Below are 71,534 nucleotides of genomic sequence, written 5' to 3'. Positions count from 1 at the left end.
GCCTTATGATTATGCAACTAAAATATAAACACACATAGATGAATCTTTAACCTGTTTAGGAGAATAATAATAGAGCTAGATGTGGAGGAATCACTAAGTAAATTAATCGATGCAATACCATATAGAATAGCTTATATATGCCTAAATTGATTACCACTTATTAGTAACCCAATAGAACCAGTGCTTAAACTTGTCGCATCACATATACAATATCACTCATAGAAACTAGCTAATGTATAATTAAACTACAATATATTCAGGAATCACTTGGAGCATTGGGTAGTACACTTTCTAAATAAGCTCATGAACAGTAGGCGACCAGAACCTTATACGTTGTTGCACACATATACTATACATCCCATTATAGTGGTACGGTATAGTATTAATTTGCGTGTTGCATATATTAAATTAAGAGGGAGTGTATGACAAACATGTATAGTAGATAAGTACTAATTATAAATCTTGACCTCATATAATTATAATTATAGTACAACTGTAAATTAGGATTATTCATTGTAAAATTATGTGATGGGATAATCTGTAACCATAATATGATTAACCTAAACAACTCTAACATACAAAGCATGGATAATTATTAACCTTTTATGATTTATTGTGACAAGTAAAATATGTTCATAATTAAAGTAAAGCTTCCATCAATAAAATAAATAATACAAATGATTCACTGTAATTATTTGATTGATCCTAAATCCATCTAACAACAGAACCTCTAGTAAATAACCGTCCTATGTAGATAGATGCATGCTTAGCCATAATCCTTCCATAGCCATTTGATAGACTAAACCACCGATTAGCCAAATATATATGTATCCTATAAATGCTATGTTGGTTAACTCCTAAATAGGCCACGTTGACAATAGAAAGATTAAGAAACCTTAACCTCTAGCGTGATTAGAATCCATTAGTAGACATGAATAGTATATTTTGTTGTGCATATTTGGTTGTTATTTGAATATTGGTTTTTCTTGCGTGTTATAGAATTTATGTATCGGTTAGTCGTGAGGCAACGTCAGCAACTTCCAGGAGGTGAAGGTTGATCAAGAATTATATCAAGAATAAGGACTATCCTGAGCAAGGCAAGTCATCACTATTCCTTGAACATGTTGATCCCAATTGCGAAATCGTTTTGTTTACAAATAAAATTGCATGCAATGATGAACATCCTACTTGTGATTATGCCATGCCTTGATTATTGTTTACCCTTAAATCTTTGTAACCATATTTACGTATGAGTCCCTAGTCAACTATGACAATTGCTTAGAAATGCTATTCTAGAATCATGCATACTCATATTTATCAAATGCTATATGCTTGGGCAATTATCTTTGGGAAGGTAATTGAGATACAGCATGTGGAGACATGAGCGCCACATTGCCATGATGTTGATGACATGATTTGTGAAAGTAGAAATAAAATTAAACAACTGTTTTCGACTGGGGCGGACGGAGGATTTGGGTGGTATCTGGGAAAGGCTAGTACCATCCCCGGTCAATTAAGGACCGAGCCATGAAGTTAAGCATGAATCGACCCCCGTACAACCGTACTTCTCGAATGGGTATAGACCTAGCAGATTAGATAGCCGAGCGGAGGCAGTATCCCTGCATAGATGGTTCACCCCTGAGTGAGGCAGGTGCGCTACGGTGGGACAGCCGTTGAGGTAGGGCCGAGAGGCGTGCCCTACATCGGTGTCGCCATTGGTAGGACTGCCATGAGTGTGTGAGAGAGAGAACTTAACTTGAACCATAATTTAATATGTGTGTGAGACTTCTCTTTCCCGGGAGCGCCAGAACTCCTCTCACTGCTAGAAACATGGACGCCTAGAGTGCATGAGGATTTAAGTTCATGGAGCGGGTACTGCCAATGCGAGGTTATCGAAAAGCTTTGCCGTGACGCGTCTCATGTGTTGGGACGAGGCTCATGTGTTGGGCAGTCGCGAAGTGCGGGTAAAGTGTACATCCACTGCAGTGTGAGTAAACCAAATCTATTCGAATAGCCGTGCTCGCGGTTATTGAGCACCGGGACATGTATTACACTTGGCTAGACTCTAAATTCTTAACTTGTGGGGAATGGGATATTGCATGATGAATTTTATGCTGATGGAGCCACATCCCGAGAGGAGGGAAGGTGGACATCCTCAGAAAACCATGACGATTCAATGGCGGGAAGCTATCCTTGGGATCACAATGGATGGTGGACAGAACCGTCGTTATTTAAAGTAAACACTGGTACTAAAATTTGATCAGTCTATGCTAGGTTTTAGGCTTGTGAAAAGAATTGTAAAATTAGCTTTATGCAAAAGAACCTGAAGCCATTCCTTGAAATACCCTCTATCATATGCATTGTTATTGTGGTGGCTTGCTGAGTACGGTTGGTACTCACCCTTGCTATTCATATATCTTTTAGGAGAGTGTTGAAGAGAAGCCCTTGTCGGTACGCTTGCGTATCTAACAAGATGATCGGAGTGCGGTCTTGTTCTAGATCTCGTTCCCCAGTCGACTGCCTGTGGCATGTTAACCGGGCCCTTATATTATTTTGTCTTCCGCTGTCGTTCTCTGATAGTTGTTGGCCTACCTGGCCCTAATGTAAGTATTTAACTCTTTTAGCCTAAATTCATTCGTGATATGTTGTGATCCAACTATGTATGTGTGTACCAACTACTGATCCAGGGATTGGTACGGATAAACACAGAAGATTTCCGATTTCCAAAATCGGGGGTCTACAGCTAGACTCAAAATTCTTAACTTGTGTGGGATGGGTTATTGCATGATGATTTTATGCTGTTGGAGCCACTTCCTGAGAGGCGGGAAGGTGGACGTCCTCAGAAAACCATGACGACTCAATGGCGAGAAGCTATCCTTGGGATTACAATGGATGGTGGACAGAACCGTTGTTGTTTAACGTGAACACTGGTATTAAAACTTGATCAGTCTATGCTAGGTCTTAGGCTTGTGAAAAGAATTACAAAACTTGCTTTGCGCAAAAGAACCATAGCCATTCCTTGAATACCCTCTATCATGTGCATTGTTGCTGTGGTGGCTTGCTGAGTACGGTTGGTACTCACCCTTGCTATTTATATATCTTTTAGGAGAGTGTTGAAGAGAAGCCCTTGTCGGTACGCTTGCGTATCCAACAAGATGATCGGAGTGCGGTCTTGTTCTAGGTCTCGTTCCCCAGTCGACTGCCTGTGGCATGTTAACCGGGCCCTTATAATATTTTGTCTTCCGCTGTTGTTCTCTAATAGTTGTTGGCCTACCTGGTCCTAATGTAAGTATTTAACTCTTTTAGCCTGAATTCATTCGTGATATGTTGTGATCCAACTATGTATGTTTGTACCAACTACTGATCCAGGGATTGGTACGGATAAACACAGAAGATTTCCGATTTCTAAAATCGGGGGTCTACAGGTATCAGAGCCTTATTTGCTTCTTTCGATCTTTACCGATCTTGAGTTTTTGCCATGGCTATGTCTAATAAGTTTACAGCTAAGCCTCATGTTTTCGATGGAACGGATTTTTCTCATTGGTACAGTAGGATGCAATCTTACATTATGGCTGAGAATTATGATATTTGGAGAAAAGTTTCCCATCCTTATGTGATTCCTGAAGCTATTAATACTACTGCTTTGAAAACTGAATTTGAACTAAATTGCAAAGCTTGCAATATTCTTTTGAGTGGTTTTTCTCGTTCAGATTATGATCGTGTTGCTCATCTTCAAACTGCTCATGAGATTTGGGTTGCTTTGAATAATTTTCATCAAGGTACAAATAACATTATAGAACTTCGTCGTGATCTTTTCAAAAAGGAGTACATTAAATTTGAGATGAAACCTGAAGAAGCTTTGGATGACTATCTTTCTAGGTTTAATAAAATTTTGAGTGATCTTAGATCTGTTGATTCTTCTTATGATGCTAATTATCCACAATCTGAGATTTCTCGTCACTTTTTGAATGGTCTTCACATGTCTATTTGGGAGATGAAAGTTACGTCTATTTAGGAGTCTGTTAACATGTCTACTTTGACTTTGGATTCGCTTTACACAAAACTGAAAACTCATGAGATGAATATTCTTTCTCTTAAAGGTGATTCTAAGTCTAGTGCTTTAGTTTCGTCTTCAACTTCTTTGGATGTTGGTGCTTCTTCATCGAAGTCTTCTGTTCTTGCTTTAATTAATGCCATGTTCGATGATCAACCTGAACAGTTCGAGGAGGAGGACTTGGTTTTGTTATCTAACAAATTTTCTCGAGCTATGAAAAATGTTAGGAACAGGAAAAGAGGAGAACCGAATCGTTGTTTTGAGTGTGGAGCACTTGATCATCTTCGTTCGCATTGTCCTAAGCTTAGGAGAGGAAAGAAGAAAGATGATGGTAGAGTCAAAGATGATGACATGAACAAGAAGAAGAACATGAAGGAGAAAAAGAAGAAGAAGCATTGTATGCAGTGATTAATACAAGAACTCATAAAAGTTTTTGATGAATCGAAAGATGAAGATGAGACCAAAGGTAAGCAAGTTGTTGATCTAGCTTTTATTGCTCGTAATGCTAGTTCTGATGTTGATGAATCTGATGATGATAATGAGGAAAAGCTTAGTTATGATCAATTAGAATATGCTGCTTACAAATTTGCTAAGAAACTTCAAACATGTTCTATTGCGCTTGATGAGTAGGATCACACTATTGAGATTTTAAATGCTGAAATTTCTAGATTAAAATCTTTGATTCCTAATGATGATGAATGTAAATCTTGTGAAGTTTTGTTTTCTGAAATTAATGCTTTGCGAGATGTTAATTCTGTTAGTTGCAAAAAATTGGAATTTGAGATTGAAAAATCTAAAAAGTTGGAATCTTGTTTTGCTCTTGGGTTTGCTTTACATGCTCGTGTTGTTGATGAGTTGATTTTGACAAAAAATGTTTTGAAAAAATACAAAGTTGCTTTTTGTGCAAGTTCTTTGGTCAATGCTTTATGTGCAAATAAGGCAAAACAAAACAATGGTGTTTTGATTTCTCAAGATTGTTCAAAGTGTGTTTTGAATGAGATGAAGTTGAAAGATGCTTTAGGGCGTGTTAAACACATGGAAGAAATTGTTAAACAAGATGAGGTGTTTTCTTGCTCAACTTGTAGAAAACAAAAAGGTCTTTTCGATGCTTGCAAAAATTGTGCTATTCTTATTTGAAAAGTTCTTTGCAAAGATTTTCTGATGGTAAAAAGAATCTCAACATGATTCTTGATCAATCTAAGGTTAGCACATATAATCGTGGTTTAGGTTTTGATCCTTATGCTCATAATTCTAGACATCCTCCTACTGTTTTGGGTATTGCTAGGAGAGGTGAAATTTTGATTGAATCTGAGCCTAAGAACACTTTGTTTAAATCTGCTGGCATCATGTCTTCTTTAAGTGCATCTTCTTTGAAATCAAATGTTGTGAATGCAAAACCTTCTATTGTTGCAAAACCATCAATTTCAAAACCATCTACTTCACAAACTTGTCGTGAAAAGTACACTTGTTCTTTTTGTGGAAAAGATGGACATTTGGTTGGTTTTTGTTTTAAACTTGCCCATAAACAGAAAAAGGAAAGAGAAATTGCTTTTGCAAAACGACGTTGGCAAAAATCGGGTTTTAATTCGAGGACTACGGTTAGACCAACACTGACCAGTCGGTCAAACCGGCCAGCAGTCAGACTGCAGGTAAACCGGCAGTCAGACCGGTTGCCAGGTCCGGTCAGACCGCAGGCACAGCGGCGGTCAGACTGGCCTCAAGGCAATTTTACGCGAAATTCAAATTGGACTTTTGTGAAGCAAAAAGGTAAGTTTTCTGGTAAGTCTGATTCTGATTTTGTAAGTGCGTATGTACCTACTGGTTCTACTGGTCGTGCGACTCAGTGTTGGATTCCAAAATTTCTTATTTCTAACCCCAACACGGAGGCCTCGACATCTTCTCGTTCGTAGGTATTTTGGCGGCATACTCCCCTTGAATTTTGAGATGATGATTGTGTTGCAAGGTAACATCACTTTATTTTTGGATTGACATAATTTTGGTCTACTCTCTTGTTTATTAGCTTTTTCATATGCTAGTATTTGAGGTTGTAGTTTTGGTTAATACTATTGATGTATGTCAATTCTTGAAAATTTTGGTGATATCGTTGGTAATTGGATGTCTTTTTCAAAATCTTTGATTTCTTCTTGATTTTTGTTCGGGAAGAATTGGAGGTTATTTTGAGGGGGAGTTAGTGCTTTTTATGACTTTCTTTTGGCATGATTTGAGGAGGAGTTTGTACCTCATGGTTTTATCAAGCAACAATATGACAATGAAAAAAAATTGATAAAAGAGAGCTTTGTTTATACATATGGTATTTTCTTGTGCATGTTAGCAATATTTTAAAGGTTTATTTGTCTCTAGCATAACTTGTATGTATTCTAGTCTTTTCATGAGATTTAGATTTTGCTTTTAAGGGAGATGATGCATGACACTTACATTCTACACTTGAATTAAGCAAATATGCAATGTTGATACTAGCATATGGTTTGATTTATAAATACTCTATATATATGCTTTATTGACTTGTTATTCCTCAAATAGCTTTAATTGCTCATTGTGAAAAGAGAATAAAAATATGAAAAAAATGAATACTGAATCCTTGGAAACAGTCTTGATGACAGGGACGTATCCGGAATAAAAGAGAAAAATATGAGCAAAAAGGCTCAAGAAAAGAAAAAGTTCAAAAATTCTCTTTGTTGTTTTGTGCTAAAGGTTATTTGAGAAAGAGTGATAAATACAATAGGTATATGTGTTTAGTGTTTATTCTTCAACCTATGCGCTTGTTAAGATGTTGCATTTTAAATCGTATAAAATCATGAATTTTGATTGTTGATTCAAGCTTAATTGTAAAATTTTTGGTTCATGGTTATACTTTAATGCATGCTTGTTATTTTATAGATGGATTCTTCTTTTTATTGCAACACATGACATGATATGCTATATGTATATTAAGCTCTTATACATTAATAAACATAATTCCTATGCTTGATGAAATCATTGTCAAAAGGGGGAGAAGTAAGGTGAAATTTTTTAGATTTTAAGGAGAAGCAAAGGGAGAAGAGAAGAGTTTTGAGAAGAGCATGTTTTTGGTTCAATTGAGAATTTCTTTCTTTTAAAAAGGGAGAGAAGTTTTCTTTTGAATTTTTGAGCACGATGTATACGTTTGTACGAAGTGTGCTTTTTACCGCTTTTGTTTTTAATTTTTCAAACTCCAAAACATTTTTAATGGGTTTGCCAATGTGTTCATCAAGGGAGAGATTGTAAGATCAACGTGTGTTTTGATTCTTATTCTGTGATGAACAATTGGCATCTGTGATTATCGGTTTTGATATTTGGAGATTATCGTCGAAATGGTTTTTGGAGATATCAATTTTCAGGTGATGAACAGGGTTTGTTGTTTTGTCGGGACTGGTCAGACCGGGCGGTGGTTGCCGGTCAGACCGGTGCTATGTGAGCGGTCAGACCGGCTTGCCCACGGTTTGACCGGCTGACGCTGTGTCGGTTTCGGTTTTGGGTTGTTTCTTTGGATATCCGTGATTGTTTCATGGTTATAGCTTCTAGATGGATACTATACGTATGTAATACTGTTGTTTGCTAACAATGAGTCAAGTTGGAGATAGCTTGGTCTCGAAATATGGTTTCTTTGTTTGTTTCATGTGTAGGTGACTCGATGCCTCGGGAGAGTATTTGCGGTGATGGACCGGGAGTCGGCTTGGTGGTAAGACGATGTCCGTGGTGGTCAGATATCATGCGGGATACTAAGGCTAGAGTTGATGCACGTGGTTGGTAAAGATTCCATATGGCATACGATGGAGGTATTGTGTGTGTATGGGATGTGGAGTCGAATTTGGAAGGAGTCCAAATTTGGTATGATTGGTTATGTTAAGTTTGTTTTTTGTACTAGAGGGTTTCCTAAGGTGTTTAGGACTCTTAGTATGAGTTTGGTTCGTGGCTTTAGGCTGTCTACCTCATGTATAAATAGAGGGGGAGCGTGAGGCTTCCCGGTATCGCTTTTGTATAGCTTTTGAGAGCTAGTTTAGTTAGGGTTTCGAGTTTAGTCGAGATTTTTGTAAGGAGTGTTGTTGGTGCACTTTGTAAACACAGAGAGAAGCAATAAAGTTGTCATCTACTTTGAGAGTTTTTCGATTTGTGTTTCACCGGGTTTCGGCGGTCTAACCGGCATCTCACCGGCGGTCAGACCGGCAACAATTAGCGGTCAGACCAGCGGAGCAGGAAGGCAGCGGCAGGTGATCTCGGCGGTTCGACCGGAGTTCGATCTCGGTCAGACCGGCGTGTTACAGGCGGTTAGACCGGTGCAACTACTTCGGTCAGAACGCGATCCATCGATTTCGAGGGTAACTTTTATTTCCGTTAAAAATTTTTGGTTTTTGGGTATAGCAACCATTCACCTCCCCTCTGGTTGGCTTAGTTCTTGTGATTCGATCCTACACTGCCGGTGTCCTCCACCACCCACGGCGCCACGGTGCTAACAAGCGCCGCCGCCGTCGCCATCGCCGAGTCCTTTCCAGCCACCAGCTTGGCCGCACTGGCAGCTGGTAGTAGCGTTGTTGCAGCTGCAAGGAGAAGAAGAGTACTACATGCTATTGCGGCGTTTGCGTTTCTCTTCATTTTCCTTCACGTACTACGTACGCAGCAGTGGCGGCCCACGCAACGGCTGAAGCCAATAAGATCTGTCTACAACTCAACGGCCCACGCAAACGAATATATATAACCGCGAGGTACTCAAACACACGGTCGTTGGTTATTACGGTAGATAGATGCATATGTACGTATGTTAATTACCAATCTCCAAGATCAACACCCTGGGTTATGGTAGACGCATTTGTCTCCCCACCCGATGTAGGACACGCCTGGCGGAGGCTCCGTGCAGCTATGGTCCCGGAGGCACACTGGTTTGTCCTTGTCTAGTGCACCGGTATCATGTTTGGTCGTCGACCAGACGCGCCGGCTCTGGACCATGTCGAGCTGATCCGCCGGCAGCAGCGGCTCCAGCTCCACCACCGTCTCCTCCACCGTCGCCCTGCTCCACACCGCCGCCGCTACCGACGACGTCGACGCCACCGTGCCCCCGGCCGGCGCCGCCATGGCGGCAGCGGCGTCTAGAGGAGGATCAGGAGCAGCAGCAAGAGCGGCCATGCCGACGTCGGTGCAGCAGCAGCTGCCTTTCTCATGCCCGCACGCGGCCGCGCGATCATGGAGTGGTGGGCGTGAGCGCGCGTGATCGACCAGCCGGCCGAAGGTGCGCACGGCTTTTATATAGGGATCTCCGGGAGGCAGCTAGCTACTAGCCGGCTTGGGTGACCGGGCCGGGATTACGTGCTCGCAAGGGCGCCTAATGCTTATGTCGTCTCCACTAGCTAGCATTGTGTATTTCGTGCTTGCAAATATATATCAACATAGCTATGTTTCTTTAATCTTGTACATTTACGTTTTCATGTACCCAACTACTTCCTTTCTCTTAAAATATAATTTATTTTGACCGGATAAAACACATCGTAATATTACGAATCTGGTTTTGAGAAAAGCACCGTAAGCGCTTACGCGGGCACTGGGAGCCAGCGTTCAAATTTTTATTTTGGCTATATTTCTATCGGGGGCGACTGATAGAAATTTTGTTCTGAAATAATTTCAATTTCTAACAAAATTTGGTCTAATTTTACACATTTTCTCAAATTTAGAAAAAAAATCAAAAGTTTCACCTGAAATAATTTTATATCAGGGCGTCCGATACAACCATCCGATAGAACCAAAATTTTGGAAATTTTAGTTCGAAATTTTGAACCCTGCCGGCAGCAAGAGAGATTGTTTAATTAGTTGATGATGTACATCCACACACATTAATTGACAAGCTTTCGCCATAGAGAGAAATCGATTGATTGACTAGGAGTACTCGTTTTTTAAATATATGATACTGTTTGGTCAAATTTTTACTTTAATTATCACTAATCACAACTAAAAGGAATTTTACAAGCTATAGGTTTATCTTTTCAGAGATGGCTGAAATTTTTAACCGCCTATGGAGATGGCTAGGCTGCCATAGGCTTAAAAACCGCATGCGAAAACCTAACAACCGCCAGGGAAAATAAATATCAAATCATAATTTTGAGAGAGCTTCTTCCGAAAATCGTTTGTAAAAATAGGTTCATTTTTATAGTTATCTTAAGGTCAAAGCTTTAAAAATTGATTATAAGAGCCCGCACTTGAAAATATAAGCAATACTATTTTGATAAAACCATAACTATTTTATATGAAATCGAATGATAAGACGTTTTATATGAAAATTATAGCTCTCGACGAGATATACAACCCTATAGCTGATGTCCTTTTCATTTGATATTATTTAGTGTCAAATATGTGTTACAATTTTTAGAGATGTGATGTGAAATAATAGCATTGTCTGTCCCATAGTCACTAAGGCTGTGTTCAGGAGTGAGGGTTGGGAACCTCACTCCCTAGCTATCACGTAAAGCGGAACAGCATTTAGTGCATGATTCAGTATTAGCTTAAATAAATTTAAAAATTGATTAATATGATTTTTTTAATGTAACTTTCATATAGAAAAATTTTGCAAAAATTTTTTTAGCAGTTTCAAAAGCGTGCACGTGAAAAACGAGGAATATGAATTGGAAAAGTAGAGATAAGAACTCTGCCTAAGTGATTTGTATGTAAGATGGTAAGGAGGCTACGCATCGAATTAGAGGACTTGTGTTTGAAACTTTGAATCATATATACTGCAGGCACATATATTATTTCGTGCGAAACATTGGAGAAAATCATATATACAACATGCAAGCTTAAAATAATAATTGACTTAAGATAAAACTAGAAATTAAGAACTCCAAACGGAGGGATCGAGCAATTAATTAAGGATGTATCTGTTGTTTAGGTCCCTTCATAGGGAGTGACATCTTTGTTCACTGTAATTTTTGGCGATTTTTCATGTCATTTTTGGCAAAGAACCTCTAGTGGTCCTGCAATGGCTAGTCCTAGCTAGCTGGTAGCTCGGGCCAACAACCGAGTGCACCAAACACAATGTTTTATTCTTGGTAAGCTAATATCATTGGGTGCGATACTATATGGATGTAGTAACCATGAACTTCGCCTGATCACCACAAAACAAAGTGGATGGCATGTATATATAGCTTTATATACAATTTGGTGCACGCATGATTGTTTCATCCGGCTGCCACTACTGACTTAATTGCAGCTTGTTTGTTAAGGAAACGGATCAACTATTCGACCATATATATACGAGTCATGATGATTTAGGCATGACATCAGTTTAAGAATGCTGAGCCCGTAATTTTGATCAACTTTCCACGACTCATGGTCAAGGTTCAATATTTCGGATAGATCGAAAATCAGTCTCAGAATTTTCAGTCCATCGGTAGTACATTCCTAACTTCACCCTAAAAGTTTTTTTTTCTGAATTTAAGTAAACTAGAGCCAAAATATTTCAATATTTCGGAAATTTTGGTCCCTCGCCGAATTCCTTTTGCTTTCCGGCTTTCCGCAATTTTGAACCCTACACCTGGTTTATGTTTGGTCAAACTGAGTTGTACTTGGGAGTGTTGAGGTGACTACCTGGCAATGGAGAATTGTAGGTGCTTTTGATTCCACATATATAAAAGAGTTTGAAACGTTGTTAATAGTAATTGAAACTAGGGTTTAGCGGGTACACGCAGATTCCCGAGTGTATGAAACATTTTAGTGAGACTAGAGTTTTAGCAAATACTACATCCGTCCCAAAATATAACAACTTTTGGCTATGAATCTGGACACACAGTTGTCCAAATTTATAGCTAAAAATGCTTATATTTTGGGACGGAGGGAGTATATAGTACTTCCTCCGTTTCATATGTAAGTCTTTCTAGCAATGAATCTAGACATATATGTGTGTCTAGATTCATTATCATCTATATGAATATGAGCAATGCTAGATGAAACGGAGGGAGTATATTATACACATGTAGAGGGCCCCAGTGCAATGAAAATGTTTGTCAGTGATGTTCCTTGTGGTTCAAGTGGTGGAGGAGGTCAGGTGGCGGCAGAGAAGATAAGGGAGTAGGCTGAGGCTCGGGTGGCCTAGTCTGGTGTCTGGTGGTTCGTCCAGCAGATAAGGGTAGTAATAGTACTCCCTTCGTTTCTAAATATTTATCACCATTAACATTTTAATATATGTTTGATCGTTCGTCCTATTAAAAAAATTTATAAAATATATAAAACTATATATATACATGAAAGTATATTTAACACTGAATCAAATGATAGGAAAAGAATTAATAATTACTTAATTTTTTTTGAATAAGACGAATGGTCAAACATGTTTAAAAAAGTCAACGGTGTAAATATTTAGAAACGGAGGGAGTATTTACTAATAGATATACATATGAATAATATCACCATATGTAATGGTTCCAAAAGAAAAGGATCTGTTGTATGTAAAATCAAAGGTGTTTTTGATTATTATTCTGTGATGAACAATTGGCATCGGAGATTATTGGTTTTGATATTTGGAATTTATTCACAAAATGGTTTTGGAGATGATTGGATTTTTAGGTGATCGCAGGATTTGTCATTTTATGTGACCGGACAGACCGAGCTCTGGTAACCGGTTAGACCGGCGTGTGTCGCGCGGTCAGACCGGCGCAGCCCGCGGTCTGACCGGCTGACACTGTGTCGGTTTCGGTTTCGGATTGTTTGTTTGGATATCCGAGTTTATTTCATGATTATGACTTCTAGATGGATACTATACGTATGTAATACTATTGTTTGCTGCTAATGAGTCAAGTTGGAGATAGCTTGGTCTCAGAATATGGTTTCTTTGTTTATTCCATGTGTAGGTGACACGATGTCTCGGGAGAGTATTTGCAGTGATGGACCGGGAGTTGGCTTGGGGATAAGACGACATCCGTGGTGGTCAGAGATCATGCGGGATACTTAGGCTAGAGTTGATGCACGTGGTTGATGGAGATTTTATATGGCATACGATGGAGTTATTGTGTGCGTATGGGGTGCGGAGTCGAATTTGGAAGGAGTCCAAATTTGGTACGATTGGTTATGTAAAGTTTCTTTCTTGTACTAGAGGGTTTCCTAAGGTGTTTAGGACTCTTAGTATGAGTTTGGTTCGTGGCTTTAGGCTGCCTACCTCATGTATAAATAGAGAGGGAGCGTGAGGCTTCCCGGTATCGCTTTAGAGAGCAATTGAGTTGAGTTTTGAGTTACGGTTTCGAGTTTAGTCGAAATTTTTGTAAGGAGTGCTGTTGGTGCACTTTGTAAACACAGAGAGAATCAATAAAGTCATCATCCACTTAAAGAGTTCTTTGATTTGTGTTTCACCGGGTTTCGACGGTTTAACCGGCAACTCACCGGCGGTCAGACCGGCGGCATAGCGGTGGTCAGACCGGCAGGAGCATGGCGGTCAAACCGGCGGTGGCGACAGGCGCGGCGAGCAGCTTCGGCGGTCAAACCGGTTGATCTATAGCGGTCAGACCGACGGCATCCGAGTGGTCAGACCGGCAGGGCAACTTCGGTCAGACCGATCTCCGTCGACTTTGAGGGTAACTTTTATTTCCACTAAAAGTTTTCGGTTTTTGGGTATACCAACCATTCACCCCCCCCTCTGGTTGGCTTAGTTCTTGTGATTCGATCCTATAAGTGGTATCAGAGCCTTGTTTTCTTCTTTGGATTTTTATCAATCTAGAGCTTTTGCCATGGCTACTCCCGCTAGGTTTTCAACTAAGCCTCATGTTTTCGATGGAACGGATTTTTCTCATTGGTGTAGTAGGATGCAATCTTATATTATGGCTGAAGATTATGATATTTAGAGAAAAGTTTCTCATCCTTATGTGATTCCTGAAGCTATTAATACTGCTGCTGAAAAAACTGCTTTTGAACAAAATTGCAAAGCTCGCAATATTCTTTTGAGTGGTATTTCTCGTTCGGATTATGATCGTGTTGCTCATCTTCAAACTGCTCATGAAACTGCTTTGAGTAATTTTCATTAAGGAACAAATAATATTAAAGAACTTCGTCGTGATCTTTTTAAAAAGGAGTATATTAAATTTGAGACGAAACCTAGAGAAGCTTTGGATGACTATGTTTCTCGGTTTAATAAAATTTTAAGTGATCTTAGCTCTGTTGATTCTTCTTATGATGCTAATTATCCACAATCTGATATTTCTCGCCACTTTTTGAATAGTCTTGACATGTCTATTTGGGAGATGAAGGATACATCTATTCAAGAGTCTGTTAACATGTCTACTTTGACTTTGGATTCACTTTATACAAAATTGAAAACACATGAGATGAATGTTCTTTCTCGAAAAGTTGATTCTAAGTCGAATGCTTTGGTTTCTTCTTCTTCCTCTTTGGATGTTGATGCTTCTTTATCTAAATCGTCTTTTCTTGCTGTTTTTAATGCCACATCCGATGATCAACTAGAACAAATCGAGGAGGAGGATTTGGTTTTGGTTGCTAACAGAATTGCTCGAGCTATGAATAATGCCAGGAACAGGAAAAGAGGTGGTCCAAATCGTTGCTTTGAATGTGGCTCAATTGATCATCTTCGTTCGCATTGTCCAAGCATGGGAGAGGCAAAAGAGAAGACAAAGATGATGAGAAGACCAACAACAACAAGCCCAACAACAACAAGTCGAAGGGTTCATACCAAGGGAGGAAGATGGAGAATCTTAGGAAGGCTTTTCAACAAGTTTGCGCTGCCTTCGAACCACTAAGTGATGTAGATGGTGAAACTGGAGATGATGACAAGGGAAAGAACATCTCCAATGTTTGCTTCATGGCGCGTGGTGAATCTGACACAGAGTATGAAGATAATAAGATGAGTGCTTTTGAGGAAGCTATTAATATTTTGAGTGCAAAAAATAAGAAGTGTGAGAAGATATATAGAAAACAGGAATTTATCATTGAATCTCTTAAATCTGAAATTGCTAGATTAAAATCTCTTATTCCTAATGATGATGATTGTGAAAATTGTGAGGTTTTAATGAATGAGATTTCAAAAATTAGAGATGTTAATGCTGCACATGATTTGAAAAATAGATCTTCTCTTGCTTGTAGTTTTTCTTTGCACACACGCACTTTGGATGAGTTGTTTTTAACTAAAAGGTTGTTGCAAAAATATAAAATTGCTTTTCATGCTAGTTTGATGTTTAACATGATTTCTGCTAAAAAGTTAAAACAACCTCAAGATGTTTTGCATTGCTCAATATGTAATTTGAATAAGATGAAACTAAAAGATGCTTTAGGTCGTGTTGAGTACATGGAAGATGTTGTGAAAAACAATGAAGTGCTTTCTTGCCCCAAATGTCTTAAAAGCAAAGGTGTCATGGTAGATTGTGAAAATTGTGCTAATTTGGAAAAAGAGGTTTCTTATTTGAAAAATTCTTTGCTAAGATTTTCTGATGGTAAAAAGAACCTCAACATGGTAGATTGTGAAAATTGTGCTAATTTGGAAAAAGATGTTTCTTATTTGAAAAATTCTTTGCTAAGATTTTCTGATGGTAAAAAGAACCTCAACATGATTTTGGATCAATCAAAGGTTAGCACACATAACCGTGGTTTAGGTTTTAATCCTTATGCTCATAATTCTAGACATCCTCCTGTTGTGTTAGGTGTTGGTGCTAGAGGTGGTGAGGTTTTGATTAAACCTGATACTAACAAAACTGTGTTTAAATCTGCTGGTATCATGTCTACTATGAGTGCATCTTCTTCAAAATCCAATGTTGTGCATACAAAACCTCCTGTTGTTGCTTGTGTTACTAAATCTTCTAATACTACCAATGTGTCTAATCATCATGAAAAATATACCTGTCCTTTTTTGGCAAAGATGGACATATTGTTAGTTTTTGTTTCAGATTAGCTCATAAACAGAAAAAGTAGAGAGAAATTGCTTTTGCAAAATCAAAGTGGCAAAAATCGGGATTTTCCTTGAGGAAACCGGTCAGACCGCGGTGGGTCCTGCGGTCAGACCGGCTACTGAGCGTCGGTCAGACCGGCGGTACAGAAGCGGTCAGATCGGCCCCCGGTCAGGCCGGCCACTGTACCTTGGTCAAACCGGCCTCGGAGGAATTTTTCTGAAAATTCTAAAATTGATTTTGCACGTGGATATATGCCTATTGGATCTTCTGGTCATGTGTCTCAGTACTGGATTCCTAAATTTTTATTATCATCTAACCCCAGTACTGAGGCTTCGACTTCTGCTTGTGTGTAGGCTTTGGTGGCAAGGAAGGAGAACGTGTGGATCGTGGATTTCGGTTGTTCGCGGCACATGACCGGTGATAAAATTTGGTTCTCCTCCCTAAAGAAGGCATCTAAGACTGAATCGATTATCTTTGGTGATGCTGCTACAAGTACCGTTCTCGCTACAGGTATGGTTAAGGTAAATGAAAAATTTGAATTGAAGAATGTAGCTTTGGTTGAGGACTTAAAGTACAACTTGCTTTCAGTTTCACAAATTGTTGATGAAAATTTTGAGGTTCACTTTAAGAAAACTGGAAGTAAAGTTTTCGATTCTTGTGGTGATTCTGTGTTGAATATTTCTCGCTATGGAAGAGTGTTTAAAGCTGATTTTGAAAATCCTGTTTCACCTGTGATAACATGTTTGGTTGCTAAATTCGATAAAGATGTGATGTTTTGGCATCGTAGACTTGGACATGTTGGTTTTGATCATCTCACTAGGTTAAGTGGTTTGGATCTTGTTTGTGGTTTGCCTAAACTTAAGAAAGATCTTGATTTGGTTTGTACACCGTGTCGTCATGCTAAGATGGTTGCTTCTTCGCATACTCCTATTGTTTTTGTGGTGATGGATGCACCGGGACAGCTATTACACATGGACACTGTTGGTCCAGCTAGAGTGCAATCTGTTGGAGGAAAGTGGTATGTGTTGGTTATTGTTGACGATTTTTCTCGATATTCTTGGGTTTTCTTTATGGCAACTAAGGACGGAGCTTTTCAACACTTTTGTGGTTTGTTTCTTCGATTGGAGCTTGCATTTCCTGCTTCTTTGAAAAGAATTCGAAGTGATAATGGTGGTGAATCTAAAAATGCTTCATTTGAACAGTTTTGCAATGAAAGAGGTCTTGAACATGAATTTTCTTCTCCTCGTGTTCCTCAACAAAACGGTGTTGTTGAAAGGAAAAATCGTGTTTTGGTTGAGATGGCTAGAACGATGTTGGATGAGTATAAAACTCCTAGAAAATTTTGGGCTAAGGCGATTAACACTGCTTGTTATATTTCAAATCGAGTTTTCTTGAGATCAAAACTTGAAAAAACTTCTTATGAACTTCGATTTGGACACCGACCCAAAGTTTCACATTTGCGTGTTTTTGGTTGCAAGTGCTTTGTCTTGAAATCTGGAAATTTGGATAAGTTTGAGGCACGTTCTACCAATGGATTGTTTCTTGGTTACCCCGCACATACTCGTGGCTATCGTGTACTTATTTTGGGGACTAACAAAATAGTTGAGACTTGCGAAGTTTCTTTTGATGAGGCTAGTCCAGGTACTAGACCCGACATTGCAGGTACACTGTCACAGATTCAGGGGGAGGATGGTCGTATTTTTGAGGACGAGAGCGACAACGACAACGACGACGACGAGGTCGGCTCGGCCGGTCAGACCAGGCGCCAGGCCGGTCAGACCGCCGGCACACCTCCGGTCAGACCGACACAAGAGGTGCGGTCAGACCGGCCAGGGTCGTCGGCTGAGGGTTCTATTGATGCTGTTCGAGATGGTCCTCCAGAAATTACTACTTCGACCAGTACTAATACAGAACGTGGATCAACTTTAGAAGTTGCTGCTCCTTTGCACATTCAACGACGACATCCGCCGGAACAAATCATTGGTAATATAGGTGAGCGGACTACAAGGTCTAAGGTAACGACTCATGATGTTTGTGCAAATTCTGCATTTGTTGCTTCTTTTGAACCCAAAGATGTGTCACATGCATTAACTGATGAATCGTGGATTAATGCCATGCATGAAGAACTTGAAAATTTTGACAGAAACAAAGTTTGGACTTTAGTTGAACCACCTTCTGGACATAATATTATTGGAACCAAGTGGGTTTTCAAAAATAAACAAAATGAGGATGGTTTGATTGTGAGAAATAAAGCTAGACTTGTTGCTCAAGGTTTTACTCAAGTTGAGGGTTTGGATTTTGATGAAACTTTTGTTCCTGTTGCTAGAATTGAAGCAATTAGACTTTTGTTGGCTTTTGCTACTTCAAAAGGTTTTAAATTGTATCAAATGGATGTGAAAAGTGCTTTTCTAAATGGTTTTATACAGGAGGAAGTTTATGTCAAACAACCACCAGGTTTTGAAAATCCTGATTTTCCCAACCATGTTTTTAAATTGTCTAAAGCTTTGTATGGTTTGAAACAAGCTCCTAGAGCATAGTATGATAGGCTTAAGAACTTTTTTCTTGCGAAAGGTTTTACAATGGGAAAGGTTGACAAAACGCTTTTTGTTCTTAAGCATGGTGATAATCAACTTTTCGTTCAGATTTATGTGGATGATATCATCTTTGGTTGTTCGACTCACGCTTTGGTTGTAGATTTTGCTGAGACTATGCGCAGGGAATTTGAGATGAGCATGATGGGTGAGTTATCGTACTTTTTGGGATTGCAAATTAAGCAAACACCTCAAGGTACTTTTGTGCATCAAACGAAGTATACGAAGGATCTTTTGAAACGGTTCAAGATGGAAAATTACAAGCCAATTTCAACACCAATTGGTTCTACAGCTGTGTTAGATCCTGATGAAGATGGTGAAGCTGTTGATCAAAAGGAATATAGAAGTATGATTGGATCTTTGTTGTATCTAACTGCTTCTAGGCCAAACATACAATTTGTTGTGTGTTTGTGTGCACGCTTTCAAGCTTCTCCTCGTGCTTCACATCGTCAAGCGGTCAAGCGAATAATGAGGTATTTGAATCATACACTTGAGTTTGGAATTTGGTATTCTACTTCATCTTCTATATGCTTAAGTGGATATTCCGATGCTGATTTTGGGGTTGTAGAATTGATAGAAAAAGTACTAGTGGAACATATCATTTTCTTGGTACATCATTAATTGCATGGTCTTCTAGGAAACAATCTAGTGTTGCTCAATCAACTGCTGAATCTGAATATGTTGCTGCTGCTAGTTGTTGTTCACAGATTCTTTGGCTTTTATCTACTTTGAAAGATTATGGTCTTACTTTTGAGAAAGTACATCTCTTTTGTGATAATACTAGTGCTATTAATATTGCTAAGAATCCTGTTCAACACTCACGCACAAAGCATATTGATATTCGTTTTCACTTTTTGAGGGATCATGTTGAGAAGGGAGATGTTGAATTACAGTTTTTGGACACAAAGTTGCAAATTGCTGATATTTTCACTAAACCTTTGGATTCTAATCGCTTTGCTTTTCTTCGTGGTGAATTGGGTATAATTCATCCTTTTGGCATGGTTTGAGGGGTAGTTTGTACCTCATGGTTTTATCAAGCAATAATATGACAATGAGAAAAATTGATAAAAGAGAGCTTTGTTTATGCATATGATATTTTCTTGTGCATGCTAGCGATACTTTGAAGGTTTATTTGTCTCTAGCATAACTTGTATGTATTCTAGTCTTTTCATGAGATTTAGATTTTGCTTTTAAGGGAGATGATGCATGACACTTAAATTCTATACTTGAATTAAGAAAATATGCAATATTGATGCTAGCATATGGTTTGATTTATAAATGCTTTATATATATGCTTTATTGACTTGTTATTCCTCAAATAGCTTTAATTGCTCATTGTGAAAAAGAGAATAAAAAATATGAAAAAAATTAATACCGAATCCTTGGAAACAGTCTTGACGACAAGGACGTATTCGATGTGAGCAAAATAATGGGTGCCAAATCCCTGGAAACAGTCTTGACGACAGGGACGTACTCGGAATAAAAGAGAAAAATATGAGCAAAAAGGCTCAAGAAAAGAAAAAGTTTAAAAAATTCTCTTGGTTATTTTGTGCTAAAGGTTATTTGAAAAAGAGTGATAAATGCAATAGGTATATGTGTTTAGTGTTTATTCTTCAACCTATGTGCTTGTTAAGATGTTGCATTATAAATCATATGAAATCATGAATTTTGATTGTTGATTCAAGCTTAATTGTAAAATCTTTGGTTCATGGTTATACTTTAATGCATGCTTGTTATATTATGGATAGGTTCATCTTCTTTTTATTGCAATACATGACTTGATATGCTATATGTATGCTAAGCTCTTAAACATTAATGAACATAATTCCTATGCTTGATGAAATCATTGTCAAAAGGGGAGAAGTAATGTGAAAATTTTTGGATTATTTTTGGAGAAGCAAGGTAAATTTTTAGAGCGTTGTTGAGAATAGGCATGTTTTTGGTTCAATTGGGAATTTCTTTCTTTTAAAAAGGGGGAGAAGTTTTCTTTTGGATTTTCGAGCACGATGTGTACATTTGTACGAAGTGTGCTTTTTACCACTTTTGTTTTTATTTTTCCAAACACCAAAACATTTTTATGAGTTTGCAAATGTGTTCATCAAGGGGGAGATTGTAAAATCAAAGGTGTTTTTGATTATTATTCTGTGATGAACAATTGGCATCGGAGATTATTGGTTTTGATATTTGAAATTTATTCACGAAGTGGTTTTGGAGATGATTGGATTTTCAGGTGATCGCAGGATTCGTCATTTTATGTGACCGGACAGACCGGGCTCTGGTAGCCGGTCAGACCGGCGTGTGTCGCGCGGTCAGACCGGCGTAGCCCGCGGTCTGACCGGCTGACACTATGTCGGTTTCGGTTTCGGGTTGTTTGTTTGGATATCCGAGTTTATTTCATGATTATGACTTCTAGATGGATACTATACGTATGTAATACTATTGTTTGCTGCTAATGAGTCAAGTTAGAGATAGCTTGGTCTCAGAATATGGTTTCTTTATTTATTCCATGTGTAGGTGACTCGATGTCTCGGGAGAGTATTTGCGTTGATGGACCGGGAGTCTGCTTGGGGATAAGACGACGTCCGTGGTGGTCAGAGATCATGCGGGATACTTAGGCTAGAGTTGATGCACGTGGTTGATGGAGATTCCATATGGCATACGATGGAGTTATTGTGTGCGTATGGGATGCAGAGTCGAATATGGAAGGAGTCCAAATTTGGTACGATTGGTTATGTAAAATTTCTTTCTTGTACTAGAGGGTTTCCTAAGGTGTTTAGGACTCTTAATATGAGTTTGGTTCGTGGCTTTAGCCTGCCTACCTCATATATAAATAGAGGGGGAGCGTGAGACTTCCCGGTATCGCTTTAGAGAGCAATTGAGTTGAGTTTTGAGTTAGGGTTTCGAGTTTAGTCAAAATTTTTATAAGAAGTGCTATTGGTGCACTTTGTAAACACAGAGAGAATAAATAAAGTCGTCATCCACTTTAAGAGTTCTTCGATTTGTGTTTCACCGGGTTTCGACGGTTTAACCGGTAACTCACCGGCGGTCAGACCGGTGGCATAGCGGCGGTCAGACCGGCAGGAGCACGGCGGTCAGACCGGCGGCGGCGACAGGCGCGGCGAGCAGCTTCGGTGGTCACACCGGTTGATCTATACCGGTCAGACCGACGGCATCCGAGCGGTCAGACCGGCAGGGCAACTTCGGTCAGACCGATCTCCGTCGATTTCGAGGGTAACTTTTATTTCCGCTAAAAGTTTTCGGTTTTTGGGTATACCAACCATTCACCTCCCCTCTGGTTGGCTTAGTTATTGTGATTCGATCCTACATTGTAAATGCTCTTAGGTCATATATATATATATATATATATATATATATATATATATATATATATATATATATATATATATATATATATATATATATATATATATATATATATATATATATATATATATATATATATATATATATATATATATATATATATATATATATATATATATATATATATATATATATATATATATATATATATATATATATATATATATATATATATATATATATATGTATGTATGTATGTATGTATGTATGTATGTATGTATGTATGTATGTATGTAACGGCTAGCTCTTCAATAAAAGTCGTTGTAGATGACCAACACCGGCCATATCTGTAATGGCTTATCTCCTCTCTATAGGCGCCGTTTATGATCATCACTGACAGTTGACTTCTACGTACATCTTTAACGATAAATAAAAACAGCTATTACAGATATAGTAAGCTATAACGGGCCTCTTTGAGTCATTCCAGATGGCATGTTAGAAATGTGAGGTTATGTAGTAATGACTGTATTTTCGATTGACTCTTTTTTCAATATTTATAGTTGAAATATTTCTAAATCGGTTTTGTATTTCACTCGCGATAGATTGTTGGCTCCTATCTTTCGATTTTTCATCAGTATGACCTTGCATTAAGATTCGTGTTACTGTAGACCCAACTTACTATTACACTCAGGTAGGGGTGAAAATAGTAACGGTAATTACTGGCCGACCGGCGTTCGTTTTCGACTTTCTACCGGCCGAGCCATATGAAAATGGTAATCGACCGAAACAAAAATGGAAATAGTAAAAAATATAGAAATAAAAACGGAAATGGTTTTGTTGTTGTACCGATCGTTTCGTTATTTACCGTATTCTTGTGGAAATTACTGTTTCTTATAATATGGTAATTAACGTATTCTAAATATGTCAATATTTATAGGGCATGTCTATACTTGACCCACAGCTTATAGATTGACTGACTCTTCAATCAAATCTCTAACTTTTGTGCATGACTAAAATGAAGTTAATTTATAATTTATATAGTATAAGTTTGAACTTATGTATACATATAACATAACATACTTATGTAAAGTTAAATATATGTTTTTATAGTTTAATGTTTCTGTAGTTTTTACCGGTTTTCAATATGTACCGACATGTTTCCGTCCGTATTGTTCCGTTTCCGGTTTTCTGATATTTCCGATATCATTTTCGTTTCCGACTTTACCATTTCCGATTTTGTTTCCGAGAAAAATATGGTTACAGAAATGGTTGAGGCCGTTTTCCGATCGTTTCCGACCGTTTTCATCTCTACACTCAGGTACATAGCACTTATACTTAGTTATAGAAAACTTGCACTTAGTTACAGAACATACACTTAGTTTCAGAGAACTTACATTCAGTTATAATGTGCCAAAATGATTGTGAATTTTGACTTTTTTATTTCATTTAAAACGGGTTGTCCCTTTCTAAATCTATATATAGAAAAATTAATAGGTATAATCCCTTTCTAAATTGTATTTCTACCGGAAATCTTTTTATTTACCGTAGACCACTCACCAAGATTGGTAACATATTCATTATCACGGCAATCAATTCGTAACCCCCACCACACACACACACAAAAAAAGAAGAAAGGAAGAAGGTAGCATATATACTGTATAGACCGAAAGTTCGTAACATCCAACGTCAACATTTCCTCAACGTCTCTCATCATGCACCAAGATTATTATCCAACGGCAACGCGCCCAACAAAATCGGTCGCGAGGTACGTACGTACTTAACACGATCGGTTGTGGTAGATGCACTGGTTGCCCCTCCCGGTGTACGATCCCCCTCGCGCCGGGCAGCTGCCGATGCACCTCTGCCGGTCGGCCACCAGCGACGGGTTGACGTTGCCACCACCCCGCGCCTGCAGGACGCGCCGGTGGTGTACTCCTCCATGCCCGTACTCCACGCTGCCTGCCGCCGCCGCCACCATCATCATCCCGCCGACGACGCCGCCGGCGTCGGCCTCCACCCACGGCGCCACGGTGCTACCAAGAGCCGCCTCCGCCGCCGTCGCCGTCGCAGCGTCCTTGCCAGCCACTAGCTTGGCCGCACTGGCTGCTGGTACTAGTAGCGTCGTTGCAGCTGCAATTAGGAGAAGAAGAGTACTACATGCTGTTGCGGCGTTTCTCGCCATTTTCCTTCACGTACGCACGCAGTAGTGACGGCACACGCAACACGGCTGAAGCCAATATATAGAGATTTCCTCCATCCAGAAAAAAAAAATATCTCAAGATGCTGATAGCTCACGATACTAAATCGTTTTTAATTATTGGGTCTATGTGGACAGAATAGACATTATTAGATCCAACGATCGAAAATAATTTAGTACCGTGAGATACCAATGTCTCGAGGACCGAAGCAAATCTCCAATGTATAATGTACGCGATCGAGTAATCGCCGATCTCTCTCCAATCAGCGCCGGTGGTTGGCGCCGTCGTGACATGCATGTGAGCTCGACGTACGGCCAACCGGCTATAGTCACCATTAATGTAGCATAAATAAGAGACCATGCATTATACATATACGAGTTTCCGTTTACCCGTAATATATGTTGTTTTTGTTTGATCGGAGGACGTGCATGGCGGCTGGCTCCTAGCTACCGTTGTCATGCTGTGTGCATCACAATTAGTAGATGATTAAGTAAGTATCAAGGGGAAGGAGGCGCCAATTAATGGACCGATATATATGCATTTGTCAAATCCTAGTTCGTGCCAATGGTTACAACAAATTAGGTCCACCTACCAATGGTTACAACAAATTAAGTCCACCTACTGACGTGACGCGAATCGACGGATATCGTGGATGGCAAACTTTATGCAAACCATATTTCATTCAGAGGGACGATTTCCGGACTCCTAAACAACACGATTTTTTTTTCGAACGCGCAAAAGAATTACACGTCAATATATTAGCAGGAAAAGAGTTTTTGTTACACAAAGCAATCAGCCAAACTGGCTTATGCCTAAAAAGGGGGGGAGACTTGAAGCTAGGAACTACTACGACGGTTAAAAACGCAACTCCAAACAGCGGGAGGAGGCAAAGCCACGCTACACTCCCAAGAAATCCCAAAAAAAGCAACGCCGGCTAAAGACCACAGCTGGCCCTCCGAGCGGATGTACTCCAGAACCACTGCGACCGAAGCGAGCGCAGAGTCGAAAACCCTGGAATTTCGTTCCTTCCACAGCTGCCAGGAGACTAGGAGTACCAAGGAGTCGAAGCCGCTGTGGAGGTACTCAGGTAAACATACCCTGGAGGATGACCACCAATCCTGAAGCCAGCTGCCACGAGAGGGAGAGAGGGCAGCCCAGCCAGGAGGGGACAACACACGGAGCCAGACCTACCGAGCGAACACGCAATCGATGAGGATGTGGTTCGCTGTCTCAAGCTCCTGAGCGCAAAAGGAGCAAGCAGAGTGGCTATCGATACCACGCTTTTGGAGAAGATCGGCAGTCCAGCAGCACTGCTGAAATGCAAACCAAAGGAAGAACTTGCATTTAGCAGGGCCCTTCGCGGCCAGAGTAAGTCGGCACAAGCAAAAGAGTGCTGGCCAAGGAAGAACGCCCGATACGCCGATCGCGCTGAGTAGCACTGGTCACCCGTCCAACGCCAGACGAGGTGATCCTCAACACCCGGCGAGAAAACAACACGATTTAAAAAAAACATTATACATATGAATTTTCTAGAAAACTGCTTTAAATCTATTTTAAAATTTTGTAATAGTTAATGTACCTCGAATGGTTATAACAAAATTATTGAGCTAGGCCCTCAATTTATGGCAACATACGGTAAGAAGGTAAGTGTATGACGTGGAGCAAAAGAGTACTTAGGCCTTGTTTGTCATGGCTTAAGATCTCATATTCATTATGGATTTGAAGTTTCACTACTATAAAAATGTTCATAGGGACCGGTCATATAGGTGCAGGTTTTTAGATAAAACCGGCACCAATGACCCTTCCGTCAACGGTCCGATAATTGAACAGGTGTCGACCATTCATTAAAACCCGGCATCAATGACTTTAATAATTAGTGCTGATCAATTGGTGCCAGCACCAAAATCGGCACCTATTAGACCTTCCGAACCGGTACCTGTAAGACTTTTTGTAGTAGTATTTGTAAGTCAAATTATAGTGGTCTAAAATTATATACTTCATCTAAAATGAAAATGAAAATTATTCATTTAATATTATAAATGTAACATATATCCAGATCTATGGATTTGTGTAGTTAGAAATACCCAGGTTTAAACATTTAGATCCAGAGCTCTGTAAATCAGGGTCTTAATGACTTTGTAAATCATTGTACAAAGACTGTTTGTGGACTGACTAATTAATATGTCTGTACATTCATTTCCAAAATGAATTAGAAAAGGTTGTCTGCTTGCACCCTTAGAATGAGTACAATAAAGTTACATAAACGGTTGTACAAGTTGTCGCATCACATTTATACTTATGTGAAGGAAAGATGAGAGAAGAGAGAAGAAAAGTGAGCTACAGTTTTATAGCCAGCAACAACACAGGATCTTAAAAAACTATGCGAGAGATTAGTACGGATTAGATATTAATAATGCATTATATGTCTACAACTTGTATGAGTGGGTTATTATGTTGTCTAGATGATATTTTAATTTTTGGAGTTAGAAGTTGACTATATTATTAAACTTGTTCCTACAAATCACGGCCTATTTCAACTTTTCAAGAGTTATGCCTGGAAATTGAACGAAATTATTGTTAATCTTTGTAAATGGGCCATATATTCGACCTTACCATGGGCTTTACAATAGTGCCTAGACAGAAGTCCATATAGTATATGGACAAATTTATTGCAAGTCTATTTGGGGAAATATCCGATAAAAATTTCAAAACCATCAAATACTCTAAAAACCAAACATAACGGTTTTCTAAATTCACTAAAAGTTTTCTAGAGAGATATAAGCATGGAGTTATATTACCACCTAATGAGAAGTCCAAACTCAATTTATTTGTTAGGAGAGAGAAATTTCAGGTGAATAGCTCGTGACGGCGAGATGTGTCAGCAAAATTAACACCCTAATCATACCATCCCAGTTTGAGTTCTCCTCGATCTGAGTTTTGCAGTTAGTTTGTCTTAAATTTAATGAATACCAACTTTGTTTCAAGCACAGAAGAATCTTGGCTATATATACCCAGTTGGAGTAAACCATTCGATCTATCACCAAAGTTGGTATTACAGATTACCGCTATCATTCAAATTTCAGCTTGTTTTTTTATCAGTTTAATTTACCTTACAATCCACAAAACTCACTTTCAGCATGTTCTCTACCTTGTGACACGATGAACCCAGACCCAGCTAGCATCTGCTCCCTGAGATTCTTGATTGCCAGGTACCTCTCCTCATCGTGTTCAAAGTTCAGCATCCCATTGCTGCATCCTTCTGCCCAGTCTCCTTCCAGTAGTTCTTCACCCGTTTCCTGAAACTTTCTGTCAAAGCCGCAGGAGCTACCACTATCCATCCCTCTCTGTGAAAATGATGCATTCCTCTTCCTGTCCTTTGAGGTTGGAGTGTAACTCCAGGTGTAGCTCTTGCTGTTGCCATCGACGTTCAGCTCAATCGAGTGCATGTCACTTCCTTCAGATGCCGAGTCGTCATCGTCATCGTCTTCATCCTCATCATCGCACTCTCCGCTGTTCTTCTGAATGTTATCAGCAATTTCCCTACCGTTTTCGGATGCGCGGAGCAGTGTCATTTGATCATTTGACTGTCCATGCTCCTTCTTGGTGTCCAAATATGCCTGAAGCTCGTCGTGCAGCTGGTTGATGGCTGCGTTTTTCTCCTCGAACTGAAGCCGTGCTTCCAAGAGCTTCATCTGAACCCGCTGCTCGCGCCACTCGTCTGCGAGCTGGAGCATCTCCCGCTCTTTCTGAAGCTCTTCTTGAGCCTTCTCGGTTTCCTTCTTCAGTGCCTCCACCTCAGCCTTGTCTTCGCCGATGCCTCTGATGAGCTCGGTGCAGATCTTCTCCACTCTGCCTTTGGATTTTCTCTCCCTCTCAAGCTCCTTCGTCGCCGCCTGCAACGAGGCCTCGGTGTTGGCTAATGCCATCCCCAGCTTCTTGTTTATCCTCTCTGCTCTTCTCCTGGACTTCTTCTCACTGTCCAGCTCTGAAACTATATATTGGAGAGCATTTGCCACCTTCTCCTTCTGCTTGCTCTTCCAGGATTCCATCTCTTGCACAAGCTGCTTCTTTAAGCTCTCGATGCCCTCTGATTTTTGTTCCTTGATAAGCTTTCGCACATGAGAGCGGGCAAGATCAATCTCGGAGCGTAGTGCTGAAATCAGTGAAGTGGTTGATGGATTCAGTTCTCCAGGCCCCCAAATGTGTGCTAGTACTCTGACAAGTTCTTTAGAAGCAATCAGGCTGTTATGCAGGTCATGAAGGTTGACTGTTTTCTCTTGAGGACATCTTGAAACATCATCTTGGGAGCATGTGACAATCTGAAATGGATTAACCAAGTTTTAGTAACTTCAAGTATTGCCATAGTGTGAATTCTTAGGATAAGTGAAGTGCTCATATGAAACAAGCAAAATTGAAGCATTACCTAACCCAATAATACTTTTTTTTTCAGATAATGAACCCAGTATTACTAACTACCTTTTCTCATCGATGCTTGCAAAATTGACAGCTTTCAGGAAAAAAAATTACTCAAGTTTGTATTTTGCAGAAAATATAGGAAACATGTTGTGTCAGTTTTTGTTTTGTTAGCTCTATGAAGACTCAGGAAGACACTTGTAGAACACAAACTGAGTGATGCTGCAAAATGACTAAAATACCTGGATTACTATTTCTTATTGTAACTGAGAAAGATCACAATCTCCGTGGGGAAAAAAATAATAGCACACGGGTTGTCCATTTTGAAAGCCAGAAGCATCATGAGTTCATGACTGATGTCAAACTAGGCACATGCAGACCACATAATCAAACAGCTCTTAGGATGTACTGTCCTAAATTCCTATTGGTTTTCTAATTAGAAACTAGCTTCAACCAACCTGACAACCATCCGATTTGCCTTCTCAAAGGCTTCAAGATTGTTCAACTTTTGATCAATATAAGCATGTGCCACATTACCTAAAAGGCAGCAACTGCTAAATAACTAATCCTGCCTAACAGCCTAGACATTGGGAAAGTGTTTTCGAGCCATTTTGGCTGGCGAATAAACTAATCAAGTTAGTACAAGCCTAGCTGATAGCCAGTTGCAGAAGTGGACGAGGTGCATGTGCATATCAAAATGCCTTCTTGGAGATGCTTCTCACTTTACCTTCTGCTTCCATGTTCACAAATCCAGGTCACATTTTGAAAAAGTGTACTGTGTGGAATTAATTGTCAAAAGTTTTACCCTTTTCTGAAGTAGATGCTCCTTTTACATGCAACTAGGTCGGGTTTTGTTTGTAAATCCTTAAGTATCTTCAGAACTCAGCAGTCAGCACCTATGCAGCTTATCAGGTGTTCACTGAACTCACTTGGAGAAGCAAAGCATATCGGATTTGTTTATGTTTGCGTTGCATATTATGGAAACCATTGAACATATAAGGATGTGCTACACTGAAACAAAAGTGTCAAAAGCTTTCGCCTTTCCGAAATGAGAGATTATTCCTTCTAGTTGTGATTAGCTAGGTTTCATTTAAAAAAAAAATCATCGGTGGCTCGAGACACAAAAGCCTATTCGGACACTCTATCAGCATAGAACTAAACATTTGCAGCTGGTCACATCAATGTGACTGAAACAAGAAATTAGGTAGATTTGGAACTCAGATGCAAACATGGTGGCCTACATTGCTGGTCTCAATTCAACTGAACTATAATGACCCACCCTTGGCCTACATTTTGTACTCGCAGATTTCCATCTAACTGAACTGTAATCCCAAGTGAGATTTTCAATCAGAACCCAAACATGAGTGCAAATGCAAATCAACATATGTCCAATGTCACAACTGAAACTACTGAAAGTCTCATCAAAATTGAAGCTCTGCAAAAAAAAGAAAAAGTTTACCTCCATTGCTGTGGCGTTGCTCATCACATCTGTAGAGGAGAGCCAGTGGCCATGGCCGCCGCCGTGCCAGCTCCCCTTCACGTCGGCCTCCAAGATCTTGCTCCTGCTCCTTCTTGACCCCTTGGACACCTGAAAATCGAAACAAGATTCGATGAATCGAACAGCCACCAAAACCAAATTAATCGATAGATTTGGGAAAATGCAGCAGCGTGGCCTTCACTCGCCTCCGTCGGCGCGCGGCTGCGAGGAAGCAGGCCGCTCCGGCGCGGCGGCGGCGCCGCCGCCGCGGCGTCCTCGCCGAACAGCCTCTCCTTGTCCATCTGCCAGAACGCGCCCACGAGCCTCCTCGCCGGCCGCGCCCCGTCCGCCGCGGCCGCGGCTTGGGCGCGGCAATGCCGGCCCCGGGTCCGCGACGACGCCTCCGACATGGCCGCCGCCCCGCTCCGCCGCCGCAGCAGCACCGCCGGCGCCCTGAACCTGAGCTTCCTCGCCGCGCCCGACCCGCCCGACGACGACAGCGCGCCCCGCTTCCGGATCCTGTCCAGCCGCCTCACCACCGCCCCCGCACCCACCACGCCGCCGCCCTCCTCCCCGCCGCCGCGCCTCCGCATTGCCGCCGCCGCCGCCACGCCGCAAGATCCGCGCCGGCTTCTTCTCTCGCCAAGAAGAAGCAACGGTAAACAAGAGCACAGTCAGCAACGTCGTCAGCAAAGCAAAGCGAGTGGTCAAGAACTGAGCTGAGATGCAGCTCAAGTGAAGTGAAGTGAAGAATGTCACAATCAAGCTGATCAAAGGGGAAAGAGCAAAAGCGAAAGAAAAGAAAAGAGAAAAAAAGATGAGATTGATGGATGCTGGAACCAACCACAGCTTTAAAGGAAGGAATAAGAAGCAGCAGCAGCAGCAGCAGAAGCAAGAGCAGCAAAAGGGGATGTGACATTGTGACCATGATCACACACACACTCACATCAAAATGCCACACAACACAACACAACCCAATCCGGATTAATTTTTTTCCCAGAGTAAAAATTTGCTCGCAGAAAGAAAGAACCAAGAGAAATGACAAAACTGAAAAGAGGAGGAGGAGGTTGCTTGCTAGCAGCAGCAGCAGCTTTCGCGAGGACCGAGGAGTAGAATACAGTTACATACGGTTCCAAGAAACTCAAGAACCGAGAAATGTGTTGTGCGTGTGCAGCCAAGAATTACTACAGTTACATATGGAATGGAAGAGGAGGAAGAGGAGAGGGTTAGTGTAAGTGGGGGTACTAGCTCCTCCTACCCATCAATGGGAGAGGCGTCCGTGGATGGATGCTTGCCTGAGCTGTGTCAGCAGCAGCTGCTGCTGGTGGCTGGCGCCATGATGAGGATGAGGAGCAGGCTGCTGCGGCTCCTGGGAATGCCTGTGATGGCAGCAGCAGCAGCGCACACGGGTGGGTGGAGAAGTGGACAGGGATGATGCGCGCAGATCGTTGCGGTCGTGGATGGACGCGCGTGCGGGGCTTCGCGTCCTCGGCTCGGTTCGGGGTGAGCTGTAGTGTACAGTAGTGGACACGCCCCTAGGCTACGACGTACGGGTGATGGATGCATGGGCGGGGGAGAGTACGTGACAAACCGGCGTGTTGTACTACTGCTGGTGCAGTGTGCGTACGGTACGGGGGCGTGAGGGGAGGGGTGAAAGTAGTCGCAGAAATTCCCCGTCTACCGAGCGTTATTTTCTTACGAAGGGTACCGTTTCAGATCATTATTGTTTTTCTCTATATATAAATTTTGTGTTTCTTTTAGATCGTATTAATATCGGTACTGAATAGTTCAAATGATGAATATGGTTAATTACCAATCGATTGAGCGTTGTTTATGAGGAAAAAACGGCTATCAATTCCGATCATTTTCGACCGGGTCTGTACTGTGGTAACTGGTTGGTACGAATCGGCACCACAGGGTCCACAGTTCTTGCCCCTACGAACCTTAGAGCCTATTCACTTTGATGTCATTTTCAACCTTACCAAATTTTGGTAAAGTTGCTAAAAAAAGTGGATATATTTAGTTTGCTTTTAAATTTTGGTAACTATATAAGAAATCCTGCTAAATTTTTGGCATAGTTGCCAATGCCAAAATTTGGTAAGGTTTTCTTTGGCATCAAAGTGAACAGGCCCTCAAGGACGTTTGAGCTGTCTTGCACCCTCTGTAAAAAAAAATAAATAGTCACTTTTAGGGATAAATTCTTCAGATATATCGATACTGAGTATTTAGAGCTATGTTAGCTTAGTGTAATATTCTGTTCAGGTATATCGGTCCCATCGTTTGGGTTTATTCGTGAAATAAGCCAAACAACATATTTAAAAATAAAAATAATTTATGAATAAAACTTTTATATACGTGTTATTAGCGATCTAAAAGCAAAGACTGAAAATTAAACTTCGATGAAAACACCGAAAATTCAATTTTAAATTTAAGGTTGAAAATTTAAATTTTGGTTGATATAAAAGTATATGCATAAGAAAAAGATGAGACTGTAGGTTGTGTGCAATGCAGCTTTAAAGGACTGACAAATAAGAAAAGAAATAGATTACTACTACGTACTCTCATAACAACTCCTCCCCTCTCTGGCTTAAAATATAAGAATCTAGAATCGTATGAGACATTTATTACTACTAACAGTCTAGATAGGTAACCCATCTAGATTCGTAGTAGTAGAAAATATCTCATTCAATTTTAGGATCTTATATTTTGGGACGAAGAAAATATTAGCGTGGTTTCATTTTTAAAAAAGAAAACTGCCATGCATGATTCTACCTAGTCCTTCCCAAGAAATAAATATTCAAAATTTGTTAAAAAAATATACTAATTTCTTTATCTACATTCTCTTAACTCTTCTAGACGAATCATAAATTCATAACCTTTCTTGTTTAATTTCTCCTTTTATTTCTTTTTCTCAACCAATTACAACATTATATTATTTTATTTTACCTATTTTCTTAATATTCGTGTTAACTCTAAATCCTTTTATATTTTAGGACGGATATAGTATAAAACATGACTAGCTAGCAGATAAGAAAAGTAAAAACATAGGAACAAAATAAGTTTTTATTTAAACGGCTATCAAATACTAAGTTTTATCGCTGAACTACCTTTACTAACCCTATGTGTATTATAGCCCTAACTACTCCTGGCCTATAAAAGTACACATTAATAGCAAATGGACAACGGAAGGTTGCACTAGTGGCATATACGCAATTAGTTGTTTAGTTTAAACATAACTTCCAAGGACATACTCTAGTGTGGCACACACTACTCTTATGTTTCTCTCCTTTACAAACATTCTAGCAGATATGTTGAATTTCCTTTTATCTCCCTAGGTATAATGGCGCAAAGCATTGTCCCACCAAGTCACCAACTTGCAAAATGCACGAAATCAATGTGGTTGTGAATCGAAGGATAGTGGACTGAACTTCTTGCACATATATATGGGCATGGATGAAGATGGTGCATACTATCTTAAGTCTTATCTTACATATCTAGGGGCTGTTTAGGGGAGCTTAAGATTCTAAGAAATAGCTGGTTGGTAGCCAGCTTCTGAGAATCTGTAAAAGCTGGGTTTCTCAGGCCAGCTTCTAGTTTATTTTCTGGATTCTACAGCTACAGCTTCTTAGAATCTGGAACAAAAGTTGAATTATTTGGGGGAGCTTCTGATTCTATAAGAAGCTAGAAGCTCCCCAAACAGACCCTTAACCATCCATTTCCGGTGTATACGTGAATAACGTATAGTTTAGCTTGAATCCTACACTCTTTGGCCGCATCTTGCCGTCTTTCTCTCATGCTCTACTTAATTGGGAAGATTGATAATTGTGAACCTCATGTGCCCACGACGCGACGAATGGTGATCGCATGCGTTGCACGTATGATAATGTCACTTTTTTTTTTCCTTTTTGGGGTTCAGTTACAATATGTCAGAATGTGCCACTATTCTACACTATATGTACCGTTCTTCTCTGTCAGGTTCTTCGAACTATTTTATATAATATGCCTCTATTTCTCATTCATTCCAACGGGGACATCTCCATGTTCTATGGGACCAGCAGTAGTTGAGGCCTTCTTTTTTTGCTGGAGGTTCAGATGAATCATGCACGCAAGAAAAACAACGAATTCCCCTGTTGCTGGTTTGGACAAATAACGCCCACAGACAAGACTCTTCGACAGGCGTACTTCCAATCATACATACTATACTTTCATGCCGTATTCTACATCAGTTTTGCTAGTGGACAACACCAACGGTTTCAAAAAGACAATGATATGAGATAGTACGTACTTCTACAAGATAAGTACTCTCAATTGCGTATTATTGCAAGAACAGCAAGGAGAAATACCATTACCATGGTAACCTGACAATGAAAACAATTACAGGAAAAAGAAATTACTGTGTCGAGAGTAATCAAAGTGTCGAACTCAAACATGATGGCCGTGAATCTTCTTCCATCAAAACTAAATGCCAAAAACTAGGCAGCGTTTGCCAACAGAAGGATTTACAATGTCAAGCACAACAGAACTCCATAGCACGGCCACAAAAAATAGGCCAGAAAGCATACATAAGTTGGTACACTAGAGGAACTCGCTATTAAAGGCCTGCACATGCTGTGTGATGGACCCTGAAACTCACATGATGACAAAACACCATGGGAAAGGAGATAAAACATCGTCAAATCCTGTACATGGGGAGTAATAGAGCTGGTTTTCTTCCACTCCTTATCGGCCATTTTCAGGAGGAATGGCTGTTTTACTCACAATGCCCTTGCTAAAATAGTCTGCGACGACAGAGAAGCCATCCTTTGAACCCCTCAGCTGCCTGAAGAAGAGATCATGGTCTCTAGCGTTATGTTCTAGCTTCTGCTTTGCCTCCATGACAGATCTATATTCGGGAGCACATTCTGGGCATTCTTTCTCATTGTCCCCAAGGCAGCGAAGGTGGAAGGAGTGCATGCACATGAAGTGGACCGCAGGAAGGTCAAGCGTAAAGGTGCACGTCGTACACTTGCTAAGCTGAAAGACCTTTGCGTTTGTCTTGAGGTCTTCTATCTCCCTTTTCATCAGTTCTGTCTCATCCTGTATAAACAAAAAAGATGTTATCAATCGTTATCTATTTGTTATCGTTTCTATGTAGGTTGTTGCTGGGATTTAGTAACGTTTTCTGTCATCTTTCCAAATAAAGGATGGCACTCATCATTGTTAAGCGCTAACAAATTATTTATCATGGTAATTATGTCAACTCAAATATATATTACACACAAAAAGTAACCCGTGGTGCAAAGTGTGTATCAACACTCAAACAGCTGGTTAATCATGCTACACTGCATGATTAAATAAATTCTAAGGTCATCAAACTGACTAACTGAGAGACAACATACACATGGAATGTGTGATGCAAAACAAATTGCTGAACTCAGTAAATTAAAACAAATTTGTCCTGAAACACATTTCAACTGAAATCTAGTGTTTAAGTATATCCATACAAAGGTTCATCACATGGAAAGGCACCTTGTGAGACCACATGCCAATAGCTGTGCAACAGCCACATCTAACTACAAAGTTTAGGACATTGACTATACAGAGTACAAAACTGTATGAAAATAATTTAATGACTATATCAAGTATGACAGCTCAAACATATTTTAGTGAAATATATGAACAAAAAATCCTCTAATATTTGTATTTTTGGCTTGAACATGTTTTGTATTGTATCTAGCACCAATAGAGGAAGGCTTTTCAATCTTATGTTGCAGCAAACTAAACTATTAATGGATACCAATTCCTTCTCCCAACTATTGTAAAAGCTGCAAGGAAAAAGGTAGCACAGTTAAATTGCCAACCTGGTACTTGTCAATAGATTTCCTATCTTCTTCGATTAGCTTTGATTCTTGCTCAAGTTTGCGGGCAATGTAATCCTTGACAACTGACAGTGTCAAGCATGGGTTTTTCGACAATGTCTCTAGCACAACAATAGGAGGCAAAACATCCTCCTTTTCAATATAGGTCAATACCTCCTTGACCTCTTTAGAGCAATCTTCCCCAAGCTCACTAAAATATTTCAACAGATCACCCCAAAGAGATGGATCCCCACCTTGAGATGAATCTCCTAGCTTCTTACAGCAGGCAATTAGACCCTCGTGATCATGAGCTTGCTTGTAGCAACTAATAACTTCTTTGAATAGTTTTAGTTTCTCATACAGAAACAATAGCCCATCTTTGAATGCATTTGCATTACAGATGATAAGAGCAAGATCAACATCATACAGAGGATCATCCATCTCAGATGTCCATGCAGACTTGAGCAATGCAAGCCCTTTCCTTTGCCTATCAACAATATCCTTTGCGACATTCATATCTTCCTTTCCCAGATTTCCTTTCTCCCTTGGGCCAGATTTATAGCCATTTGCAACTTCTTTACCTTTTCTTTCCTTACTATTCTGCTCCTCAAAGCCATTTTCTTGTGACATAGAAGGGAAACTTAAATCTTTTGATATATATAACTCCAGAAGGGTGTTATGAATTTCTGTTTGAGCAGGTGAGTCCTTTACTGCTTTGGTATAATTCTCTAGAAATTCCATGAGATGTTTCGGGCTGTGTACAAATATGTTTACAAAGTCCATTGGAGAAGGTATCATAAGCAAATGCATGCTATTTGAACCTCTTCTTGTCATAGGATCTCCACCATCTGTACAGAGTCTCAACAGTATTTCAACTGTTTCAGCAGGTCTATGCTCCACAAGAATTTTCCCATACTCTTTTACAGTAAGACCTGCTTGATTCGCCTCAAGGCTAGATATATACTGCAGTGCCTCATCATATCTACCAAGATCCTCCAGTAAAATTTTCAAATACAACTCATGCCTCCCAGCCTTTTTGGCAACAAACATAGCATGCTCATGATATCCAGCTGCACGACATACTCTTATGGCAGTTTCCACATCAAACTTGATTTCACCTACCCCATCTTCATCTTTGATGAAATGGTTAAGCTTCTCCACATCTTTCAGTTTAGTATAGCAATTCAACAGAAGGGTGGTGTGGTCTTTGGATGCTAACCCTCGATCATGTAACTTCTCTAAATAGTTTGTGAGATTGTAGATGCGTTTTGCATCAAGGAACTTCTGTATAACATATGATGGTTCAAGATGGCCAATGGTGTGGATATATTGGGACATGGCCTCATCATATTCCTGTTTTCCATAGAGATGGTCACCATACTTCCTTAGAACCTCAGCAGTTGAAGCAGGATCGGCCTGTTGACTTTGTACAAGATTGATTGCGACTGTATACAGATTTTTCTTAAACAACATATCAAGCTTACTCTCCATATCTTTCTCTCCAATGCAAAGAATCTTTTTATCGCTCATTATCAGAATAATATATCCCCACTCAGAGACCAAGTGTGAAACATCCCCCACTGGCATGCTATGTGCAATCAACCGATTCTTAAGATCATATACATTAAGAGTATTCTTCCGGCTCCTCTGATCTTCAATAATGCATAGTAAATAGCCCCGAAACCATCCAACAAACTTTTTCTCACCATCAAAGGCCCAGCAAGGACCTCTACCATCAATTTCATAGAAATACACAGCTTCAGGTCTACCAATAATCAGATCCTGTATAGACGATAGATGGACATAAGGATTGCATTTCACCAAGATCCTAGTGAAAAATGTACTGGGAACAGCACAGGCATGAATGCAATAATCAAATGCATGTGGAGAGACCCATGTCTTGTAGCTAGCTTGCAATAAACTATAATCTATTATGGGTTTACATGGTTAGTGCCAATTTTCCTATGCATTATTTCACAATTGTACACTGAGGTGGTTTCGAGCAGCCACAAGGCAGGGAAAACAGGCAGTCACAAAGGGATCTAGACTTTGCGTCACAAGAGTCAAGCTACATATTGATTTTGGTTAGCCGCAGAGCTAAGTTAGCTGCATCTATCCCTTAGTTAAACTTGGTCAGACTAATTTTACTTTAGTATGATTAGTGTATGTGCCTTTGCCTTGACTTTACTTAAGGCTGTCAGTCTGTGATGAGAAGAGATACATACATAACTTCCATATAACATAGGGGATGGTGGCAAGTGTATGGTTAGTCAGTCACCACAATTCGCATGCAATTTTTTGCAGCAAATGTGAGGCTGAGGATCCCATATTTTTCCAGGAACACATTAGCTTATCAGAAAACTACACAAATATCATGGGTAAGTTGGGTCAGATTACCAAACAAGCCCTAAATCAGAGAGAGTTGCAAGCAGATTTTGAACAACATGTGTATAACTATATGATTAGAGGGGAACGACAGACAAACATGAACAAAAACAGAAGATGACATCCTTACCATGCGGTCACTCATCGCCACAGCATTGGTCTCACAACCAATCTGATCAAGCGTTTGCCTCCTCGGTGGATGATCATGCAAGCTAAACAAGGTTATTGAACTAGGAGTTACAGCAAATAACTGGTGTGCTTGCCCCTCAACTCGGAAACCAAGACCAGTAATAGGTAAACTGGTGCCATCCTCGACTTGCAACATGAATCGCGTGATACGCTCACGTGCGATGTCACCTTTGATGCAATAAATGGAACCATTGTCCAGTCCAATCGCAATTAGCAGTATAGGAGGTGCTTCTTCTAGAACCACAAAAGATGTAATCTGAAATGGTCCGCAATACATGATAATTAGATTAGAGCTAGAAAAAGGATGTTAAGTACATAACATAGACACAAAATTTCGCAGGAGAATTTACCTTTGCCTGAGGAAATTGCTTAGTGAAGATGCGCAAAATTTGAACACAGAAAGGACTTGTTGTACTTGAACCTTCTTCTTGTACTTTATCAAGATCGAAAACTTTTAGACAGATTGCTGACGATAGTGAAGATGGCTGATCATCATCGCCAACCGTGATAAGAACATTCCTTTGCTGCTCAGTTGTTAAATACCACAGTTAGCTTCTATTATCATGATAAAACAATGCAATTAGTAAATGCAATACACAAGAAGGCATTAAAAATAATACTAACAACCAGTACATATTTAGCAGGCATATTAGTGAGAAAAGAAAAGAAAGCCATTTTGTCTATAAGACATTAAGACTAAAAGAAACAACTAATGGTACTTGCAAAACTATCAGCAACCGAAATTTTATTCTTCAAACCCTGACCCTAAGCCTCAGAGAACCAAATGATTCAACAAGTTACTTGCAAATTGTATACAAAAATGTCTCGCATTGTTCAGGGTCGTAGGAGAGTGCGCCCGCTACTCACAAGTCAAAATTAGTGATCGATTACATATCAATGGCTTCTTTTACCCCCTAACTATACAGGATCCAGCACGATAGACAACACCGGAAGCAAATCTACCGGAGAATTGAATCCTGAAAGGGATCCCACTATCCCAGTACCTTGAGCTGCTGGAGGAAGAGGACGGAGGAGGCGTAGGCCTGGAAGCCGTAGGAGAGGCGGAACCCGCGGTCAAGGAGCCCCACCGTGCCGTCGTCGCAGCCGACGGCGACGCGGCCGCGGCCGCCGGAGCAGCAGCTGACGCGGGAGGCGATCTCGCCGGGCACGCCCCGCCCGGCCGCCTTCTCCTCGAAGAACTCGAACTTGCGCCACTGGTACATCCCCGCTGCCCGAGCAGAGAGAGAGAGGGGGAGCCCGCCGGAGGGAGGGCGGAAGGCCTTTCTCCGGCGAGGGATCGCTGCGGCGGCGGCGGCGACCGGCGGAGGAGGGGCGTGCGGCTCGATCGCTGGGTCGGATTGGATTGGATCGGACTGGATTCGGATCGGACGCGAAATCCTCGAAGTGAACTCCACCTGTTCGCAGACTGGGCCCAAACCGGCCCAAATATATGGTCCATATAGTTGGGCCTAGTTGGGTGGGCTAAAAATTATGTCTATCCGGGCGTGGTATATGGATGGATGGGCCTAGTAAGAAAAAATGTTAGGCCATTCTCAGCGATGAATGGCAGCAAAAGCAGAGTGCATGGTTGATTGTACAATTTCTTTCCCTTAGGCTGGATCGCAGCATAGAAGCAAAACATTGATGCGAAGGATAAGAGCAGGTACAATAGTAGGCTATTAGCCAGGTATAAATATATTTTAATGAGATAAACGATAAGAGAGAAGAGCAGCAGGCTACAAATCTATAGCCAGCTGCAGCACGGACTCCAATACACACTGTGTGTATGACAGGTGGGACCATATATTAATAGTATAGTAAGCAACTATTGTATGAATTGGCTATTAGATTGGCTATAGATCAATTGGAGCTAGTAGTGGGCGGTACTATTAAACTTGCTCTAAGCGATGTGGGAAATATTTTGACAATTAAAAGCAGGAGAGGAGGAAGAACATCCCCTAGCATCTTTAGCAAGTTTATCAGCTAGCTTATTAAGTTGTCTTGGAATCCAATGGACTCTTAATGATCCGGCAAGAAAGCTTGGATTTGACTCCAAATGGGCAGTAGAATCCAATGTCCTGGATCCTCTTGAAAGTTCTTTTTCCTAGCCGTGTCCGCAAGAGTTGAGCAATTAGTAAGGAAGACTGTATCTGCAAAGTTCAGAATCAAGGCAATTTCCATGGCTAGCTGCAAGGCTAGCAGTTCAGATTGCAAAGGGGATTCTGCCAAATGACTATAAGCTTTGATAAAAAGAGCATTGTGAGTGTTAGGCAAATGGAAGAAGATTCCAATGCCTATTTTGTTATCATCCCAAGAAGCATCTATATAACATCTATTTCCTTCCAGCAACTTTTCCATTCCTCTCTCCGATGAAGATTGCTCCATATCATCATCCTGCAAATGAGGTTGCTCAATGTAGGAAGCTGATCATTGCCTCTGCTGCAAAACAAACTTGAGATGGCTCCTGAATTTTACCCTAAAACTTGAGATCATTTCTAGCCTTCCAAATCTGCCACATGATTGTGAAGATTCTATTTAAAGTGGCTTTGTTAGAACAGTTATTGGAAATGTAAGCAATTATGTGAGCCATAGAAACATTATCAGAGAAAATATCAGTGCGGAGATTAATGTCAGAAATCATCCAAGTGATCTTGCTAAAAGGGCAGCCGAAGAAAAGATGAAAATCATTTTCAGGCATACCACAACGGAAGCAATTCGGAGAGATTTCACTAACCCTGAAATTTAGCCTGGTTGCAGTAGGCAAGGCTCCCATCAGCAGTCTCCAGGTAAAGATTTTGATTTTTGGAGCCATACATTTATCTTTTCTTACCTGTTTCATAATCGTTTTTAACTTGTTCACTTACCTAGGCATCTTGAGGAGCTTCTCTCTTCCAGATTTCTTTATATGCACTTTTTGAATTACATTCTCCGTTAGATGTGAATTTCCAGCAAAGCCTGTCTGCTATATTATCTTGGATAATTGGTACCTGCAAAATTTTGTTGACTACCTGTTGCTCAAAGACGGAGTTCAACTTCTGTATATCCTAGCATTTGTCTTATGTCCAGAGATCTGCAACATTATTAGGCAATTGAACTTGCATAGAGTCTAGTTTTAAGAAATCATGGATATCAGCATTTAGATCACACCAAGGTTAGCTCCAAACAGACACACTTCCATCAGCTAACTGCCAAGACACAGAATCCTTGAGAGTTTTCCTGAGATTCAGAATCGAGCTCCAAAAGATAGATTTGGGAGAATTCTTAGAGGCTCTCCAGAAGGAAGTATTTGGGAAATATTTACCTTTCAGGATTTGAGATACCGGCTCATCAAGCTTACTGACTAGTCTCCAGGCAGCATTTAGAATCAGGCTCCTGTTCGCCATCTGAATATCTCTTATACCTAAACCACCATCCTGAACAGGTTTGCAAATATCAGACCAGGATTTAAGGCAGAGAGGCTTCTTGTCCTGACCCTCCCTCACTCCTGTCCACCAGAAGATTCTGATGATAGAAGTGAGTTTGGCAATGATCTTTTTGGGAAGGAGGGTGGTAGCCATGTAATAAACAGGAAGGGAGGCAAAAACAGTTTTGATTAAGGTAAGCCTACCAGCATGGGAAAGTTTGTTAGCCTTTAGATTAGTAAGCTTGGCTTTGAATTTATCCACAATGAATTGGTAGACAAAAATTTTTGTTCTATTAGTGACAAAGAGGGGATGGCCCAAATGTTTGGTATTGGAATCAACAGAAGCAACATGGAAGATGGTTTTGATGGAATTCTGGATGTAAAGAGGAGTGGATTTGCTGAAAAGGATGGCAGATTTACTCCAGTTGGGAGTTTGGCCTGATTTGTTGCAAAAATCCTCAATGATTTCTTTGATTTTTCTTGCTTCGATCTCAGTAGCTTCACCTGTAATGATTAAATCATCTGCATAAAGGAGAGAGTGAATGGCCGGCCCCTGAGGGCTAAGTTTAATGCCTTTCATCTGATTATTAAGGAGATCCTCATTAAGCTGATCAGAAAGCTCATTAAGAGCCAACACGAACAGATAAGGAGAAAGAGGACAACCCTGTCTAACACCTCTATTAGCATTGAAAGCATCATAAGATTGACCATTAAAGGTCACATAAAAGGAAGAGGAGCTGATGCAACCCTGAACCAAATTGATGAAATTAGAGTGAAAGCCCTTCTTTTTCATAGCAGAAGCAATGAAATCCCATTCCAATCTATCAAAAGCTTTGGAGAGATCAATTTTCAGCAGAAAACCTTTGTTTTTGAAAGAGTTAAGACCAAAGGAATGAACAATTTCCTGGGCAATAATAATGTTATTTGCAATTCTTCTCCCAGGAATGAAGGCATGCTAAGAGTTAAAGATTAGGTCAGGAAGTTTACCTTTGATTATGTTTGCAATGGATTTGGCAATGATTTTGTACATCACATTACAAAGACTAATGGACTTGAAATCTGCAGGGTTAGCTGGCCTGTTTTTCTTAGGAATGAGGACAATATTGGTTTTGTTCAGTTCTTTGGGAAGATTACCTGTGTTATAGAAGTCTTCAACGAGCTTCATGACGTCATCTTTTATCCATCCCCACGCCGCCTTGAAGAAGGCTACATTCATCCCATCAGGCTCAGGAGAGGCATTGCTCTTCATGTTTCTGATGATTTGCCAAACTTCCTGTTAGTCCGGGCATTGCCAGTCCATTTGGGCTGGGTCATCATTACCCGAAGAATATGTACTCGGCCTGTTAGTTCTGTCTGAACAAAAGAGATCAGTGAAATAATCAATGAAAACATTAGCAATGTCATCAGGGTTAGTAACCAAATGATTATTAGACATGATAGAAGTGATTCTATTTTTCCTTCTTCTCTTGATGGCGGCTTGATGAAAAAATGAGGTGTTTCTGTCTCCATCCTTGACCCAATGCTTCTTGGCTCTTTGCCTATGATGATCAGAGAGCTTCTGTAGGAGAGAGTCGTGTTTGGCAACTAGCTCTTTCTCCTTCTCCACCTGCTGATGTCTGTCATTGGAAGACTAAATGTCTAGGATTTCTTGTTCAGTGTTACTACCTCCGTTTCAGGTTATAAGACTTTCTAGCATTGCTCATATTCATATAGATATTAATGAATCTAGACGTATGTGTGCTTAGATTCATTAACATATATATGAATGTGGGTAATGCTAGAAAGTCTTATAATATGAAACGGAGGAAGTAGCAATTTGCTGTTGAAGAGGTTTCTTCTTTTTGCTCCAAGATAAGAGATTGAGACCTAATTTCTACGCTTTTAAAACAAAAGAACCATTAATTTTGTCCCAGCTATTTTTGGCAAAGTCATGAAAGTCATTCTCAGTTAGCCACCAATTCTCAAACTTAAATGAATTTTTTGGTTTTCTGTGAGAAGGATTAAGTAAAATCAAAATAAGAGCATGATCACCATAAATGAAAGGGAGATGATAAATAGTAGTATTAGGAAAATTAGCACACCATTCAACATTAGCCAGGCATCTATCTAGTCTTTCATAAATAAGATCTCTACCTGACCTTTTATTAGTTCAAGTGTAAGCAGGGCCATTATAACCCATATCCATCAAGCCCACATTTCTCAGATGATTACAAAACATGGAGATACGATTAAGATCAGGGAGAGCATTACCATACTTCTCCCAAGGGTTCATAATGTCATTCAGGTCACCCATACAAATAGTAGCACGGTGATTACTTTGATTAACAAAACTACTAATCTCCTGCCAAATTCTGCTAGAACTATGATGAGTAGGATCACCATATATACACAAAAGGTTAAATAACATGAGTGGCCTGGGACCTGAGTCTGCCACTTCAGTAGCATAGTTGAAAAGACCGGACCAGTGAGTGACCCAGTCAACCTCCTGTTCACCGGTCCGATGGTTAGATCGATGGCTAATTGATACTCCATCCGTACCAAAATATAAGAGATTTAGAAGGGATATGATACTTCCTAGTATTACGAATCTGGACAAAGAGACTGTCTAGATTTGTAGTACTGGTGTTGGTGACATGGGGGCGAGGGTATCGTGACTAGAGGCTTGGGTAGCCGCGGTCACCCACGTGGCCTGACCCCCTCGGGGGGGTCGGGCCCGAGGATGATGTGGCCACCCCTCCCTCTGTCTCCCCTAGGGGTCAGGCCGCCCCTGTTTCGGCCCCGAGGGCTGGGGCGCCCCGACCCCCCGTGATTTTGGCGCCACGTGTATGGGTTAGGTGAGCACAGCGGGGCTCACCTAACCGCATTTATTGCGGGTTGGACGAGCGCGCCACGCCGCATTTAATGCAGCGCAGCGCACGCTTATCCGGTCCGTGACCGGTCGCAGTGTGTGACCGGTCACAGACCGGTCAGATCGCGGGTTAGGTGGCAACAGGCAGCCTGTCACACGCCTTGCCCCGTCCCGTCGGAATGATGAGAGCCTCCAGGCACTCGTCCCTAGCCGGAGCCGGCGTGCTAACTCCTGGAGTTGGTGTGTCAGTCCCGGCCAGATTCATTCCAGGCTTCATCGCAACCATGGCAAGGAAGTCATTGTATGAAGAAGGGCAGACGTGCGGCATGCTAAACTGACGCGCGGTGAACAAGAATGACCGGTCTGTGACTGGTCTGACGCCGGTCACGTCATCGGCAGACAACCGTGTTCCCACGTTGCATCTGCTTCCGGCGGAGTGGAGGTAGATATGACCCATCCCATCGGAGGGTCATTCGGACAGCGGCCATTGCAAATCTCCACCCATTAATGAAGGAATGACAGGGTTATCCCCTATGTCAGGCGAGTGACGGCGCTGGGCCTCACTCAAGGACAAGTTGTGATTTAGCTTCCAGGCGAAGGCGCGAGCCAAGTCTTGGTCAAGATAGGGTGGGTCCCCACCCAAAAGAAGAGTAGGTAGAAGTGGTGCATGTGGTATCCCCTTGAGATATAAAAGGAGGACCTTGCCCACCGAAGAAGGGGGACTCTCAGACGACACTGAGGATACCTGAACTCGTAGAGGAGAGAAAGAGGAAGAGGGGTTCTAGAGCCTGAACTCTCTTGCTCTCCGGCTCTCTGTAACTCCTTCACACACAGATCCACCAGAACACAGGAGTAGGGTATTACGCTTCTCAGCGGCCCGAACCTGTCTACATCGCCCGTGTCTTGTGCATTTGCTCTCTCGCGAACATTCCACAGATCGAGGGTGAAGAACCTCACTTAGCGCCCCCGGCCGAACCGGCAAAGGGGGGCCTGCGCGGTCTCCCGGTGAGGAGCCCCACGCTCCGTCAACTGGGTAATGTCACATCTCTCCAAAATACATTATATTATGAGTCGGAGGGATTACAAATGCTTTATATTTCCATATCAGCACTAACAACCCAATGCTTGGATCGCTACAGGAGTCAACTTCCAACCCACCCACTTGAGTTCAACTCCCCACCATTCCCCCTTTTGTTGGTGATTTTTGCCTAAATATCTAGTTATTTCGAGCATTCGAGTTAAATGGGCCTTCTTCCGGCTTATTTAAACAATTCAGATGTCTAGGCCAGTCCGACCAAGACCAATTTATCACGGTTCAGTAATCAATGCCAACTATGCTCAGTAGTAATCAATGCCAACTCGTCTCTCTCCTATCTCTGTCGTCAATAACAAGAGTATTAATTTACTGGAAAAGCTACAAATCTATCAACAGTTTTTTCTCTAAATATATTTCGATTTCTAGTCCATTGATCTTGTGTTAAGATCCGTGCTAGTTGTATGGAGAAATAGAAACACAGCAACCACAAGTGTGGGGATTCGATCCCAAGACCATGATCACACACATCACTTCTTAACAAAGTGAGCAATCAGACAGTTTATAGAATTAAAACTAGAGTGAATTCCACTTTGGACTAGGTTTAGTTACATATGTTACAAAGTATACCAGGCATAAGTAAGCCTTTTTAACTAGAACTAGGTATTGTTACCAATTTTGCACCTTGTACCGGTGGCCCACATTCCAGTAGATCTTTCTCCTTCTTCCTCCTCAAAACTCCCTGAGCCCAAGTCTATCCATACCGGTGAGCTTGTCTCTTCAGCCAGTAGAAGCAAATAGCAGCCGGCCAGCTAGCCCTCTCGGGCCCACTCCAACTCCTGTTACACGGCCGGCTGCGGCCTGCAGAAGTGCCAGGAGCGCACAAGACGAAGAACAACGAGATTGAATAATTGAATCAATGCATGCATATGGCATGAGAATGGTGCAGGACAACCACTGCATTATCAGCTCTCCTCCAATTGTCTTGGACTTAATTATTTCCTTCAAATTGCAAATCGGGAGTGTCGCAGCCCTCAGCGGAGGTCGAGCGTGGCTGCAGCGCTAGTAGAGTTTGAGCGTGCTTAGTCTTCTCATCCAGCCTCTCCTCTCTCCACCTCAAGTTTGTCTAGAGCATCTAGAATAAATGGAGATGAGGCAGGATAGATCAAGCGTGCGTCGGCAGGAGTTGTTGAGAACAGCGGCAGTGGAAGAACTGGCCCAAAGTGAAACATTAATATAGACTTCCCTGGTCCAAAGTGAAAACTTAGTCCTATCTCTAGTCCAAGTTACAATTTAGATAAAAAATAGTGGTCCGATATGAAATTTACTCTTAAAACTAAAATTACACCTAAGTTAGTTACATAGCAATTACAGTATAATTATATACAAATTATATTTGAAGACGAAACGAGCATGTAGTTTTCGAGTAATTGTGGGACACATAGCTGGAGAATTTATTTATTTATTGAGCCGTCTGTAACAACAAAGTTTGAGCCGTACGTACGAAAGCACGCACGCAAGTGATGCGAGTTGGCGCGACGGGCGACGGCGGTCGATCGCACAAGCTTTTGGTTTTGCTTGACCGGCCCCGCCCGGCCGCACCTATTCGTACGCTGGTTTGGCCGCTGAAAACTTCCAAAAGAACCAAGCTAAAGGCTAAAGCCGCTTGCACGCACGTGTAGACAGGAGACCACCTTTATTAGGGTATGTACGATGGTTATCAACAGTGGTTTAATTCTTTGCATTGCTAATTAGGAATACCTGTTGTCTGTTGACATGGAAGAAAGAGAAAGAGGAAGAGACAAACATCGTTGTTATACATAACAACGGCTCTTAATCGAGATTTCTAATGGGTGAACGATCGTTCTAGGCGATTGGTTTTTTTTTCTTTTTCTCTCAAAGTAAGTTTATACGCCTAAAGTTTACACATCTAAAATTTATCCACCTAAAGTTTGTAAAGCGAATGTTTATAAGTCAAAAGTTTATATACCCGATTCAAATTCAAATTTGAATTCAAATATTTTATATTTTCCTCTTTTAGTAAGTTTATACACCTAAAGTTTACACATCTAAAGTTTATCCACCTAAAGTTTGTAGAGCGAATGTTTATAAGTCAAAAGTTTATATACCCAATTCAAATTCAAATTCGGATTCAAATATTTTATATAAAAATAATTTCTATACATAAAGTTTATGTGTGCAAAGTTTACGGTATAAAGTCTATGCACATAAATGAGAGTATTAGATTTTTTTTTCTAATTTTATTTACTAACTTTGTGTTTTTTTTGAATTTTATGATGAAAGGAAAGAAGGGAAAGGAGTATAGGGGGAGGGGCGGGTTGATCGCTTCCAGCGATCACCCACCCATTAGCCTCATCCGCTCTTGATCACTATAATATAGAAATATGGTTGCATGAGGGTAAAAAAATGGAAAGAATATTAAGAAAAGGAATATTTTTTGAGATAATGATTAGAGTTTTTATCGTCTTAACTATTGTAAAGACATGGTCTCTAAATAATCTTATAGCATTGTTTAAGAGACCATAGTCGTCTCTACCATTGAACAAACTCTTAAGCTTTCTTTGATATACATATATACCACTCCCTCCGTCCCTACATATTTGACGCCGTTGACTTTTTTAAACATGTTTGATCGTTCATCTTATTCAAAAACTTTTGTGAAATATGTAAAACTATATGTTTACATAAAAGTATATTTAACAATGAATCAAATGATAAGAAAATAATTAATAATTACTTAAATTATTTGAATAAGATGAACGGTCAAACATGTTTAAAAAAGTCAACGGCGTTATTTAGGGACGGAGGGAGTAACAATTAAGCGTGTCATCAAGCGACGCCGGCCATAAGCTGGCTGCTATATATACTCTACAAACACATGTATGGTCAGTATGGATAGCCAATTAAGCAAGGAATAAATCGAACGAATGAATACCATGGGCTGGACTGGCTAAAGGTTAGGCGATGATCTGTTAGCTCGATCCTTCGGTGATCTCCTTTATTTTTGCTAAAGCTGGTACGTGCGTGTGGTGCGTACTACTGACCGGTACACCTGACCAACTCAATTGCCTTTGTTCCCTTGGCTGAGTTGCAGTGCCTGTAGCTACAGAGTACAGACTGGGACAATGGTACGGAAGCACAGGAGATCGATGCGCCTCTTGCGAGTGCGGCTGTCACGGAAAGCGGCCATAAACGGCCCTCAGAATAAATTAATCTTGTATAAGGTATGATATATTTTAATACGTATAAGGTATAATATATTCTAATACGTTTTTATCCAGATTTATAGTACTAAGATAATTTAGTCTGCATACTGCAGCGGTCTGAGCAAATGCTATATATTACACGTAACTGCTTTTTAATAGCTGTAGCCCCTGTTTTGCTGGTTGTTACAGACGTTGCAGGGGCTGCGAGGAGGCCAGTTGATGAGCTCCCGAAAAAGCCGCATCCCTCCATTCCTGTCGATACAAAGGAGGCAGCCAGCGAACATCCATCACCGCCTTGATCGCCGCTGCCTGGAAGGCATCAGAGCGGTCGGGGATGCGGATTTAGGAGGTGCCGAAGAAGAGGAGATCGGTAACGGTGGGGTTGAAACCAAGATAACGAGTGGGTGCAAGCCGACTATAAGGAACTGACCCCTCAATGTCGACGTTTGCGAGTTCAGGGGCCATACCTCGTAAGAGGGTCGGACGACGGCGGCACAAGCTATGGGCTCGAGGCTCCTCATCCTCTCGCCTCGACACCGCGGCAGTTGTGAAGACTATAATGTGATAAGGATGGGCGGAGGTTATGACAACAGGGAGGGCGTGACCTGATCTGGCGAGCCCCGTCCTCTTTGGTGTTGGGAGTTGGTGGGGCCATCAGGAGAAGCTCTGGGTGGGTGGCGGTGGAGCAGTAAGCTTGAGTGGTGGGTGGCGGTGGAGCAGTGAGCTTGAGTGGTGGGTGGCGACAGAGCGGGAGCTGATAGGGCTGCTACGTCCCTGTATCCAACGTTGGCCTGCCACCCTGGAGGTCATTGGCCGGCCGTTCCGGAGTTCGTTGATAGGGAGAAGAAGAAAAGAAAAGAAGGAAGAAGATAGAAAACATGACATTGCTAGCAAGGTTCTAATTTTACAAAATCAGCATCAGCTAACTGATATCGTGAATAATATAATAGTAGTTTCATAAATCAGCACATCTACACTGACATGAATTCGATTAAGCCTAATAATATAAAATAGTCGGTGGACAGCACGCAACTACACGCACAACACAAGAGTCCAAAATTATTCGTTCCTGCAGCCGGGTGGCTAGCTATAGTAGGTTGTGGTATATGCATACCTTAAGTGCTCCTCAGATCGTCGCCGGCCTGCATGCAAACTTTCCAGCCAACCACGCGCCTATACGCTCGCGCGCACGCACTCTCGATCGGTGAACTTTACGGCCGGCCGGGCCGGCCAGCCAGCTGCTTGCATTGTGCATGGTCGTAGCAACAGGGAAGCTTAGCGACGAAGGCTAAGCTTAGCTTTTCTCATAAACAGTGCGTCCCAGGCAGTTAGGGAGTCCGAATCATGTCACTTCTTGCCCTTGCAAATCGCAATCCTCTGTAGCCATGAACAGTACGAGCAAGAGCACGTACGATGAAATTTGCGCAGCTCAGGGTTTTTTTTTTTCTGAAAAAAAAACATCGTACGAACACACGCAGACGCTTGATTACAATGCACGCATACTCGTCTCTATGAATGCACACACGTACATCATCACACCATATCCTTATAAATACCTCTGAATGACTAGAGATATTAACGATTATCTGTAGGATTATAACTGCTCATAAATTTTACAGGATCTTTAGGGAATTTGTTTCAATCATATAAAATTCTCATAATTAAAAACCATCTGTTCCAACTGTACTGCTGCCCTTAGCTTTCTCCTTCACCATATTTAAGGTTTTCGGCGAATTGGCTGCGTACATAACTCAACAATATGGTATTAGAGCAAAATATCTTTAGCCTTGGTGCAGTTAGATGTTTAAAACATCAAAGAAAAAAGGAAAAGTACTCCCTCTTTTTAAATTACTCATCGTTTCAGCTTTGTAATAAATCAAATATTTTTAACTATAAACAACATTTTCTATAAATTTTATATAGTTTAACATCATAAGTTTATGTTTTAGATTCATCGTAAATATTTTACTTTCATAATTTGTTAAACTATATAATTAAATTTCTAGATATTGATGGTAAATGTTAGAATTTCTAAAAGCAAAAAGAAGTACAAGAGATATCTCTATGAAAATGCATGATAAAGTAGCAGCAGCTAGCTAGCCAGCACACAATTGTACAAAGCACCTTAATTGATAACGAGCGCACAACTGCTTATAGATATGGAAATAAGCGCACAAACCCACACACAGATTATTAACATCATGCTGTACATATACAGTACCAGAGTACGATATCAAAAAAAGGACAGGCTAACATGCACATCACCGAAAAAAAATCGAAAGCACAAACATGGGAACTAAAGCGATCCCAACACATGACCAAAATCATCAATAACCACATCGACAAATATTGCGCACACGCACGCACGCTTAATGCCTTGTTTACATCAATCCCATAATTGGGGGCTTAATTTGCACCACACACACAATGTTAGAGCACAACACATACACCATCACTTTTACTCTCTTTCTGCCTTAAAATCTCAATAATCTCTCTCTGTGTGTGTCTCTACAACTTTGCATGCATGCCCATCAAATAATCATCTTTAGTGAGTTACCTTTTGCTTTCTTGCTGACAGCTAGCTACACACTGCCTTTGTTATATTACCACATGCACACACTCTCTCTCCTTTTATGTGATGTTTCCTTAGCATTGTAAACCAGCTTTCATGTGATGTTTGAAACTTGAAACTTCTAGACCCCACTTGGTCACCACTCACCACCTTATTGCATCTCTATAAATACCCTTGCTATCCCACATTCCAAACTCCATGTCCAACCATCCAATTCCAAGCACTACTACTCATCACTAGCTCACACACAATTGCATACACCTAGCTCAAAAGCCTTTCTATTTCACTAATTGTGTGTGTTCATTGCTAGTTGCATTGTGGTTTTCTAGTTAATTAACAAGCTAGCTATACCTAGCTTATAATTAGCTAGAGTGTGAGCTTATAATTAGTTAGTTAGTTGAAAACAAGCTAAGATGAGGAGCAAGGCGTCCATGTTCTTGAAGCAGATGGTGTCGACGATCGTGGCGGTGGTGAAGGCGAAGTCGACGGCGGTGAGGGCCAAGACGAGCGCCATGAAGACGCGGCTGCTCATCTTCGGCGTCCTCCGCAACCGGAAGCTCCTCGCCACCGCCATCAACCACAAGATCCACGCCATCATGGGCGGCGCCGCCGCCCAGGACACCACCAACGACGGTGGCGTCGCCGGAGTGGAGGACGACGACGGCGGCGGCAGCAAGAAGGCCGTGGTGCTGTACAACACCGCGCCGAGCTTCCTCACGGAGCGCGGCTACTACGATCACGCCGGCGAGGAGGAAGAGGAGGAGGAGGACAGCGACGAGTACCTGACGCACTCGTTGTTCCAGGAGGAAGACGACGAGGACGACGAGCTGGTGAACGCGCCGGGGTCGGTGATCGACCTGGTGCGCGACGCCAAGGAAGGGGAAGGCGGCGAGTTCCGGCTGGAGGACGAGATCGACCACGTCGCCGACGTGTTCATCCGCCGCATCCACAAGCAGCTCAAGCTCCAGAAGCTCGACTCCTTCAAGAGGTTCTGCGAGATGCTCGAGAGGAGCGCCTAAGTTCATACCCAGATCGCCAAACTTTTTGGCTCACTGTGCATGGTGAAGAAAAAAAAACCTTTTTTTTACCGTTAAGCCAAGGTTAATTAATTGATTAATTACACACACAACTTGGTGACTTTTGATCCATGCACGCATGTAAGTAGAGAGAATAAAGTGACAAAGATATATACTTCTCTTGTAGAAGGGGTTCACTACTTTACTTAATTAGGGAGCAGCTGCTCATGTACTTTATAATTTACTTGTCTTGTTCTTTAGTTCTTTTGATCAGGGGGAGGTATATCGTTAAGCTTCCAAGAAATTATTGAGTAATAAACAAATAAAAAAGTTGTAGATTCCTGACATTCAGTTGGGTCTATATCTCACTTCTGTTCCATGTAGTCTAAACTAGGGATGTAAACGGTCGGAAATGGTCGAAAACGGTATCACTATTTTATTATTTTTTCGAAAACGAACGGTAACAGTAGGAAAATTTCTATATTTATGAATTTATCTATTTAGTGTCAACTTCAATATTTATCTATTTAGTGTCAACTTCAATGCCACGTTGACAGAAATTTAAAAAACTAAAATTTAAAAACGGTAACCATCGGTAAAAATATTATTATTATATTAGTTTTACGGAAACGGTATAAGTACGGTCGGGAAATTTCTATACCGTATTCACCCCTAGTCTAAACTATATTTGTCTCGATCAATTTCTCTCATACTATTAACTAGCATAGATAGTCGTGCATTTGCACGACTTTAACCCCCTCTATACAAAATGTGTCTGCATTTCGTGGTTTTGAAACATACTATTTATTACTTTTTAAATAATTCATACATAACAATTAAATGTGTCAGTTAGTGTAATAGATATGGTTAGGGTTCATATTCAACTTCTCTGTCATAGTTTTCCTCTACTTATTTACTCAACCATAATCGTCTATTTTTTTGTTTGTGCCTTAGCTGCTGCTTTGCCACTTTTCCGCCTTAGCTGCTGTTTTGCCACCAAAGGGGCTCATCTTTTCACTTATGCTTATGTTTATCAGTCAAAATTTGAATTTTCAACATTAAATTTTGAGTTGATTTTAAGGTTTTTTCATCGAAGTTTATTTTTCAGCCTTTGCTTTTATATCACTAAAAACACGTATATAAAAGTTTTATTCACAAAACCCTTTTCGTTTGCAAATATATCGGTTCACTTATTCCGCGAATAAGTGAAACGATGGCTCCGCAAATCACCAATGGCCACCTACATTGTTGTAGTAGGAGCCCTTTATTTTCCTATTATATTCTATCCATTGTTCATTTCAGCAAAAAAAAAATTACATACTTGGATACTTGCTAAAAAAACGTATTTAGCAAGAAAGCATAACATAGCTAAATTTATCTTGATATGTAATAAATATTTTTTTCATGCAAATTAATAGTTTACAATGATTATGCTAAATTTGCGAAATTACTGTTGTATAATTTTACTGTTACTCCTCTGTTCATAAATATTATAGGTTTAATTTTGAATAAAATTATGTATCATAGTCACAACCATAATATAAACTGTTTTGAGATGTTAGGCTTTTTTTTCCTTTCCATTGTTTTGTAATATTTAATTTTTTTTAGAGATCACTTTGATAGTTTATTTATGCGCGTTCAGTGGTGGTCTCGTGGAGCTTCCCGGCTCGCGAGCTTTCTGTTGGAAGCTTCTTGAAGGCCAGCTCCCGAAGCCGTATTGCTTGATCTTTGGCTTGTACAGCAGTACAGGAATATAATCCAACGGTTTATATCACTTGCTGCATGCATTGGACGGTGTTTAATTTGTAGCTTATGTGGCTCAATCAGGTTTTGAGAAAGTTTACTACTTCCAATTCTACTGGTGGGCCTTAATCCCGGCACATTTGTGGATAGGCCCATTTTAATTCATATCTCAACCCATCCACATCTAATGGGCCGGAATACCGGCCTGCCAAACAATTCAAGGCTTCAGGGGTGAGGACAGCTTATAACAGCAAACTCCTATTGAAAGAAAAATATTTACATATACGATTCTAAACTAGATTAATGGAACATGTAAAAAAACCTTGGCAGGATTACATGCCTATTCTATTAAGGCGGAGCATAAGGAAAATTATACAGATTGGAATATTTCCTGTATTCATACCTAAAGATAGCTTTATTTTAAGATGGAAAACTCAACCCCCATCATTCCGCTGTAGCTGATTATAAACCGCAACATTTATTAGCGATAGGAAAAATTTATGTGAAAAACTTTTATATATGTGTTCTTAGCGACTTAAATGTCAATCCTGAAAAACAAAAAAAACAACAAAATTAATTCTAGTGTAAATATCGTAAAACTATATATACTCTGCACGATCTATCACAAAACTACAGATTTAAGAACTTGTTTCACAAGACAACATATTTAGTGTTTTTGTTTACCACAAAACTACAGGTACTTTGCACAATATATCACAAACTACATATTTAATAACTTGTTTCATAAAACTACAGATTTAGTGTCTTTATTTATCACAAAATTACAGGTTTAGTGTCTATTATTATCGTAGTTTTGTGATAATAGAGACACTAAACCTGTAGTTTTGTGATAAATGAAGACACCAAAATTGTAGTTATGTGATAAACGAATACACTAAATCTATAGTTTTGTGAAACAAGTTCTTAAATATATAGTTTTGCGATAGATTGTGCAAGGTATCTATAGTTTTGTGAAACAAGCTCTTAAATCTGTAGTTTTGTGATAATTTGTGCAAAATACCTGTAGTTTTGTTAAACTTACTCTTAATTCTAAAACTAAGTTCTAAAATTGAAATTTTGATCGTGGCTAATAGGCTAACGATGGAGCTGCGAAATGGAGCATAGCTTAACTGGTTAAGGACCCCTTTGATTCACAGGATATGAAAAACACAGGAATTGAAGTAGCAGGTTTCTCAAATCCTAGGAATGAGCAAACATGCTATGGGAAAAATAAAGGAAGATTCACAAAGAGGTCACACCTCTTACTATATTTCCTATGAAATGCAAAGCATAGGAATACAATCCTATGAAAAGTTTTCTTTCCTTCCTATGAATCAAAGGAACATGTAGGAAAAAATCTATAGGAATTTAAATCCTATACAAATCATTTCTCAGTCATATGAATCAAAGGGCCCTTTCTTTATGGTATAACTAACCTGTCCGAGGTTAAGTTATAGTTTTGTGTATGTTCATAGGGATGAGAATGCATGCGTTGTGAGCATTTCTAGAAGGCTACAGTAACCTACGCAGAGCAGTATTACCTCCGTCCCAAAATACTTGTCGCTTTCAGTTTTTGTTTGTAACTTTTGATCATTTGTCTTATTAAAAAAATTATAGAATTGTTATTTATTTTGTTTGTGACTTGCTTTATTATCAAAAGCACTTTAAGTATGATTTGTCATTTTTTATATTTGCACTAATTTTTCAAGTAAGATGAATAGTCAAACGTTACAAGAAAAAAGTCAAAGCGACCACTATTTTAGAACGGAGGTAGTAACATCTGCACTGTCGGTTCAAAATCGTGTGGCTGAGGGGGTGTTTAGATGGGGCTAAAACTTTTTAGCCCATGTCACATCGGATGTTTGGACGCTAATTTGGAGTATTAAACATAGACTAGTAAAAAAACTAATTTTATAAATGAGAGCTAATCCGCGAGACGAACTTTTTAAGCCTAATTAATCCATAATTATCAAAAGTTTACTGTAGCATCACATTGTCAAAATCATGGCGTAATTAGACTCAAAAGATTCGTCTCGCGAATTAGTCCAAGGTTATGGAATGGGTTTTGAAATTAATGTATGTTTAATACTCTAAATTAGTGTCTAAACATCCGATGTGACAGGGACTTAAAATAAGTCCCTGGAAACAAAACAGGCCCTGAGATCGATCAATCCCCGAACGGAAGCCGTACAAGTCAACGTAACATCAACAACTGTTTCGCGAACAAAAAGAGTACAACTGTTTCGAAAAAAAAAAGAGTAAACATCCACAGCTATGGGAAATCATACTGGCCGTCCGATCTTGAATTAATGAGCGCGAGAGATAAGAAGGGTTTTTTTTTATATATAACAGAGAGATAAGAAGAGTTAAACAAACATCTCTTTTGTCTCTGGAAGATTGGGGGGACAAACGGATAAGCATTAGGCACTGCCGATGACGATGCAGGTGGGCCCATTTGCTCTAATCTGCCGAGATGAGGATGCAGATATGAGATATTTGTCTTTCTTAACATAAATTATCTCGTGCACATATCATTCGTCCCTTGAAAAAAGTTATACTACCAAAGTTGTTTACACACGGGCTTTTGATTATAATAACAAGTAAATCAAGCATATGTCCGGCCTACTACTGAAACAGTTAAAACAGTATTTTGTGATCAATATGAAACTCTGTAAAGTTTATTATAGAATAATAACCGGTATTCAACGAAAAAATTGTGTAACATAGATATGTTTATACGTTAATTAAGTTCCTTACGTTTAATCATATGACAACAGGATTTTGAGCAACTATTTTTCTTTTTTAAAAAAAGATCTAGTCATTTTTCTCATCCTTGGACGGAAATTAAAGGTTGAACAATGATTACTGTAACTAAAACATCCAACAAAATTATATAACTAGTAAAAAAAATCACAAACTATACAAGTACCCAGACTTGCATAGAACACCACTTTGAAACCATATAAAATAAACTAAAAATGCACATTATATAGGGGTATAATTGCTACGTGCAATTTTAGGTGACTAGAAAATTGTATGAATTTCCACATGACTAAAGTCCAGCAAATCCTTATCAAAATTGATGTTGTGATAAGAATTTTCCCAAAAAATTGTGACCTATCGAGTTGCTGTAATATTTATGGCCTATTTCAATTTGCTATAAAAACAGCAAAGAAGATTATCCCAAAATTATAACTTTATGGACACCTTAACATTACTAACCCCTGGAGCCAACATGACATAGAGGTGATATCCGGCATGACGAGACGACTACGGGATATGTTAGCATGACATATCAACATGTGCATTGGAGCACTATATCACCTTAGCAGACAACTAAGCCACCTACTTTAATCCGGCTGTAACTTCACTTGTACAGTCGGTGCAGCTGGATCAAAATGCATCAAGCTTAAAAAGGGCAAAAAGACAAGATGAGAGGGCCATTTATCCTATCCGGGGATGGGTTTTTGACCTAGGTGCACCAATCAAGTGACGTTTCAAGTAGACTTGATTGCAATAGTGTAACCGGATCGGAGTGACGGGCCGAGTAGTTTTCTAATGTGGCATGCCACTACAATTTATACATTACTAATGTATCAGGCTAACATGTTCCGCTGTCTCGCCCATGCTAGGTATCATCTCTATAACATTCCTTAATATATTATGTTAGGGTATTCATAGAGTTGTTTTTTTTTTTGATAATTTTATTTGCTACCCTTGTAACAAACTGAAATGTGTCTCTAACCTTGCAGCAAGCACTTTTCTTGTAGCTCCAAAAAAAAAACTCCAGTTTTCTTGTGCCTCTAGCATTTTGCAGCTTCTACACGCCGCCCGCCAGCTCAGTTCACCGGATCCCCGGGAATTAAAATCACACGAGATCGATCAGATCGCACGCTGAGACGTATAGACGACGTGGGTCCCGCCAAAGTACTGGGCCCACCAGTCATTGGACCACCGTACGACGACATGTGTGCACCTACCGTGGACTTCGCTGGAAAAACCACCGAAGCCGCCGCCACGTCATGCCCCGGCTGCGGTTTTCTTTAATAAAGCCCAGAACACAACTGCCACACCCACCCCACTTCTACCCACCCTCAATGACGAGTGGGCCCCACGCCAAAACCGTCCCCAGGACGTTAGTGTCCGTAGCCGACGCGCGCCGCGTCGGCTGACATGCGGGCCCCACCTCCTCGCGGTCGGATCAGCATTTCGCCTTTCGTCGTCGTCGTCATCATCCACTTCCACTTCCACCCTCCTCTGCATTTGCAACCACGCGCAGACAAGAACAAGACGCGCAGCAAAGCGCAGCAGCAGCAGCAGTATTAATCGAGGCCAAGGACAAGGAGCAGTGGCAATTGTTGTTGGGAGAAGAGCGAGTTGTTGGGAGGGAGAAAGGCCAAGAAGAGGAGGAGGAGGAGGAGGAGGAGGAGGGGATCAATGGAGATGGAGAGCCCGCGGAGCCCGGAGGCGGAGATCGGGCACAGGGTGGAGGACCTGTGGGAGGTGGCGGAGCCGCAGCTGTCGCCGTCCGAGAAGCTCAACTCCTGCTTCGAGGACATCGCCGTCGCCTCCTTCCCCCGCCCCCTTGGCTCGCAAGGTAGGTAACTTACTAACGCCTCTTCTTCCTACTTTGCTCCTCGCTGACCTTGCCATGGCCTCTGCTGCTGCTGCTACTCTCTGATTAATCAGTTCTTGATGCGAGCTGAGCTGACATGACCATTTCTGTGTGGATTTGGAGTGAACTGTGTGCTGTTCCTCTTCAGTTGGGGTGATGGATAGATGGTGAACAAATTTAGGCATTCAGAATTCTTGTTGGAATTGATACGGCCAGCAGCCAGTTAGTTCACTGATTGAGGAATGCGTTTGCTGTTTCTCCTGATTGGATTGAAGTCATTAAACTGGTAGCATTAGAACCTATCTTGTCACTATTGTGGGTTGAGCCATCAGACATGTCTCTTTCGTGTCCTGTCCTACTATATATACCACTACATATATAGTCATTTCATTCCTTTGTGCAGTTGCTGGGGCCATATTTGCATTCTTTTCTGAAGCAAATGTTCCTTCGTGCGGGTTAGTGCCGATGGCCTACATCCTACCTCCAGCCTGGCCAATTTTTGTTCTTGACGGGTTGAAAAGGGTGGCACTGTTTTATGCAATCAGTGACAATGCAATAGGGGATTGTAGGACTTCGGTCTTATCTGTATGATGAAGCTTTTTGGTTTTAGACAGTGAACTGTATGATTGAGTCAGGGGGAGCATGGTGATTGCTCTTGTTGAAGGGTCCTTTTCACTTCTTAGACACGCTAAAGAAGAACCTTTCTGGATTTCCTTTTTATTTGTGCCAATATGTGAACATTCAATGGCATATAAGGAATCTTCTCTATAAATATAGATATCTGCTTACTGACAAATGACTTCGCTCTCATGATTCCAAGAGATGTTCTAGAACGGTGAGGGTCCATATTACCGTCTGATTTCTTAATTGTGATCTTTGCTATAAGACTAAGCAGAAAAGTTATTTGGGAAAATAGGACCTGTTTAAACTTGTCCTTGGCTTTCGTCTTGTTAATATCTGTGTTAAATAATGTGCTTTTCGTTGGTGGTTCCTGGTGGTCGATACAGATTGTACAGATAGGTGTAGCTTTTACCAATAGTCAGCATTTTGCCTATCTCGGCTCACAGCTATTTTTCTATGGCCACATGATGTTAACATGGCAACCTCAACTTCAAAATCCTAAGTTGGACATCTGGTAATAACAAAAATCATACTCCAAAATTGTTAACTGAACTGGTTTGTTGTACCAATGCCACATTGAGTGTGCTTTTATTAAACTCATTGACATTATACGGATCTGAAGTTTTATACCTGAAAATTGACTTCACTATAGAAATTTGTCATGAGGGAGAATGCACCTTGACTTGTACAAAATGGATTTCCAACCATCAATATATATTGACATGAACTCATTAATTGCCACAAAAGGTCATATCTTGTTACAATGTCAGTTTTATGAGCATACCATGTCTGATAAGCAGTTCCTATCCACTTTGCTTCTTTCAGAACTTATGTTCTTGGCTTCACAGACCAACCTCTTTGGTATTTCATCTCCATGCATCTCGGGATCGATAAACCTGTTATCCAATCCATACAGATATTTTAGATGTGCTTTGCTTGAGTTTTGGAAAAAGTGTAGTCTTTCATCATCTTTCGGTCACACATGCTTTCACAAAATCATTTTTTTTAATCATTGTACTCAAGCGAATGTGAAAAAACAATTGATTCTGAAACATGCTGGACCTGTGACATCATATTATGCACCAAGAGGCTAGTATACTTATATGCACCAAGAGATTATTCTGAAATGCTCTAATACTACATGTATATCATAGGCTCAAAAAGTTGTCAGGTTTAATTATGCAAAATTGATTACTGGAATATTATTCAAGTAATACGAATTGAGTACTTTCTATATACCATAGGCTCAAATAGTTTCCTGTAGAACACTTTTACTTAATATGGTTTCCTGTAGAGTGCCTCTTTTTTTTTGTGCAAAGAATGCTTTTACAGCTACAGTTTTAACAAAGATAAACATTTTTTTTCCCAAGAAGAACCTGTAATCTATGATTTTGGTATTATCTAATCATCAATTTAAGCTACAACTTTTATGTTCTTTTTCTGCAGTAATCGAGATACCTTCAAATGCTAGTCTGGCTGATACTGTTGAAATATTATCCAAAAACAAAATTTTGAGTGCACCCATAAGAAATGTTGATGCTCCAGAAGATGCTAGTTGGATTGACAAATACATTGGCATTGTGGAATTTGCTGGTATTGCTATGTGGTTGCTCTATCAGGTTAGCCACCTTAATACTAGAGCACTACTTAGTTCCTCTCTGTTTCTTTTTCAGAAAAATATTTGTCTAATATTATGTTGTATCATATCATGCTATATTTGTGCACGCTGTTGAATTTTAGTATCATACCACGCTAGTTGAATTTGATGTATCATATCTAGTCCAGCTTTAATGACATGGTAGATTCTGACATGCTTAATATGTATCATTAAATTCAACCCTAATTATGGTGTTCACAATGAGCTTTCAGTTTCTTTTCTCAAGTATTGACAGCATTTTCATTTTTTTTTGGAATTCAAATACCCATGCATGGGAAGTACCTCGATCTAGGCTTAGTATTTGTTGGACTGCTCATCAATTCATTCACAACTGCTAAACCATGAAAACACATTTTTCAGATATTACTTACATGCTTGTTCTTTGCAAAATAACACTTGAATCTGATTGAAACACAAAAATAGTTCGTTTAAAAGAAAAATACTCTGATATAGGGAAGGTAATTTTATATTTGGTGATACAATTATAGGAATTTCATGAACATCCCATCTTTCTGACATGGGTTGCTTTTTCTGTTCCTACAATAGTCTGAGGCTGCAGCTAATGGCACGGCTGGTTCTGCCGTAGGGTCACCAGTAGCCAATCTAGTATCTAGGCTAGGCTCTTTCACATTCAGAAGGACATCATCTGGCAGGGTAGAAACCACCACTGACCCAGAATCAGATGAAACCGCATCGGTCGGTGGGAGCTTTTTCGAAACACTCACTTCCTCTGAATTCTACAAGAACACAAAGGTGATTTTCTTTTCCTCTCAGTTGAAAGCAGTTGTATTCACCATGATCCATTCTTGACACCACCTGTGCCACCATAGGTTGGCGATATCTCAGGAAGCTTCCGATGGGCGCCATTCCTGGCACTGCAGACATCTGACACATTCCTCACCATGTTGCTGCTGCTGTCCAAGTACAGGATGAAGAGCCTCCCAGTAGTAGACATTGGGGGAGATAAGATTGAGAACATCATTACGCAATCTTCCGTTGTGCACATGCTTGCAGAGTGTGTTGGACTTCCTTGGTTTGAGAGCTGGGGAACTAAGAAACTCTCCGAGCTGGGGCTTCCTCTCATGAAGCCATGCAAACTCGTTAAGGTACCTCCAAAACTTCAATGGGCTTCACTCGTAAATATATGTTAGGCACCTTCATACGCATATATTTATTTCAAGTAAATACAATGAGAAATTTAAACTCCTGTTCAAAAAGTATCCAAAAGCACATTGCAAATGTTGTATTCGATTATTAGCATTGCTTGCACAACAGTTCTTATGTGTTCGTGCCGACGGTGAGTATAAACAGCCATCCGACTGTTTGTGTCAACAAGGTTTAAGCAAGATAAAATTTACTAGAAGCATGCTGCTTTAATAGCTAGAAACAATTGCCTGTAACTAACCTCCCTGTGCAAGCATGTTATATTTGATCTTCAGGTTCGGGGCACTAGTTACATAGGTTCGACAATAAACTGTTTTGACACACCTGTATAATACAGGGGCTGGGGGTTTAGAAGGGGAATATTAAACCTTATACAGCGCCATCTACAATTTTTCCTTATTTTTCTGCTCCCTTCCACATGAGATCTATAACTGTTCTCTGTTGTCAACCAGGTAAATGAAGACCAACCTGTGTTAAAAGCCTTCCAACTGATGAGGGAAAAAGGCGTTGGTGGCCTCCCGGTTATGGACACAAGTGGCACAAAAGCAATTGGCAATATCAGCATCAGAGATGTCCAATATCTTCTAACTGCCCCCAACATATACAAAGATTACAGGTTTGAAGTTCTTACCACACTTGCTCCTATTCTTTTCCCATGTTTGTTCACCAATGCAAAAAAAAACTTGGTGCTTCAACTTGCACTCCCACCACATGCATCAAGACACACTTCAAATGCATTGTAGGAAGTAGGAAAACCAACTGCAACTTTTAACCTTTTTGATCCAACCACAGGACAATCACGGCCAAGGATTTCCTTACCGCGGTCCGGCAACACCTTCAGGAGCAACACGAGGCCTCGCCGTTGCTCGGCTCCGTCATCACATGCAGAAGGGATGATGAAGTCAAGGACATCATACTGAAGCTGGACTCGGAGAAGATCCACAGGATCTACGTGATCGATGACAAGGGGAACACCGAGGGGGTCATCACGCTGAGGGACATAATCTCCAAGCTGGTGCACGAGCCACGCCATTACTTTGGGGATTTCTTCGATGGTGTTGTTCCCCTGCCTCCAAACAGCACTGTATGACACGGCCCTTGAGATTTCATCACGCTGGTGTGCTCTTGTAAATTGTACATTATGTCCCTTTACGACAATGGTTCCAAATGGATGGGAATAGTGTACAGTTTGCCTTGTGTAGTTCTTTGGCAGTGGAACAACTAATGGACTAATGGATAGCACGGGTGTACATTCAATAACTTGAAATAATATCTGAGCTCCCTTCTGTATGTTTTTATGATGAGAATGACGTCTCTTTCTTATGTTCAATTGCTCCCTTCTTTTTTTCTTTCTTTTTCTTTTAAAGAATATTGGCTCCATGGTTTCATCTTCAGCTTATCAGCCATAATCAAAATTTGAGTTTTTTTGCTGCCTGAACTCAGAACCGAAATGCTAAAACTCAGCATCCTAATTGCTGTGGAATTCTGGAGTCACTGTTATCTCTGGCAGTGTCAAAAAACAGTTAAGGAGTACAGAAGCGGCTCCTTGTTTCTACAGCCTATTGGAAGCATTCTAGTTCGGATGCCGAAGTGTGTTCATCCACTTAAATGTCTTGAAACTGTGACCAGAGAAAAACAAAAACAAACGGTGAGTCAAACATCAAAATAACAAAAGGACATGAAAAGCGAGAAATAACATGCTACTACTACCAAATAACAAATCCAGTATCAAGTGAAATTCTGCTCCCCTCCTGAGAAAGTTGCTGTACCTGCTTTTTTTTTCTTTGGTACGCATGGGAACAACTAAATTTTTGCCTGTAGCATAGCAAGTTACTTACAAGTTTGTGGTCTCTTCTGCAAAAAAAAAAAGCATTTAAATTACTTACAAGCTTGTTCTTTACAAAATACTCCCTCTTTAAGACATCTCTTTAGCCCCACACTCTCAAGACATGGGCAACCACAATTGAGAGCCGGTCTCTAGTGCCTGACAGTACCAAGGATCATTCCAGCATTCCATGTTGCCTTCCACTACATCTGTCAACGCCATGACATTACTGAAATTAATGGATCTGCACTGCTTGATTAAGTATTTGTTGTTTTGTCTGAGTCAGAACCGAAATGCTAAAAGTTAGCATCCTAACTGCTGTAGAATTGTGGTATCAATGTGATATATCTGTGTACAGCATATAATCGCTGACTGTGTCATCATTTTGTCAGCGAACTCCCGGGTTTTGCTCTAACCAATTTTCTGTCTCCAAGACATGGATATTTTGCAGAAATTGTGCTTAATTTGAAATTTTGAAAAACGTTAGTAGCTAATGCAGAGAGTATGAAGTCTATGACATACTCGCTTCTGTGGAAGACGTGCTGAAGTACAGCGGAGTTGGATCTGGACCATCATAGCTGTATCACATTGCTAATCTGCAAAATTGTGTGAACGTACTCTTGGAGACATGATGGACCTGACAAGAATGGCAAAAAAAGTCAAATCTTGATGGCATGGATCTGGAAAACAGAAACAATGAAACAGCTATGATTTTAATAAACGTTCTTACTGGCACTTGATAAAATTTACAAAATCGCCATTGTTATCATCATACTAAAACAACGCTACAAAAATAGGTGCGACACAGTGGCATGCCTACTGGTACATTATTGAAGAAATAGCTTGCTCGACTGAATGGTAGGAGTACCATAAATTAAAAGCCCAAAAATAAACCAATGAGTAAATTTCACAAAACTGCAGTTATTTTGCACAATTTATCACAAAACTACAGATTTAAGAGCTTATTTCACAAAACTACAGATTTAGTGTCTACTTTTATCACAAAACTACAGGTATTTTGTATAATTTATCACAAAACTACATATTTAAGAATTTGTTTTATAAAACTATAGATTTAGTGTATTCGTTTATCCCAGAACTACACATTTAGTGTCTTCTTTTATCACAAAACTACAGGTTTAGTGTCTCCATTATTCCAAAACTACAGGTTTTAACAATGCTAAAACATGTAGTTTTGTGATAATGAAGACACTAAACTTGTAGTTTTGTGATAAATGAATATATTAAATATGTAGTTTTGTGAAACAAGTTCTTAAATCTGTAGTTTTGTGATGTATTGTGCAAAGTACCTGTAGTTTTGTGATAAACGTAGACACTAAATCTGTAGTTTTGTGAAATAAGTTCTTAAATCTGTAGTTTTGTGATAGAATGTGCAAAGTATATGCAGTGTTATGAAATTTACTCTAAACCAAGAGTAAATGTACTTACTTTTCTCTTGCATGCAGACGAAGTCCAGATCCAGTCACAGCAGAGAGGTCTAGCTATCTAGGAGCAGAGATGACAATAGATACAAACTAAGGAAAAAAAGAATATCTGAAGAAGTATCTCTGAAGCTACCCAACCAACCATCAATGAAATTATTGTGAAACAACTTAAATGAAACTGCCAGCAGGTCATCTGCAAAGTTACTCACACTGCCCAGAATATTAGAATAAAGGAAATAGATTTGCGAATTGGCATGAAAACAAAAGGGAGCTACACTAGAATTCAGCAAATATTACTGCCAATTATGCAGGCAACAAGCAGCACGACAATGAAAATCAACACCAGAGTACCGCTAGCCATACGTACTACTGATAAAACAGTAGGTGGAAAAGCTAACCCGCAATGGAGAAGATGTTTAGTTATCTTACCAATCAACTGCAACTAATAATTTATTATTCTCCAAACTGCTTCATAATATAGTAAATCTTACACACACGCTTTATTGTAAATCACATCATGTTCATTTGTCTACAACAATAGAGAGGAAACTTGCAAAAACCATGCTCAAATGTTTATGTATAGGTATAAAAAAACCAATACAATGATGGATCTAGACAAAGATACCATTGTCCATCAAGTGAATGAAGCTATGTAACTAACAGATGAAGCACATCCCTACTGTCCATGTCATATATGGTCTCAGACTCAGGTAGTTCAAGAAGTTGCTCCAACTAGGTACAAATACCCAAAAAAAATGAATGAATCAATTAGAACACTTGCTCTGGTAGACATTAATACAAGAGACAGCAACTATTATTAAACTTGGAGAATTTTCTAGCAATACATGCCTTCTTGCCTTAACTCGAAATGCCACACGTTATGGTTGCAATACATAAGCAACGTTATAAGTCTTACGCTTTTCACAACATCGCAAAATTGCAGAAAATTTCACAACGTCAAGAAAGTGAAGAAGATGGATTGACATTCCATGCACAAAAATTAGGTTTTATAATAATTAATAGTGGAAAAATATAAGATTATACAGAAAAAGAAACTTTATTGAACTTTATGAGATCAGAAACTACGTTTTCAAACCAGAAGATCAGTACTAGGATATTTTTAGTGTTCTGCTGAATTTGGCACAGATGTGAAAGCCACTTGATATAAGCAACTAATAGTGGTACATTTCATAATTCTGGAGCTGGAAAATGCATGGAATTTAATCCACTTAGCATGCAACTGTTTAGATAGAAGGTCATATTTCATTCTTTAGTTGTCACGCGTGTAAATTTTGCTGACTAATTGACATCCAACTAATGAGGACCAGGGATGTGTATTCCTCTTTTTGTTTCCCCTGTACATTCCAAAGAAACTTCAATAATACTCGCAAAATGTAAATTATGAACAGTATTGGGATAAGGCAAGTATTAATTAGATAGCCTTTTCAAATGATAACGTGAAAGGACATAGTAGTATGAAATTAGATGTTGACCAGTCTGGACAGTGGTAATAACAAGTTTTCATTTTAAATAAGAATAAGAGGGCTAGAACAAGAACACTGTGTAAGATGATCAGAAAAAGAAAAGGAACTTAAAATGTGCAACACCCTGAGTACAGATCCCGTAAACATAGCAAAATGCTATTTCTTATAATATAACTAAAAAAATGAGATAGCTTTTCCAAAATGCAGATGTATGAATCACACTCAAAGAATATTATCAAAAGACCATCATTACCTCCTAGCAATAGCCTACAGATGGACTAAAATTACGTTTATTTCAGAATCGACAATAAATGTATTTAATTCATATCAGTATCTTGCCAGATAAGATTGCTCCAGCAACAAATGCCTATTACTTGTCTGATCTATTCCAAGAACTGGCCACCCTACAAAGTGCAAAGGTACTGGATCATGGAAATGAAGTGTGCAAGGATATGAACACACTGAAAAAGCAATGTATGTACATCACTTCTTGGTACATATAATCTGATGGAGAAAAACGAAGGGATCCTTGTATAGTATTACAATATTGTAATAACCAAGGGGACAATCTAAACTCAAAAGGCACCAATCAGTCCATGTGATGACTCAGCAGTTCGGACACATAGCATCCCTTGTAGCAAAAGCATACCTGTCACCAAATTTAGTCAAATGGGAGCTACTATCTTCTCCTAGAATGGTTGGCAGGCCCTAGTGAACCTTCAAATAGATCAGACAGCTGATTCTCCAAGTCCTCTGGGGTGTATTTGATGTATCTACCTGAATTCCTTCCGCTATCCACTAGACTACCATATCTTCCCAGAAAAGCACGGTATGCTGGTATCACATTTTCAGAGATAGATATCTTGAGCTCTTCACGAAGCTGAGGATCTGGTACCTTCCAGAGCGTTTGACTCCTGTATATCTCATCAAAGGCCAAGTTGAAGTTCTTGAATTTCTCCTTGATCCTAGAGCTATTCCCACTACCACTTCCACTTCCGCTTCTGCCGCCGTGTGCATCATCCTTGAGAAAAGACAAAACCTTAGTCCATGATATCCTAAGGTAGTTCTTTGAATTTTGCCGAATCTTCCCACGGCGCCTCCGTATCCAGTGATCACCTAAAATCCTCCCAAGTTCAGAGTCCTTCACCTTTTGGACAATATAGAGTATATTATTCATGGAAAATATGCATTGCAGTGCACCATCCTCGTACAGTTTTGATTTTTCCTCCAAATTTGCCTCCAGATAAGATATCAGCTTCACTAAATGTCGTCCAAGTGGGGACAAGCTCTCCAAATACTCCTCCTCATCATCACCACCTCTATGCGTATCACTATGATCAACATCTCCAGCAGAATCGTCACCCAAGAGTTTGTCAAGCGTATCACTGTAAACAACCAACAACCGAAGATAGTTCATCACGTAACGTGTCATTGGGTGGATCTCACCAGCCATCATAGGCCGCCGTGATGACTCCTGCTGAAGAACTTTCCCAAACTCGAGAAGTGTGCCCTTCACTGCGTCCCCAAGCCTTTCAAGAACCCCCTCCAAATCACAGATTACATCATTCCCAGAATTCCCAAAGAACAGCTCCTTCAGTTCAGGGATCACCTCAGCAAGTGCCTCATACATGTCAAGAATCCGGGAGAGCTTCTCCGGCGAGCGAGAGCACACCGCCACAGCATCACCAAAGTTAAGAATCTGCATTATGCAACCCTTGGTAGATTCAACAAAACACTCATCACGCAGCTCATCAGACACGGCGAGCACCTGATCACAGATCCGGCGCTCACCGGTCAGCAGGGAACGCACGACCGTCTTGACCCCATGCACCCATTTCTTCATCTTGTCATTCAGAAGCTTCCACTCCATGCGCTGCACTTCATCGATGCTGAGGCGTTCGACCCCGAGCACCGCGAGGCACTCGTCGAGCAGGTCACGTCGGACGCCACAGTAGACCTGCTCGAGCTCACTGGCATACCCCGCGCGGTCCATCCTTTGAGCGATGGAGCGCAGATCGTCAATGGCCTCAGGGCGCACCAGGTCGAACACCTGGTCGTCGAAGGGGTTCCCCACGAGGCTGGCGCTGCGAGCGGTGTCCGGGCCGCCCTCCAGGCTGTGCGGGGTGATGGGATCGAACTCGGAGGAGGTGTCGAGGTCGTCCATGGACTCGAGGGAGAGGCGGCGCAGCGAGCAGAAGAGCCCGCTCGCGTCCAGCGGCACCGCGTGGCGGACCATGAGGTGGCGGAGCTCCTCCTCCATCCGCGCCATCGCGAGCTGCACCACGACGCCCGCCGCCTCGGCCTCGGCGTCGGCGGCGGCGGCCCCCACCCCGGAGAGCAGCTGGTCGACGGCGACGTCGACCGCCTCGAGGTAGTCGGCGACGTCCCCCTCGGGGCCCTCGAACACCAGCAGCTCCGAGGTCGCGTCCCACTGCCGGATGAGCCTCTCCGCGGCCTCGAACGCCCCCCGCGGCGGCGGAGGCGGAGGCGGGGTGGGCCCGGCGCCCGACGACGGCAAGGGCGAGGGGAAGAGGTCGGCGGTGATGGAGGAGAAGCGGTGGTCGAAGCCGGAGAGGATGCGGATCATGTCGTCCGCGGCGTTCTTCGACGTGGCCAGCGACTTCACGATGTGCTGCGCCGCCGCGAGCACCTTGTCGTTCCCCACTCCTCCCGCCGCGGCGGGGGGTTCCTCCGCCACCTCCAGCTCCTCCGGCTGGGGATGGGGCGGCGCGGGCGGCGCCGACATCGCCGGCGGCGGCGAGGGAGCTAGGGTTAAGTGAGCGAGCACGGGAGTAATCGCGCCGCCGCCGCGGAGGGTGGGTTGATTTGGGGCGCAGTAAAAGCAGTAGAAAAATGGCGGAGAGAGGAGAGGAAGCGAAGAAGAAGGAAGCCGCTCGATATGGGGAAGGGAACCAGCTAATGATGATCGGATTTCGGATTGTTCGAAAAAATAAATAAAAAGGGAGGAAAAATGATACTAGAAGAAAGGAAAGCATGCGATTTCTGATCCAATCTTATGATTTTTGATGATTTCCTACCGTGACATCTTGGAACAAGATTGGCTCAAATCTTTAAGATTATTTTTACCATTAATCTTGTAATCCCTCCATTTCAGGTTATAAGACGTTTTGAGTTTAGTCAAAGTCAAGCCGCTTTAAATTCTACCAAGTTTGTAGAAAAAAGCGCGTCAAAAAAGTTTGTAGAAAAAAAGTAGTAACATTTTCAACACGTAGAAAAAGTAGAATAATTGAATATATTTTCATAACAAAAATTTGTTATGAAAATATATTCAATTATTGATTTGGTGAAACTAATTTAGTATTATAAATATTACTATATTTGTCTATAAACTTAGACAAATTTGAAACAATTTAATTTTGACCAAAATCAAAACATTTTATAACCTGAAACAGAGGGAGTATAGTAAAGTTCATGATACTGTTATGATAGCATTTTTCGAGGTAATTATATGCAGTTTATTTTTTTTTTGAGCTAAACATGTGAGATATTTTTTATGGTTGAAATGTTAATATTTTGAATAATTCTTATCTTGAACGTTAAATATTTATAACAGAGGAAAGCATATGTTTAGGTCAATTTGCAGCTTATGAATTGAAATTACAGGGTAGAAAAAAACACACAATGCGTACTCCCTCCGTCCTATAAAAAACCAACCTATTACGGGATTTGACACATCCTAATACTACTAATCTGGACATACATATGTCCAGATTCATCGTACTAGAATATATCACATCCAGCCCTAGATTTGTTTTTTATGGGACTGAGGGAGTAATCACCAACAGAAGCTACATCTGATCTGCTATTAAAAACTTCAAGTGCTGAAAATGGACTTTAGGGACACTTGACTCTGCAAGGGGATGCATTTAAATATAGTATAGATCTTAATTTTCCCTTGAAACACAGGAGTGGTATGGCAAAAAAATTCACAATACTGATTCAGTTCCCGTTAAAATTGCTTTAAAAAATCTTACTACATTATAAAGGATCTTATCATAAGTGTGTTAGGATGAAACAAGAGGAAAATGTAGTACCCAAAGCACAACGCTATAAACAAACAAAGTTCAACACAAATATTTGTATATCTCTCCAAGAATTGCTGCATACAACTACAAAAAAGATTCGCCCGGTTGTCCAACTCTAGTTTGAAAACGGTAATAAAATCAACCGAGTCTTACATTAGTAACAATCTAAACCTAACTCACCATAGGATGCAATGGTTGGCACATGTTGCTTCCATGTGCCCCTCTCTCTCTCTCTCTCTCTACGAGCGCGAATTCAGTTCAGCTGTTCAGGGTGTGTTTAGTTCACGCCAAAATTAGAAGTTTGATTGAAATTAAAACGATGTGATGGAAAAATTAGAAATTTGTGTGTAGGAAAATTTCAATGTAATAGAAAAGTTGAAAGTTTAAAGAAAAAGTTGGTAACTAAACCGGGCCTCAAAGTTGCGGCAGATTCAGAGAAAATCGCCATCCATTTGTAATATGCGCCT

General features: G+C 40.6%; 5 protein-coding genes and 1 long non-coding RNA gene across 10 annotated transcripts; 2 read left to right on the top strand and 4 right to left on the bottom strand.

Moving 5' to 3' along the window:
- Nucleotides 1-27,041: 27,041 nt before the first annotated feature.
- Nucleotides 27,042-31,472, bottom strand: LOC9269109 (uncharacterized). 4 transcript variants are annotated; one of them, XM_026025261.2, is made up of 4 exons: nt 30,802-31,472; nt 30,164-30,590; nt 29,940-30,068; nt 27,042-28,386 (listed from the first exon to the last, which is right to left on the bottom strand). In XM_026025261.2, the coding sequence occupies exons 2-4, from the start codon at nt 30,548-30,550 to the stop codon at nt 27,178-27,180; spliced, it is 1,725 nt and encodes a 574-aa protein (XP_025881046.1). In that variant the 5' UTR covers nt 30,551-30,590; nt 30,802-31,472; the 3' UTR covers nt 27,042-27,177. The 4 variants fall into 4 exon arrangements, with proteins under 4 accessions (XP_025881046.1, XP_025881048.1, XP_066166257.1 ...); XM_026025263.2 differs by having other exon boundaries at nt 31,086-31,472; XM_066310160.1 differs by having other exon boundaries at nt 30,164-30,595; nt 31,216-31,472.
- Nucleotides 31,473-34,389: 2,917 nt separating this feature from the next.
- On the bottom strand, nt 34,390-41,242 carry LOC4335642 (vacuolar protein-sorting-associated protein 11 homolog). 2 transcript variants are annotated; one of them, XM_026024881.2, is made up of 5 exons: nt 41,103-41,242; nt 38,719-38,892; nt 38,310-38,624; nt 35,798-37,576; nt 34,390-35,033 (listed from the first exon to the last, which is right to left on the bottom strand). In XM_026024881.2, the coding sequence occupies exons 1-5, from the start codon at nt 41,205-41,207 to the stop codon at nt 34,677-34,679; spliced, it is 2,730 nt and encodes a 909-aa protein (XP_025880666.1). In that variant the 5' UTR covers nt 41,208-41,242; the 3' UTR covers nt 34,390-34,676. The 2 variants fall into 2 exon arrangements, with proteins under 2 accessions (XP_025880666.1, XP_015636902.1); XM_015781416.3 differs by lacking the exon at nt 41,103-41,242 and adding an exon at nt 39,373-39,743.
- A 10,407-nt stretch (nt 41,243-51,649) lies between these two features.
- LOC4335641 (uncharacterized) lies at nt 51,650-52,814 on the top strand. Its single transcript, XM_015779136.3, has one exon. It carries the CDS (start codon nt 51,865-51,867, stop codon nt 52,468-52,470), a length of 606 nt encoding a protein of 201 aa, XP_015634622.1. The 5' UTR covers nt 51,650-51,864; the 3' UTR covers nt 52,471-52,814.
- Nucleotides 52,815-58,413: 5,599 nt separating this feature from the next.
- Nucleotides 58,414-63,557, top strand: LOC4335640 (SNF1-related protein kinase regulatory subunit gamma-1). Its single transcript, XM_015780363.3, has 6 exons — nt 58,414-58,807; nt 60,893-61,065; nt 61,650-61,856; nt 61,934-62,209; nt 62,720-62,883; nt 63,060-63,557. The coding sequence occupies exons 1-6, from the start codon at nt 58,648-58,650 to the stop codon at nt 63,355-63,357; spliced, it is 1,278 nt and encodes a 425-aa protein (XP_015635849.1). The 5' UTR covers nt 58,414-58,647; the 3' UTR covers nt 63,358-63,557.
- LOC112938602 (uncharacterized) lies at nt 63,056-65,676 on the bottom strand. The gene is made up of 3 exons (XR_003241763.2): nt 65,542-65,676; nt 64,615-64,729; nt 63,056-64,301 (listed from the first exon to the last, which is right to left on the bottom strand). It is a non-coding gene; the product is annotated as an uncharacterized lncRNA (long non-coding RNA).
- A 1,619-nt stretch (nt 65,677-67,295) lies between these two features.
- LOC4335639 (exocyst complex component EXO70A1) lies at nt 67,296-69,913 on the bottom strand. The gene has a single exon (XM_015780362.3). It carries the CDS (start codon nt 69,765-69,767, stop codon nt 67,701-67,703), a length of 2,067 nt encoding a protein of 688 aa, XP_015635848.1. The 5' UTR covers nt 69,768-69,913; the 3' UTR covers nt 67,296-67,700.
- Nucleotides 69,914-71,534: the final 1,621 nt, after the last annotated feature.

This window comes from Oryza sativa, chromosome 4, assembly GCF_034140825.1.
Source record: "Oryza sativa Japonica Group chromosome 4, ASM3414082v1".
NCBI lineage: Eukaryota > Viridiplantae > Streptophyta > Magnoliopsida > Poales > Poaceae > Oryza > Oryza sativa.
Note: the sequence above shows the minus strand (reverse complement) of the source record. Positions and strands in the feature narration are given on the sequence as shown.

Bases quoted from the DNA above. Each gene is read 5' to 3' on its own strand.
- LOC9269109 (XM_026025261.2), bottom strand. From the start codon at position 30,550: ATGCGGAGGCGCGGCGGCGGGGAGGAGGGCGGCGGCGTGGTGGGTGCG. The intron at 30,069-30,163 runs GCGAGTGAAGGC...TTCGATTTTCAG, and splicing joins GCAGCCGCGCGCCGACGGAG to GTGTCCAAGGGGTCAAGAAG. The intron at 28,387-29,939 runs GTAAACTTTTTC...AATCCATTTCAG, and splicing joins GCAACGCCACAGCAATGGAG to ATTGTCACATGCTCCCAAGA.
- LOC4335642 (XM_015781416.3), bottom strand. From the start codon at position 39,591: ATGTACCAGTGGCGCAAGTTCGAGTTCTTCGAGGAGAAGGCGGCCGGG. The intron at 38,625-38,718 runs GTAAATTCTCCT...GGACCATTTCAG, and splicing joins AGCAATTTCCTCAGGCAAAG to ATTACATCTTTTGTGGTTCT. The intron at 35,034-35,797 runs GTTGGCAATTTA...TTGTTTATACAG, and splicing joins AATCTATTGACAAGTACCAG to GATGAGACAGAACTGATGAA.
- LOC4335641 (XM_015779136.3), top strand. From the start codon at position 51,865: ATGAGGAGCAAGGCGTCCATGTTCTTGAAGCAGATGGTGTCGACGATC.
- LOC4335640 (XM_015780363.3), top strand. From the start codon at position 58,648: ATGGAGATGGAGAGCCCGCGGAGCCCGGAGGCGGAGATCGGGCACAGG. The intron at 58,808-60,892 runs GTAGGTAACTTA...CTTTTTCTGCAG, and splicing joins CCGCCCCCTTGGCTCGCAAG to TAATCGAGATACCTTCAAAT. The intron at 62,210-62,719 runs GTACCTCCAAAA...GTTGTCAACCAG, and splicing joins AGCCATGCAAACTCGTTAAG to GTAAATGAAGACCAACCTGT.
- LOC4335639 (XM_015780362.3), bottom strand. From the start codon at position 69,767: ATGTCGGCGCCGCCCGCGCCGCCCCATCCCCAGCCGGAGGAGCTGGAG.